The sequence below is a fragment of the Hevea brasiliensis genome, chromosome 16, assembly GCF_030052815.1.
Source record: "Hevea brasiliensis isolate MT/VB/25A 57/8 chromosome 16, ASM3005281v1, whole genome shotgun sequence".
NCBI lineage: Eukaryota > Viridiplantae > Streptophyta > Magnoliopsida > Malpighiales > Euphorbiaceae > Hevea > Hevea brasiliensis.
Window position 1 is genome coordinate 24,304,481 of NC_079508.1, and position 72,089 is coordinate 24,376,569.

Sequence of the window (72,089 nt, forward strand, 5' to 3'; positions counted from 1 at the left end):
AGGTTCAATTTTGAGATTTTAACTTTGCATATCACTTTGAACAGTTTGTGGCCACTGTTTGGCCCCATTTCCTAAAAGGAAATTGTTCTTTTATGTCTTACTTTTATTTTTCAAATGACTATTCGAGCTCTGACTCATAGGTTTCTCCCTCTTCTTTATTTCACATTGCCCTTGTGGGGTTGGGTTTGTACTTGGGCTTGGGCTGACAAATTATCAGCCATTTGTCGAAAGAAAGTGGCCATTTGCTTGGCCATTTGGGCACTTGTTAGTAGTATGCCCTAGAGCATATCATTTAGTATGTATCTTGTACATATTTTTATTAATAAAAGGCATTTCCACTTTTCCGTTTACATAATATATTTATGTGTAATAAAAAAGGTCCATTGATATTCTGTTAGAAATTCTATTCTTAAGTTGTTAAGAATATGAGTGATAGTATTTCTAGTACAAAGTATCATAAATAGGTTCACAATCGAGGATACTTCATAATAAGGACATGACTTATCCAGAAAGATTGTATTCATATTTGTTTCCAAGTTATTTATATGAGATATAAATAAGATGGAATGGTGAATCTCATGCCATATGACAAACATGATAGGCACTTATAAATGATAAGTAGGCCAAACCAGTGACACTTATGACAAGCACATGGAGTTTACTCTTGTCAATGTTTTGTCATAAATCATATTAATGAATATAATCTTTAGACCTGAGATAGCACAGTTATCTTGTATATAGGTAGTTTGAGTTTGATACTACTCTCATACTTGCACTGTGCATAGGTATATGGGCATGTGTTGGCTCCTACTAGTTATATATGGAGGTAGGTGTTGATCAATATGGAATCTGTTCCTCTAAGTAAATAGAGAAAAAATCCTATGTTCATTTAATTGTTCTTGATGTTTCAAGTTCCTGGCCAGGACAGATAGATTTATTCAGAAAAGAGTTTCTGATGAGAAAATCTGTTTAATCAAGAAGTAGAATTAAAAGAGAACATAATATTTATAGCAAATGGAGTTTGACATAAACCATGACTCCAGCTTGAGTTGGGATTTTGTAACAGAGAGATTCTAGTGCATGGTAACATATGATTATAGGTTCATTTAAGGTAAACCTTATTACTAATTAGGTGTCCATGGAATGCTATGTTAGGTGTTAACCATGGTCTATGAGGTGCATAAAATGATTTAGAGAAATCATTTATGGTAAGAAATAGTTCTGATGATATTAAGAGTTGATATCATGTCTCATTGCCAATTAGTGATGAGCCTAGTAAGTCACACACATACACAAGTTATCACATAATTAAATATGATTTAATTAATTTATTAAAGAGTTTAATTGATTAATTAAATAGGTTTGGTTTGCAATTAGATTGCAAAGTCCCTAGCATGACTTCAAATCAAATCTAGATTATTGGATGTGTAGTATAAGTTAAATTTATATTTAAAGTGTTTAAATATGAATTTAATTAATGCGAAATTAATTAATAGAGATTAATTAATTAATTTATATTTGGTATAAATTGATTAGAAGAAGAGAAATAATTATTTTGGGTTGAGAACTCAAAATTAAGACACAGGGGCATTTTGATCATTTCACAGTGTGACACGTGGTACCATGAGATGGTGACACATGGGATTACACATAAGCTTGCCAAATGTTTTTAATCATGTAAGATGATTAATATTAAGATTAAATATAGGTTTGACAATTGGCACAATGTGATTTGGTCACTTAAACCTAGAGCTAATCAAAGGGTGACATGTGGTAAGGGTTTAATGTGTTAACCTAGCTATATAAGTGTTGTTATGAAAAAAGAAAAGCAACCAGTGGCCACTCCTCCTTTGTCACGCCATTTTGAGGCTCTCCATCTATTCTTCTTCGTCTCTCACCAATTCAAAGAGATTAGCCATCAATCTCTTGAATTAAGAATACTAGAAATTGTTTCTAGTGTCCTGTTTACATCTTTAATATCTTAAAAGGAAGAACTTGATTTTCTAAATAATAGAAAAAGCTTTAGAAGCTATTCAAGGGCTTCCATAGGTGTTCTTGGTGTGGACAAGCTAGAGGGACAACATTTGGTGTCCTGAAGACGCATCTCAAAGGCGCAAATACACTGCAGTGCATCAAGAGGTTAGTGTGTTTGTTCTTGATTTAATCTAGGGTTCTAAAATTAATCTGACTAATTTAAAAATCTTAAATGGCAAATACATATCCAAAAACACATTAAAAGAGTTTTAATATGTTGTTTATCATTGAAATCAAATAATAAAAATAAATCTTGCATGATGCGTGTGACCCTAGGTGAAAAATTTTTGAATTCAATGGTATAAACTTGTGTTTTTCACGCTTCTGTTCCTTCAATTGGTATCAGAGCCACTATATTTGCCATTTAGATTGTTGATTATATGATTTAATTATGTGTTATGATCATGAGATGATTTATCCATTGCTGGTTGCAATGGAGGTTTGGCGGCTTGCTTGAAAAACACCATCAATGGTGGTTCAAGGTTTGGCTTCCATGGGTTGTTCAAGGTTTGGCTTTTAATTCTGCAATTGTTGTATGATCTAAGACCTATTCTTTGACTAATTAAAGTGTTTAATTAGTAGTTTTAATCACACAATTAAATTATGATTCAAATTAGAATTTTAAAAATTGTTTGAATGTGATTCAAATTTGAATTTTAAAAGTTGTTTGAATCATATTTAAATCTGATTTTTTAAAGTTGATTGAATAATATTCAGATCTGATTTTTTTAAAAATGTTTGAATGTGATTCAAATCTGATTTTTTAAAAAATATTTGAATGTGATTCAAATCTGAATTTTTAAGGTTGTTTGAATGTGATTTAAATCTAAATTTTTAAATTTGTTTGAATGAGATTCAAATTTGAATTTTTAAATTTATTTGAATCATATTCAAATCTGGATTTTTAAGTTGAATATGAGATATTCAATTTAATTTAAGTATGTATGTTTTATTTAATTGTTAAATAGTGATATGCATGATGAATGATCATGGACTATAAAAGACCAATGTGATTGGATTTATTTCTTTTATGTTTCTTTGGGATTGTAAATTAATTAATTTATTTTAATTTATTTTGGGCATGTATTATTAAGTTTGTAATAATTTTTGGGTTGTAATTTCATTAATTTAAGTTCTTGTAAATTCGCCGTGTCAAGGATTACTATGTAATTGGATTGCAAGAAGTTCAAGGAAGTCAAGAGCATTGGTGGGACCAGTGGGAGGAATTAAAGATCAAGTGTTGATTATGTACTCCTTCAGTAACTCTTGTAAAATGAATGCATGAAATGCACATAGGTATGCCCTGATTCAATTCTTGATGGCTAAGAATTGAATCCCTTAGAAAGTCCATGATCATACCATATTTACTGCTTATCTATGAATGCATGAGATGTATGGGAATGTATGCAATTATATGATATGTGCATGCTAAATGGATAATGTGCAAAGTGAGACCTTAATAGTAATTAGGATGACTATAAAATCTTCCAAACAAATAATTAAGTTGGAAATGCTTTAATTAAAGTAATTATAACATAGGCCCTCCATTGGGGCAATTATTTTAAGAAATTTTAAATAGTTGCATAAGATGCAATTAATTTAAGAGATTTTCTTAAGAAGAATTGTTAAGCATGAGATGTTGTAAATAGGTAAATGGTTTGGTGGCCAATATTGGATGTACCTGAGGACATTAAAATTATTTGTATAATTACTGGCTCAATGGGATCAACTTAACTAATGCAAGATAAGTCAATAATGGATGTACCTGAGATTTTGAGCATTAGGGGCTGGGTAAAGGATTGAACCTCACATCAGATGTGATGGGCAAGGAGTTGCTCACTTATAGTTTTTTGTAATTCCAATAACGGATGTACCTGAGGATGATCAATAGAATTATAAGAATTCAATCACCCACTAGAAATCCATCTAACTAGGATTTCTGTTTTCTACTTTGGAAGTGTAGGATTCGCTAAGTTATTGGGAGGACCAATTTGATTAAAAGACCATAATCATTTTAGTTAATTACATGATACATTTACTAATTAATATGGTTATTTTCTGCAGTTAATTTTCTGATAATAATGAGCACAGAACAACCACCACCATCCAATATCCTTGTTAGCATACTTGATCGCAATAGGTTGACAAGACCCAATCTCTCTGATTGGCTAAGAAATTTGAAACTTGTCCTGAACCTTGAACATATAGGATATGTTTTAGATTGAAATGTTCCTGGCCCCTTACCTCTAGAGGCCACTCAAGAGGAACATGATACTTTGGACAAGTGGAAAGAGCATGATATGAGAGCTAAGTGTTACATGCTTGCTTCCATGAGTAATGAGTTACAGAAGAAGCATGAAAACATGCAGAGTGCAAGTGAGATCCTCCTTCACCTACAAGAGTTAGATGGTGAGCACAGTAGGAATGCTAGGTATGAGATATCTAGGCAGCTCTTCCGCATGAGGATGTCTGAGGGACAGAATGTTGGGGATCATGTCCACAAGATGATTCGGCTGATTGAGTAGTTGGAACATCTTGACTTCAACATGGATTTCCAACTACAGACGGATTTGATCCTTCAGCCCCTTCCTGAGTCTTTTAGGAATTTTGTGACAAATTTCCATATGACTAAACAGGAATGCACCTTAGCTGGTTTACTCAACATGCTGGTTATTGCTCAAAAGAATATGCCGGGCAATAAAGGAAAAGAGGTAGCTTTGATTGCATCTTTTTCTACTGGAAAGTCCAACAAGGAGAAGGGCAATAAGAAGAAACCTCAGATTCCTGTTCCTTCCAAGAAAATAGCTAAATGGAAATGGAAGACTAAAGCTGATGGAGGCAAAGGAAAGTGTTTCCAGTGCCAAGAGGATGGGCACTAGAAAAGGAACTGCCCAGAGTATCTTGCTTCTCTGAAGGACAAGAAGGATACACCTTCGAAAGGTATGTCCATATCTTGTTATTTAGATTCTGATGATACTCATAGTTCATCTATAGCTTGGGTTTTGAATCGGTGCGGTTCTCACATTTCTAATGATATGCAGGAACTAGCAAATAGTAGCAGCTTGCGTTCTCAAGATGTTAGAGTCCAGATTGGCAATGGCTCAACTGTTGAAGTTTTAGCCATAGGATCTAAATTTTTTTGCATGTTTGGACATGTTTTGTGTTTAGATAATATTTTATATGTACCTGATGCTTTTAAGAACATCATTTCTATATCTAGTTTGACTAGAAATGGCTATGAATTTTAGTTCACAGATGATGTTTGCAATATTTATTTTGGAAATAAATATGTTGGTTCGGGTTATATGAATGATGGTCTTTATTATTTGGATAATAATGACAACACAAATTGAATGCAAGTGATCTAAATGAATGCAATGCCATGGTGAAAACCAATTCAAGTTCAAAATATATTTGGCACTTAAGGTTATGTCATGTTGCAGAAGATAGGATTACAAAATTGGAGAAAATGGGGATTTTATCCTCATTGGCTCTGAGCCTACTCCAACTTGTGAATCTTGCCTTCAGGGCAAGATGAATAGATCACCCTTTGTTGGATAAGGGCTAAGAGCTAAAAATATTTTAGAGCTAATACATAGTGATGTATGTGGTCCATTTAAGGAAATGGCTAGAGGCGGTTTTCATTATTTTATTAACTTTACTGATGATAAATTAAGATTTGTGTATTTGTATTTGATGAAATACAAATATGAATCATTTGAAAAGTTCAAAGAATTTAAATCTGAAGTACAAAATCGAACAGGAAAGAGTATTAAAGCTCTTCGATCAGATTGTGGAGGTGAATATTTGAGTACTGAATTTGATGAATACTTGAGAGAGCATGGCATTGTTTCCCAGCTGACTCCTCCAGGAATGCCACAGCTGAATGGTGTATCTGAAAGGAGAAATCCTACCCTATTGAATATGGTACGTAGTATGCTGAGCTATACTAATATGCCAATCTCCTTTTGGGGATTTGCATTAGAATTAGCTTTGTATATTCTGAATAGGATTCCATCAAAATCAGTTTCTTCCACACCTTATGAGATATGGCATGGAAGAAAACCAAGTCTTAAGCATATTAAGATTTGGGATTATCCAGCTTATATCAAAAAGCTGAACACTGATAAATTGGAGACCAGATCAGAAAAAGGTCGATTTCTTTAATATCCGAAAGATAGTTTTGGATATTATTTTTATTTGCCTACTTCACAAAAGGTTGTGATAAGTAGAGATGCCACATTTTTTGAATAACATTTTGTTCAAGAAGGAGGCAAAGGAAGGCAAATAGAGTTAGAATTGGAGAATTTTGACTAACCAACAGATCAGATGGATATAGATCCATCTAGTCAACCTATACCCATTGATGAAACATCTACAACTGTTCCTCGTAGAACAACTAGGGTATCTCACCCACCAGTGAGACAGGGTTTCCTTCATGAAGAAGAACAAGAGTTGTCTACTCATGAAGAAGTAGATAATGGAGATGATCCACTTACCTATGAAGAAACTATATCAGATATAGACACTTCAAAATGGATTGATGCTATGAAATTCGAGATTTATTCCATGTATAAGAATCAAGTTTGGGATCTTGTTGACCCACCTGAAGGTATTATACCTATAGGAAACAAATGGGTTTTCAAGAATAAAATTGGTTCTGATGGAAAGGTAGAGACCTATAAGGCAAGGCTAGTACCGAAAGGGTTTCGCCAAAGGCAAGGAGTCGACTATGAGGAGACTTTCTCTCCTGTTGCCATGCTTAAATCAATTAGGATTTTATTAGCCAAACAGAGGGCATTTTGGTCATTTCGCCTTCAGAGATGATTTTTGGCCGACATGTCCAGTTGAGTAAATAATTATTATGACATAAAATGTGAATAAATATTGTTGAAAATTGAATTGAAAATGATTAGAAAAGAAAAATCAATACAATGCCAAATATGACATCATTATGATGTCATTTAAAAGCTCCACCAATCACATGCAAGCAATCCATTTAATTAACTAATAAAAGAGACAAATAAGGACCAAAGAAATTAAAAAGCAAACAGCAGCCCTTTCTTCTCCTTCAAAAACGTTTTACATCCCCTCCCCTCTTCCTCCATTGAATCTCAACCAAAGCTCCATTTTCATCCTTATTTCACCACAAACTCTCCTAAGTCCCTTCACTAAAAACTTGTCTCTACCTCTGGGGAAGTGTTTGGCAGCCTAGAAAGTGAAGGAAAGTGAAGTTTTAGCTTGGAGAAATCTGCCCTACAAGAGGTTAAAGTGAGGTTAGTGCACTATATACCTAAAACTCTTTAATTTCATGAAATGGAACTTGAATTTAGTAAGAAAATGTAATTTAAATGAACAAAATTCATGTGTATGTGTACATGAGTTTTGGCTGCCCTAGTGAACGAATAGGAAGGAGTGTTTTTGATGAGCTTGAGTGAACTAGAATCATGTAGGAAGTTTATAAACATAAGAATAATAAGTTGGTATGCTAACTAAGGCATTTTGTAGAAAACCTAATGTGAAGCTAGGGTTTTTGGGAGTGAAAATTGACTTGGCTTAGGAAATTGTTAGGGCACATTTTAATGGTCAATTAGTGACAATCTTAGGTAAGTTGACCATAAAATGGACTGAAAAATAGGATTGCAAAGTGAAGTTGCAGGCTGCCCTAGGACAGCAGCAGAGGGACTGAAAATTCAGTCCACTTGGACTGCCATAACTTGGGCTGTGTTGGTCCAATTGGTGTTTGGCCAATTGGACATGAAACTAGGCTTATAATGGCGCATTTTTACTGAAGAAACCATGCCCAAAAGACCAAAGCAAGAGGACCAAAACTTGGCCCCAATCCAGACACCCTGCCACAGCCCCTGCAGAATTGACCAAATGAATAGTAACTATTCATTTGTCCATAACTCACTGTAGATTTGGTTAATTGACCTGAAAGTTTTACAGGAACAAGATAAGATATAGACAAACAACTTTCATGAAGAAATCAACCCCAAATAATGCCATTAACCCATTCAAATGATTGGGCAAAGTTAAGTTATCAAACCTGCAACTCTGCAGATTTACATTTGAACAGTAATGTTTGGATGACTATAACTCCCTCTAGAAAACTCGGATTTAGGCGATTCTTGAACCGATGGAAACCTAAGGTACGGTAGAACATTTCATATGAAGAAAGTTAGACCAAATTATGAACTTAACTTGGTCAAATTACTGACCAAAGTTGGACCAAAATCTGCCAAAACCCAAAATTTTAGCAGGAACAGTACACGTGAACAGTAAACTTATTTTGGCCATAACTTGAGCTACAAAACTCCAAATGGAGTAATTCAAAAAAAGAAATTCAACTAGACAAAATAAGGAACATTTTCTATGAAGGAAGTTTTGTCAAATTCCAACAGTAAATCGACCAATGAAACAGTGCAACTTCGGAGCACCAAAACCGAAAATTGGCAATTTTGCCAAAATGACCTAAGCTTTGAGAAAGTGACCAAAACCAACAAGTTTTAAATGACAAATGTAGTATGTTTGAAGTGCCAAAGTCAATGTACATATTTTCTATGCAAAAGTCAACATTTTAGTTGACTAATGAAGTGAATAGTGACATGAAAACTTGAAATAAGCTTGGAAATGGATTTGGTAATTGATTCCAACAAGTTTTAAATGCAAAATGTGGTACATCGGGAGTGTTAAAAACAATGTACCTATTGTTTATGCAAAAGTCAACATTTTAGTTGACTAATGAAATGAATAGTGACATGAAAACTTGAAATTAAAAAATTGTGAAACTTAAAAGTGCAAAATGCCCTAGTAGGCCTAATGTGATTGGTTTGGATAGGTTGGCATGCCAATAGGGTATTGTTTTAGCAGTACTGCGAAAGGAAAGGCTTTATGCCTGTATTCATGGCTTTATGCCCGTATCCATGCCTTTTATGCCCGTATTCATGGCTTTTATGCCGATTATGTGATATCATGGCTTTTTAGCCATACTGACTGCATACGTGGTAGACGTTCTGCGTCCCATGGTATGACGGCCCGAGGCACCGCGGTGTCCAGTGCCAACGACCCGTTATCCAGTCCAGTCGTCCAGTATAGGTTACTTGGGCATGGAAAAGCATAACCATGATTGAACTGATTATTAAAGAAAATACGAAAATTAAGTATCAGGAATGATTACAAAAATACAAAGAAGCTCAATATCATGAAGAAAATAATTAACGAAATGCATGAAGAAGTTAATATCATGAAACATGATTAGCCCTCGACTACACAATAAGTTAGTAATTATTCATTTCTTATGAACACAATAGCAAGGAAATTATTTTTTTTATTTGCATATTATATTTTCTTGTATTATTGGCACCACTAAGCTTTATGCTTAGCGCGTCGCTTTTGCAACGCGTAGGTACTGAAGATTTGGACAGAGGGCCCGGTAGACCACAGATTGGGTAAGGCCATTCACAGTTCTGCATAGCGTCCGTGTCACCTCAACTTTTGCAGTGCATTGGTAGGACACTAGGTGTCATTTTGGCATTCTGTAATAAATTTTGATTTTCTCATATGTAATGAAACTTATGTAATGTATTTTGATTTTCATGTAAATAATGTAAATTTGTGTTTGTAAATGGAAAAGTGAATATTGATCTGTGATTGTTACATGACTATCAAATGAGATGAATGATTGAAAAGTGAAATTTAGAAATGAATGGTTGACAAATGTTGAGATGATGATTATTGGAGTTTGAGAGTAATTGAATACGAATATATGAATATTGGAAGTGTTTTTCACAGATTTCGAAGAACTGTTTTCTCCATTTTTAGCCGGTACTCCGCCGGATTTTCTTTGAAATTTTCGGAACCTTAAATAAATTATAATTTCGATAAATGGCTTAAATAAATTATATTTCACAAGTTATATTCAAAAGGAAAAATAAAAAATAAATTAAGATAAAATAGAGTGCTCGGCACACTGAGTGGCATAACTTGCTTGGCTACACTGTAGTCGGGTAAGGGGTGTCACATTTAGTGGTATCAGAGCGCGGTTTAGGCGTTTCTGGACCTAGATAGATTGCATATCATGCATTGCATTCATGAGAGTCGATGTGACACTAATGCAGATCTGTATTTGCTGTTTATTTTAGGTTAAGGTATGGAATAAGAGAGTGAAGAAACAAGGAGGTAGCAACTCCCCGATTTCTTAAGTCAGGTAAATTTCGAGGACGAAAATTAAATTAGAGGGGAAGAGTTGTAACACCCTTCCAGTAGCAACTCCGTACATTCTACTGTTCCGGTGACCGGTGTCGGTCCGAACAGCTAGAACGTCCGGAAAAATATTTAAACTAAAGTAAAGAACCATAATTAATTCAAATATTAATAAGAAAAATTTAGTAAAAATTTTAGAAATAAAATACAACTAAGTCAAATGAGCCGGTGCCCAAGCGATGGGTAACCAGAGGGAAGTTGCGGTTCTCGCAACGAGGAGCCCTAGACCCAGAAAAAAATTCATAAAATAATTATTGGGACTCCAGAGAAGGGTCATTGAGGTTCCTATGGTATTAGAACGCCAAGAAAATACCTAGAAAAAGTTTTCAATCGGTACAGACAATTTTGACCCGTTAAGCCAAACAGAGGGCATTTTGGTCATTTCGCCTTCAGAGAAGATTTTTGGCTGACTTGTCCAGTTGAGTAAATAATTATTATGACATAAAATGTGAATAAATATTGTTGAAAATTGAATTGAAAATGATTAGAAAAGAAAAATCAATAAAATGCCAAATATGACATCATTATGATGTCATTTAAAAGCTCCACCAATCACATGCAAGCAATCCATTTAATTAACTAATAAAAGAGACAAGTAAGGACCAAAGAAATTAAAAAGCAAACAGAAGCCCTTTCTTCTCCTTCAAAAACGTTTTACATCCCCTCCCTTCTTCCTCCATTGAATCTCAACCAAAGCTCCATTTTCATCCTTATTTCACCACAAACTCTCCTAAGTCCCTTCACTAAAAACTTGTCTCTACCTCTGGGAAAGTGTTTGGCAGCCCATAAAGTGAAGGAAAGTGAAGTTTTAGCTTGGAGAAATCTGCCCTACAAGAGGTTAAAGTGAGGTTAGTGCACTATATACCTAAAACTCTTTAATTTCATGAAATGGAACTTGAATTTAGTAAGAAAATGTAATTTAAATGAACAAAATTCATGTGTATGTGTACATGAGTTTTGGCTGCCCTAGTGAAGGAATAGGAAGGAGTGTTTTTGATGAGCTTGAAGTGAACTAGAATCATGTAGGAAGTTTATAAACATAAGAATAATAAGTTTGTATGCTAACTAAGGCATTTTGTAGAAAACCTAATGTGAAGCTAGGGTTTTTGGGAGTGAAAATTGACTTGGCTTAGGAAATTGTTAGAGCACATTTTAATGGTCAATTAGTGACCATCTTAGGTAAGTTGACCATAAAATGGACTGAAAAATAGGATTGCAAAGTGAAGTTGCAGGCTGCCCTAGGACAGCAGCAGAGGGACTAAAAATTCAGTCCACTTGGACTGCCATAACCTGGGCTGTGTTGGTCCAACTGGTGTTTGGCCAATTGGACATGAAACTAGGCTTATAATAGCACATTTTTGCTGAAGAAACCATGCCCAAAAGACCAAAGCAAGAGGACCAAAACTTGGCCCCAATCCGGACACCCTGCAACAGCCCCTGCAGAATTGACCAAATGAATAGTAACTGTTCATTTGGCCATAACTCACTGTAGATTTGGTTAATTAACCAGAAATTTTTACAGCAACAAGATAAGATAAAGACAAACAACTTTCATGAAGAAATCTACCCCAAATAATGCCATTAACCCATTCAAATGATTGGGCAAAGTTAAGTTATCAAACCTGCAACTCTGCATATTTACATTTGAACAGTAATGTTTGGATGACTATAACTCCCTCTAGAAAACTCGGATTTAGCCGATTATTGAACCGATGGAAACCTAAGGTATGGTAAAACATTTCATATGAAGAAAGTTAGACCAAATTATGAACTTAACTTGGTCAAATTACTGACCAAAGTTGGACCAAAATCTGCCAAAACCCAAAATTTCAGCAGGAACAGTACACGTGAACAGTAAACTTATTTTGGCCATAACTTGAGCTACAAAACTCCAAATGGAGTGATTCAAAACAAGAAATTCAACTAGACAAAATGAGGAACATTTTCTATGAAGGAAGTTTTGTCAAATTCCAATAGTAAGTCGACCAATGAAACAGTGCAACTTCGGAGCACTAAAACCGAAAATTGGCAATTTTGCCAAAATGACCTAAGCTTTGAGAAAGTGACCAAAACCAACAAGTTTTAAATGAAAAATGTAGTATGTTTGAAGTGCCAAAGTCAATGTACATATTTTCTATGCAAAATTCAACATTTTAGTTGACTAATGAAGTGAATAGTGACATGAAAACTTGAAATAAGCTTGGAAATGGATTTGGTAATTGATTCCAACAAGTTTTAAATGCAAAATGTGGTACATCGGGAGTGTTAAAACCAATGTACCTATTGTTTATGCCCGTATCCATGGCTTTTATGCCCGTATTCATGGCTTTTATGCCGATTATGTGATATCATGGCTTTTTAGCCATACTGACTGCATACGTGGTAGACGTTCTGTGTCCCATGGTATGACGGCCCAAGGACCGCGGTGTCCAGTGCCAACGACCCGTTATCCAGTGCAGTCGTCCAGTATAGGTTACTTGGGCATGGAAAAGTATAACCATGATTGAACTGATTATTAAAGAAAATACGAAAATTAAGTATCAGGAATGATTACAAAAATACAAAGAAGCTCAATATCATGAAGAAAATAATTAACGAAATGCATGAAGAAGTTAATATCATGAAACATGATTAGCCCTCGACTACACAATAAGTTAGTAATTATTCATTTCTTATGAACACAATAGCAAGGAAATTATTTTTTTTTATTTGCATATTATATTTTCTTGTATTATTGGCACCACTAAGCTTTATGCTTAGCGCGTCGCTTTTGCAATGCGTAGGTACTGAAGATTTGGACAGAGGGCCCGGTATACCACGGATTGGGTAAGGCCATTCACAGTTCTGCATAGCGTCCGTGTCACCTCAACTTCTACAGTGCATTGGTAGGACACTAGGTGTCGTTTTGGCATTCTGTAATAAATTTTGATTTTCTCATATGTAATGAAACTTATGTAATGTATTTTGATTTTCATGTAAATAATGCAAATTTGTGTTTGTAAATGGAAAAGTGAATATTGATCTGTGATTGTTACATGACTATCAAATGAGATGAATGATTGAAAAGTGAAATTTAGAAATGAATGGTTGACAAATGTTGAGATGATGATTATTGGAGTTTGAGAGTAATTGAATACGAATATATGAATATTGGAAGTGTTTTTCACAGGTTTCGAAGAACTGTTTTCTCCATTTTTAGCCGGTACTCCGCCGGATTTTCTTTAAAATTTTCCAAACCTTAAATATATTATAATTTCGATAAATGGCTTAAATAAATTATATTTCACAAGTTATATTCAAAAGGAAGAATAAAAAAATGAATTAAGATAAAATAGAGTGCTCGGCACACTGAGTGGAATAACTTGCTCGGCTACACTGTAGTCGGGTAAGGGGTGTCACATTTAGTGGTATCAAAGCGCGGTTTAGGCGTTTCTGGACCTAGATAGATTGCATATCATGCATTGCATTCATAAGAGTCGAGGTGACACTATTGCAGATCTGTATTTGCTGTTTATTTTAGGTTAAGGTATGGAATAAGAGAGTGAACAAACAAGGAGGTAGCAACTCCCCGATTTCTTAAGTCATGTAAATTTCTAGGACGAAATTTAAATTAGAGGGGAAGAGTTGTAACACCCTCCCGGTAGCAACTCCGTACATTCTACTGTTCCGGTGACCGGTGTCGGTCCGGACAGCTAGAACGTCCGGAAAAATATTTAAACTAAAGTAAGGAACCATAATTAATTCAAATATTAATAAGAAAAATTTAGTAAAAATTTTAGAAATAAAATACAACTAAGTCAAATGAGCCGGTGCCCAAGCGATGGGTAACCAGAGAGAAGTTGCGGTTCTCGCAACGAGGAGCCTTAAACCCGGAAAAAAATTCATAAAATAATTATTGGGACTCCAGAGAAGGGTCACTGAGGTTCCTATGGCATTAGAATGCCAAGAAAATACCTAGAAAAATTTTTCAATCGGTACAGACAATTTTGACCCGTTAAGCCAAACGGAGGGCATTTTGGTCATTTCGCCTTCAGAGACGATTTTTGGCCGACTTGTCCAGTTGAGTAAATAATTATTATGACATAAAATGTGAATAAATATTGTTGAAAATTTAATTGAAAATGATTAGAAAAGAAAAATCAATAAAATGCCAAATATGACATCATTATGATGTCATTTAAAAGCTCCACCAATCACATGCAAGCAATCCATTTAATTAACTAATAAAAGAGACAAATAAGGACCAAAGAAATTAAAAAGCAAACAGCAGCCCTTTCTTTTCCTTCAAAAACGTTTTACATCCCCTCCCCTCTTCCTCCATTGAATCTCAACCAAAGCTCCATTTTCATCCTTATTTCACCACAAACTCTCCTAAGTCCCTTCACTAAAAACTTGTCTCTACCTCTGGGGAAGTGTTTGGCAGCCTAGAAAGTGAAGGAAAGTGAAGTTTTAGCTTGGAGAAATCTGCCCTACAAGAGGTTAAAGTGAGGTTAGTGCACTATATACCTAAAACTCTTTAATTTCATGAAATGGAACTTGAATTTAGTAAGAAAATGTAATTTAAATGAACAAAATTCATGTGTATGTGTACATGAGTTTTGGCTGCCCTAGTGAAGGAATAGGAAGGAGTGTTTTTTGATGAGCTTGAAGTGAACTAGAATCATGTAGGAAGTTTATAAACTTAAGAATAATAAGTTGGTTTGCTAACTAAGGCATTTTGTAGAAAACCTAAAGTGAAGCTAGGGTTTTGGGGAGTGAAAATTGACTTGGCTTAGGAAATTGTTAGAGCACATTTTAATGGTCAATTAGTGACAATATTAGGTAAGTTGACCATAAAATGGACTGAAAAATAGGATTGCAAAGTGAAGTTGCAGGCTGCCCTAGGACAGCAGCAGAGGGACTGAAAATTCAGTCCACTTGGACTACCATAACTTGGGCTGTGTTGGTCCAATTGGTGTTTGGTCAATTGGACATGAAACTAGGCTTATAATGGCACATTTTTGCTGAAGAAACCATGCCCAAAAGACCAAAGCAAGAGGACCAAAACTTGGCCCCAATCCGGACACCCTGCAACAGCCCCTGCAGAATTGACCAAATGAACAACTGTTCATTTGGCCATAAATCACTGTAGATTTGGTTAATTGACCTGAAATTTTTACATCAACAAGATAACATATAGACAAACAACTTTCATGAAGAAACCTACCCCAAATAATGCCATTAACCCATTCAAATGATTGGGCAAAGTTAAGTTATCAAACCTGCAACTCTACAGATTTACATTTGAACAGTATTGTTTGGATGACTATAACTCCCTCTAGAAAACTCGGATTTAGCCGATTCTTGAACCGATGGAAACCTAAGGTATGGTAGAACATTTCATATGAAGAAAGTTAGACCAAATTATGAACTTAACTTGGTCAAATTACTGACCAAAGTTGGACCAAAATCTGCCAAAACCCAAAATTTCAGTAGGAACAGTACACGTGAACAGTAAACTTATTTTGGCCATAACTTGAGCTACAAAACTCCAAATGGAGTGATTCAAAAAACGAAATTCAACTAGACAAAATGTGGAACATTTTCTATGAAGGAAGTTTTGTCAAATTCCAATAGTAAGTCGACCAATGAAACAGTGCAACTTCGGAGCACTAAAACCAAAAATTGGCAATTTTGCCAAAATGACCTAAGCTTTGAGAAAGTGACCAAAACCAACAAGTTTTAAATGAAAAATGTAGTATGTTTGAAGTGCCAAAGTCCATGTACATATTTTCTATGCAAAAGTCAACATTTTAGTTGACTAATGAAGTGAATAGTGACATGAAAACTTGAAATAAGCTTGGAAATGGATTTGGTAATTGATTCCAACAAGTTTTAAATGCAAAATGTGGTACATCGGGAGTGTTAAAACCAATGTACCTATTGTTTATGCAAAAGTCAACATTTTAGTTGACTAATGAAATGAATAGTGATATGAAAACTTAAAATTCAAAAATTGTGAAACTTAAAAGTGCAAAATGCCCTAGTAGGCCTAATGTGATTGGTTTGGATAGGTTGGCATGCCAATAGGGTATTGTTTTAGCAGTACTGCGAAAGGAAAGGCTTTATGCCTGTATTCATGGCTTTTATGCCCGTATCCATGGCTTTTATGCCCGTATTCATGGCTTTTATGCCGATTATGTGATATCATGGCTTTTTAGCCATACTGACTGCATACGTGGTAGACGTTTTGCGTCCCATGGTATGACGGCCCGAGGCACCGCGGTGTCCAGTGGCAATGACCCGTTATCCAGTCCAGTCGTCCAATATAGGTTACTTGGGCATGGAAAGGTATAACCGTGATTGAACTGATTATTAAAGAAAATACGAAAATTAAGTATCAGGAATGATTACAAAAATACAAAGAAGCTCAATATCATGAAGAAAATAATTAACGAAATGCATGAAGAAGTTAATATCATGAAACATGATTAGCCCTCGACTACACAATAAGTTAGTAATTATTCATTTCTTATGAACACAATAGCAAGGAAGTTATTTTTTTTATTTGCATATTATATTTTCTTGTATTATTGGCACCACTAAGCTTTATGCTTAGCGCGTCGCTTTTGCAACGCGTAGGTACTGAAGATTTGGACAGAGGGCCCGGTAGACCACGGATTGGGTAAGGCCATTCACAGTTCTGCATAGCGTCCGTGTTACCTCAACTTCTGCAGTGCATTGGTAGGACACTAGGTGTCATTTTGGCATTCTGTAATAAATTTTGATTTTCTCATATGTAATGAAACTTATGTAATGTATTTTGATTTTCATGTAAATAATGGAAATTTGTGTTTGTAAATGGAAAAGTGAATATTGATCTGTGATTGTTACATGAATATCAAATGAGATGAATGATTGAAAAGTGAAATTTAGAAATGAATGGTTGACAAATGTTAAGATGATGATTATTAGAGTTTGAGAGTAATTGAATACGAATATATGAATATTGGAAGTGTTTTTCACAGGTTTCGAAGAACTGTTTTCTCCATTTTTAGCCGGTACTTCGCCGGATTTTCTTTAAAATTTTCGGAACCTTAAATAAATTATAATTTCGATAAATGGCTTAAATAAATTATATTTCACAAGTTATATTCAAAAGGAAGAAAAAAAAATGAATTAAGATAAAATAGAGTGCTCGGCACACTGAGTGGCATAACTTGCTCGGCTACACTGTAGTCGGGTAAGGGGTGTCACAGTTTATTGTAATTCCAATAATGGATGTACCTGAGGATGATCAATAGAATTATAAGAATTCAATCACCCACTAGAAATCCATCCAACTAGGATTTCCGTTTTCTACTTTGGAAGTGTAGGATTCGCTAAGTTAGTGGGAGGACCAATTTGATTAAAAGACCATAATCATTTTGGTTAATTACATGATACATTTACTAATTAATGTGGTTATTTTCTGCAGTTAATTTTCTGATAAAAATGAGCACAAAACAACCACCACCATCCAATATCCTTGCAAGCATACTTGATCACAATAGGTTGACAGGACCTAATCTGTCTGATTGGCTAAGAAATTTGAAACTTGTCCTGAACCTTGAACATATAGGATATGTTCTAGATTCAAATGTTCCTGGTCCCTTACCTCCAGAGGCCACACAAGAGGAACATGAAACTTTGGACAAGTGGAAGGAGCATGATATGAGAGCTAAGTGTTACATGCTTGCTTCCATGAGTAATGAGTTACAGAAGCAACATGAGAACATGCAGAGTGCGAGTGAGATCCTCTTTCACCTACAAGAGTTGTATGGTGAGCACAGCAGGAATGCTAGGTATGAGATATCTAGACAGCTATTCTGTATGAGGATGTCTGAGGGACAGAATGTTGGGGATCATGTCCACAAGATGATTCGGCTGATTGAGCAGTTGGAACATCTTGAATTCAACATGGATTTCCAACTACAAACGGATTTGATCCTTCAGTCCCTTCCTGAGTCTTTTGGGAATTTTGTGACAAATTTCCATATGACTAAACAGGAATCCACCTTAGTTGAATTACTCAACATGCTGGTTATTGCCCAAAAGAATATGCCAGGCAATAAAGGAAAAGAGGTAGCTTTGGTTGCATCTTCTTCTGCTGGAAAGTCCAACAAGAAGAAGGGCAATAAGAAAAAGAAATTTCAGATTCCTGGTCCTTCCAAGAAAATAGCTAAACAGAAAGGGAAGACCAAAGCTGGCAAAGGCAAAGGAAAGTGTTTCCACTGCCAATAGGAATGTGTTTCCATTGCCAGTAAGAAAGTGTTTCCACTGGCTAGAGTATAGCAATCTAAAAGAATGCAATGCCATGGTGAAAACTAACTCAAGTTCAAAATATATTTGGCACTTAAGGTTATGTCATGTTGCAGAAGATAGGATTGCAAAATTGGAGAAAATGGGGATTCTATCCTCATTGAACTCTGAGCTTACTCCAACTTGTGAATCTTGCCTTCAGGGCAAAATGACTAGATCACCCTTTGTTGGACAAGAGCTAAGAGCTGAAAATATTTTGGAGCTAATACATAGTGATGTATGTGGTCCATTTAAAGAAATGGCTTGAAGGGGCTTTCATTATTTTATTACCTTTACTGATGATAAATCAAGATTTGGGTATTTGTATTTGATGAAATACAAACATGAATCTTTTGAAAAGTTCAAAGATTTTAAATCTGAAGTAGAAAATCAAACAGGAAAGAATATTAAAGTTCTTCGATCAGATCGTGGAGGTGAATATTTGAGTACTGAATTTAATGAATACTTGAGAGAGCATGGCATTGTTTCTCAGCTGACTCCTCCAGGAACGCCACAGCTGAATGGTGTATCTGAAAGGAGAAATCGTACCCTATTGGATATGGTACGTAGTATGATGAGCTATACTGATATGCCAATCTTCTTTTGGGGATTTGCATTAGAATCAGCTTTGTATATTCTGAATAGGATTCCATCAAAATCAGTTTCTTCCACACCTTATGAGATATGGAATGGAAGAAAACCAAGTCTTAAGCATGTTAAGATTTGGGGTTGTCCAGCTTATATCAAAAAGCTGAACACTGATAAATTGGAGACCACATCAAAAAAAGGTCAATTTGTTGGATATCCAAAAGATAGTTTTGGATATTATTTTATTTGCCTACTTCACAAAAGGTTGTTATAAGTAGAGATGCCACATTTCTTGAACAACGGTTAGTTCAAGAAGGAGGCAAAGGAAGGCAAATAGAGTTAGAATTGGAAAATTCTGACCAACCAACAGATCAGATGGATATAGATCCATCTAGTCAACCAATACCCGTTGATGAAACATCTACAACTGTTCCTCGTAGAACAACCAGGGTATCTCACCCACCAGTGAGATATGGTTTTCTTCAAGAAGAAGAACAAGAGTTGTCTACTCATTAAGAAGTAGATCATGGAGATGATTCACTTACCTATGAAGAAGCTATATCAGATATAGACTCTTCAAAATGGATTGATGCTATGAAATCCGAGATTGATTCCATGTTTAAGAATCAAGTTTGGGATCTTGTTGACCCACCTGAAGGTATTATACCTATAGGGAACAAATGGGTTTTCAAGAAGAAAATTGGTTCTGATGGAAAGGTAGAGACCTATAAGGCAAGGCTAGTAGCGAAAGGGTTTCGCCAAAGGCAAGCAATCAACTATGAGGAGACTTTCTTGCCTGTTGCCATGCTTAAATCAATTAGGATTTTACTAGCAATAGCTGCATACTATGATTATGAGATTTGGCAGATGGATGTCAAAACAGCTTTTCTCAATGGATACATTGAAGAAAACATTTTCATGGAACAACCTAGGGGATTTGAATCCCAAGATCGTTCCAAGGTATGCAAGCTAAAGCGATCCATTTATGGGTTGAAACAAGCTTCGAGGAGTTGGAACATCCGTTTTGATGAAGCCATTAAATCGTTTGGTTTTATCAAAAATGAGGATGAGCCATGTGTATATAAGAAGGTTAGTGACAGTGCTATCACTTTCCTTGTCTTATATGTGGATGACATACTGTTGATGGGTAATGATACAGGTATGTTAACGACTATAAAGGTATGGTTGTCAAATACATTCTCCATGAAAGACTTAGGGGAGGCAACCTATATTCTTGGGATTCGCATCTATAGAGATAGAGCGAAAAGAATAATTGGTTTATCCCAAAGTCTATACTTGGAAAAGGTGTTAAAGAGGTTTAACATGCTTGATTCCAAGAGAGGATTGTTACCAGTGAGACATGGTATCCATCTTTCTAAAGAGATGTCTCCAAAGACACCTGAAGAAAGAGATAAGATGGCTAGGATTCCATATGCTTCAGCTATTGGAAGTTTAATGTATGCAATGTTGTGTACTAGGCCGGATATCGCATATGCTGTTAGTTTGACTAGCAGGTATCAATTCAATCCAGGTTTGGAACACTGGATAGCTATCAAGAATATCCTTAAGTACTTGAGAAGAACTAATGATTTATTCTTGATTTATGGAGGTGGAGACTTGCAATTGGATGGGTAGATTGATTCTGATTTCCAATCAAATATCGATGATAGAAAGTCTACCTCTGGATATGTGTTCATTTGTAATGGAGGTGCGATCGGTTGGAAGAGTTCCAACAGAGCACGATCGCAGAGTCCACTACAGAGGTCGAGTATATTGTCGCATCGATGTCGCAAAGGAAGTCGCTTGGATAAAGAAGTTCGTGACATGACTTACAAGAGTTCCTTCCATTGAGTCCAGCTCCACTAATCGTGACAACAATGGAGCAAATCATACAAAGCAAGGAACTAAGGTCTCACCCAAAATCCAAACACATAGAAAGGCACTACCACATTATCAGAGAAATAGTTGGGCGAGGCGATGTAGCCATGCAGAAAATAGCATCAGCTGAAAATCCAGCTGATCCATTCACTAAGCCTATGTCACAGTCTCTGTTAGACCGACATCTTGAGAAGATAGGTCTAAGATATTGTAATGAATGGCTCTAGTGCTAGTGGGAGATTGTTAGTAGTATGCCCTAGAGCATATCATTTAGTATGTATCTTGTACATATTTTTATTAATAAAGGCATTTCCACTTTTCCGTTTACATAATATATTTATGTGTTATAGAAAAAGTCCATTGATATTTTGTTAGAAATATTATTCTTAAGTTGTTAAGAATATGAGTGACAATATTTCTAGCACGAAGTATCATAAATAGGTTCACAATCGAGGATACTTCATAATAAGGACATGACTTATCCAGAAAGATTGTATTCATGTTTGTTCCCAAGTTATTTATATGAGATATAAATAAGATGGAATGGTGAGTCTCATGCCATATAACAAACATGATAGGCACTTATAAATGAGAAGTAGGCCGAACCAGTGACGCTTATGACAAGCACATGGAGTTTACTCTTGTCAATGTTTTGTCATAAATCATATCAGTGCATATAATCTTTAGACCTGAGATAGCACAGTTATCTTGTATATAGGTAGTTTGAGTTTGATATTGCTTTCACACTTGTACTATGTATGGGTATATGGGCATATGTTGGCTCCTACTAGTTATGTATAGAGGTAGGTGTTGATCAAGATGGAATCTGTTCCTCTAAGTAAATAGAGATAAAATCCTATGTTCATTTAATTGTTCTTGATGTTTCAAGTTCTGCCAGACAGATAGATTTATTCGTAAAAGAGTTTCGATGAGAAAATCTTTTAATCAAGAACTGGAATTAAAAGAGAACATAATATTCATAGCAAATGGAGTTTGACATAAACCATGACTCAAATTGAGTTGGGATTTTGTAACAGAGAGATTCTAGTGCATGGTAACATATGATTATAGGTTCATTTAAGGTAAACCTTATTACTAATTGGGTGGCCATGGCATGCTATGCTAGGTGTTAACCATGGTCTATGAGGTTCATAAAATGATTTAGAGAAATCATTTATGGTAAGAAAGAGTTCTGATGATATTAAGAGTTGATATCATTTCTCATTGCCAATTAGTGATGAGCCTAGTAAGTCACACACATACACAAGTTATCACCTAATTAAATATGATTTAATTAATTAATTAAAGAGTTTAATTGATTAATTAAATAGGTTTGGTTTGCAATTAGATTGCAAAGTCCCTAGCATGACTTGAAACCAAATCTAGATTATTGGATGTATAATATAAGTTAAATTTATATTTAAAGTGTTTAAATATGAATTTAATTAATGAGAAATTAATTAATAGAGATAATTAATTAATTTATATTTGATATAAATTAATTAGAAGAAGAAAAATAATTATTTTGGGTTGAGAACTCAAAATTAGGACACAGGGGCATTTTGGTCATTTTGCAGTGTGACACGTGGCATCATGAGATGGTGACACATGGCATAACACATAAGCTTGCCAAATGTTTTTTAATCATGTAAGATGATTAAAATCAAGATTAAATATAGGTTTGACACTTGGCACAATTTGATTGGGTCACTTAAACCTAGAGCTAATCAAAGGGTGACATGTGGCAAGGGTTTAATGTGTTAACCTAGTTATTTAAGTGTGGTTATGAAAAGAAAAAATAACCAGCAGCCTCTCCTCTCATTTGTCATGCCCCTTTGAGCCTCTCCAGCTATTTCTCTTCATCTCTCATCAATTCAAAGAGATTGGCCATCAATCTCTTGAATTAAGAACACTAGAAATTGTTTCTAGTGTTCTGTTTACATCTCTAATCTCTTAAAAGGCAGAACTTGAATTTCTAATTAATAGAAAAGGCTTTAGAAGCTGTTCAAGGGCTGCCATAGGTGTTCTTGGTGTGGACAAGCTAGAGGGACAACATCTGGTGTCCTGAAGACGAATCTCAAAGGCACAGACACGCTGCAGCACATCAAGAGGTTAGTGTAATCGTTCTTGATTTAATCTAGGGTTCTAAAATTAATCTGATTAATTTTAAAATCTTAAATGGCAAATACAGATCCAAAAACATATTAAAAGAGTTTTAATATGTTGTTTATCATTGAAATCAAATAGATAAAAATAAATCTTGCATGATGCATGTGACCCTAGGTGAAAATTTTTGAATTCAATGGTATAAACTTGTGTTTTTCACGCCTCCGTTCCTTCAATAGCTGCATACTATGATTGTGAGATTTGGCAGATGGATGTCAAAACAGCTTTTCTCAATGGATACATTGAAGAAAACATTTTCATAGAACAACCTAGGGGTTTTGAATCCCAAGATGGTTCCAAGGTATGTAAGCTAAAGCGATCCATTTATGGGTTGAAACAAGCTTCAAGGAGTTGGAACATCCGTTTTAATGAAGCCATTAAATCCTTTAGTTTTATCAAAAATGAGGATGAGCCATGTGTATATAAGAAGGTTAGTAACAGTGCTATCACTTTCCTTATCTTATATGTGGATGACATACTATTGATGGGTAATGACACAGGTATGTTGACAACTATAAAGTTATGGTTGTCAAATGCATTCTCCATGAAAGACTTAGGGGAGGCAACCTATATTCTTGGGATTCGCATTTATAGAGATAGAGCGAAAAGAATAATTGGTTTATCCCAAAGTCTATACTTGGAAAAGGTGTTAAAGAGGTTTAATATGCTTGATTCCGAGAGAGGATTGTTACCAGTGAGACATGGTATCCACCTTTCTAAAGAGATGTCTTCAAAGACACCTAAGAAAGAGATAAGATGGCCAGGATTCAATATGCTTCGGCTATTGAAAGTTTAATGTATGCAATGTTGTGTACTAGGCCGGATATCGCATATGCTATTAGTTTGACTAGCAGGTATCAATCCAATCCAGGTTTGGAACACTGGATAGCTATCAAGAATATCCTTAAGCACTTGAGAAGAACTAAGGATTTATTCTTGATTTATGGAGGTGGAGACTTGCAATTGGATGGTTATACTGATTCTGACTTCCAATCAGATATCGATGATAGAAAGTCTACCTCTTGATATGTGTTCATTTGTAATGGAGGTTCAGTCAGTTGTTAGAGTTCCAAACAAAGCACAACTGCAGATTCCACTACAGAGGCTGAGTATATTGCTGCATCAGATGCTGTAAAGGAAGCTGTTTGGATAAAAAAGTTCGTGACAGAACTTATAGTACTTCCTTCCATTGAGTCAGCAGTTCCACTACACTGTAACAACAATGGAGCAGTCATACAGGCTAAGGAACCAAGATCTCATCAGAAATCCAAACACATAGAAAGGCACTACCACATTATCAGAGAAATAGTTAGACGAGGCGATGTAGCCATGCAGAAAATAGCATCAGCTGAAAATCCAGCTGCTCCATTCACTAAGCCCATGTCACAGACTCAGCTAAACTGACATCTTGAGAAGATAGGTCTAAGATATTGTAATGAATGGCTCTAGTGCTAGTGGGAGATTGTTAGTAGTATGCCCTAGAGCATATCATTTAGTATGTACCTTGTACATGTTTTTATTAATAAAAGGCATTTCCACTTTTCCATTTACATAATATATTTATGTGTAATATAAAAGGTCCATTGATATTTTGTAAGAAATTCTATTCTTAAGTTGTTAAGAATATGAGTGACAGTATTTTTAGTACAAAGTAAATTAAATAGGTTCAGAATCGATGATACTTCATAATAAGGACATGACTTATCCAGAAAGATTGTATTCATGTTTGTTTCCAAGTTATTTATATGAGATATAAATAAGATGGAATGGTGAGTCTCATGCCATATGACAAACATGATAGGCACTTATAAATGATAAGTAGGCCGAACCAGTGACACTTATGACAAGCACATGTAGTTTACTCTTGTCAATGTTTTGTCATAAATCATATCAGTGCATATAATCTTTAGACCTGAGATTGCACAGTTATCTTGTATATAGGTAGTTTGAGTTTGGTAGTGCTTTCATACTTGTACTGTGCATAGGTATATGGGCATGTGTTGGCTCCTACTAGTTATATATGGAGGTAGGTGTTGATCAATATGGAATCTGTTCCTCTAAGTAAATAGAGATAAAATCCTATGTTCATTTAATTATTCTTGATGTTTCAAGTTCCTGGCCAGGACAGATAGATTTATTCAGAAAAGAGTTTCTGATGAAAAAATCTTTTTAATCAAGAACTGGAATTAAAAGAGAACATAATATTCATAGCAAATGGAGTTTGACATAAACCATGACTCCAGCTTGAGTTGGGATTTTGTAACAGAGAGATTCTAGTGCATGGTAACATATGATTATAGGTTCATTTAAGGTAAACCTTATTACTAATTGGGTGTCCATGGCATGCTATGCTAGGTGTTAACCATGGTCTATGAGGTGCGTAAAATGATTTAGAGAAATCATTTATGGTAAGAAAGAGTTCTGATGATATTAAGAGTTGATATCATGTCTCATTGCCAATTAGTGATGAGCCTAGTAAGTCACACACATACACAAGTTATCACGTAATTAAATATGATTTAATTAATTTATTAAAGAGTTTAATTGATTAATTAAATAGGTTTGGTTTGCAATTAGATTGCAAAGTCCCTAGCATGACTTGAAACCAAATTTAGATTATTGGATGTGTAGTATAAGTTAAATTTATATTTAAAGTGTTTAAATATGAATTTAATTAATGAGAAATTAATTAATAGAGATTAATTAATTAATTTAGATTTGATATAAATTGATTAGAAGAAGAGAAATAATTATTTTGGGTTGAGAACTCAAAATTAAGACACAGGGGCATTTTGGTCATTTCACAATGTCACATGTGGCACCATAAGATGGTGGCACATGGGATTACACATAAGCTTGCCAAATGTTTTTAATCATGTAAGATGATTAATATTAAGATTAAATATATGTTTGACACTTGGCACAATGTGACTGGGTCACTTAAACCTAGAGCTAATCAAAGGGTGACATTTGGCAAGGGTTTAATGTGTTAACCTAGCTATATAAGTGTTGTTATGAAAAAAGAAAAGCAACCAGCAGCCACTCCTCCATTGTCATGCCATTTTGAGGCTCTCCATCTATTCTTCTTTATCTCTCATCAATTCAAAGAGATTAGCCATCAATCTCTTGATTAAGAATACTAGAAATTTTTTCTAGTGTCCTGTTTACATTTTTAATCTTTTAAAAGGCAGAACTTGATTTTCTAAATAATAGAAAAAGTTTTAGAATCTATTCAAGAGCTGCCATAGGTGTTCTTGGTGTGGACAAGCTAGAGGGACAACATTTGGTGTCCTGAAGACGCATCTTAAAGGCGCAAATACACTGCAGTGCATCAAGAGGTTAGTGTGTTTGTTCTTGATTTTATCTAGGGTTCTAAAATTAATCTGATTAATCTAAAAATCTTAAATGGCAAATACAGATCCAAAAACATATTAAATCTTGCATGATGCATGTAACCCTAGGTGAAAATTTTTTGAATTCAATGGTATAAACTTGTATTTTTCACGCTTCCGTTCCTTCAGCAATAACATCAACTTGGGTTTAAAAAATCCTTGAATTTTCCTTTCCTTTTTGCTGCCTATAGGTTGCCCATGGTGTAAGGATCATTTTTCATGTAGGAAGCTTGAAGAAATAATGGCTTGAAGGTAGGGGAATGGAGCTTGAACATGGGGCGGCCATGGAGGAAGTGTAAAGCTCCAATTCAGCCATGGGAAGGGTGAGTAAAGAAAATGATGAAAAATGGGCTGATTAGTGTCCTCATGTACCTTATATTGTGCCACCTAACCCCACTAACTTAGATTAATATTTTAATAATCCAAAGTTTCATAATTCAATTTAATCCCCCCATATTTTCCTTAATTTTCATTACACATTTAATTTCCTTTTTCATGGGGTTCCCAAAATTTAATACTACTTATTTTTAATGGACATTTAGGTCAAAAGGCAACTCTAGATGTCAAATGACCAAAATGCCCCTTTTTGAATTAAATTTGGACTTTTTCAGTGCTACCGATTTACTCCTTGTACCACCTAATCCTTAAATTTTTGTTTTTCATTTATACTAACTTATTAACTTTTCTTTGACATTTTCAATGTCAATTACACCTCTGTAGACCTTTAATTATGTCTCAAAAATATTTTCCTGAGTTCCTCGCTGTCCAGGGCTAGTCAACGGTCCTCGCCGTAACTTTCCGGTGTGGTCACCCATCGCTACGGGTTTGGCTCATTTAAATTAGTCACATTTTATCTCTTTTATTTTTTCTTAATTTTTCTTATCATATATTTCATTATTTTATACTTCCTCACTGTCATTACAGTGTAATTCCAGACATTTCGACTTTCCGGGGTAGGCATTAGCCGTCGGAACATTAGGACGTATGGACTATGAAAATGAGGATGTTACAATATTTGGCACTTAAGGTTAGGTCATGTTGCAGAAGATAGGATTACAAAACTGGCGAAAATGGGGATTTTAACCTCATTGGGCTTTGAGCCTACTCTAACTTGTGAATCTTGCCTTCAGGGCAAAATGACTAGATCACCCTTTGTAGGATAAGGGCTAAGAGCTGAAAATATTTTTAAGTTAATACATAGTGATGTATGTGGTCCATTTAAAGAAATGGCTAGAGGTGGCTTTCATTACTTTATTACCTTTACTGATGATAAATCAAGGTTTGGGTATTTGTATTTGATGAAATACAAACATGAATCCTTTGAAAAGTTCAAAGAATTTAAATCTGAAGTAGAAAATTAAACAGGAAAGAGTATTAAAGCTTTTCGATCAGATCGTGGAGGTGAATACTTGAGTACTGAATTTGATGAATACTTGAGAGAGCATGGCATTGTTTCCTAGCTGACTCCTCTAGGAACACCATAGCTGAATGGTGTATCTGAAAGGAGAAATCGTACCCTATTGCATATGGTACATAGTATGATGAGCTATACTGAAATGCCAATCTCCTTTTAGTGATTTGCATTAGAATCAGCTTTGCATATTCTGAATAGGATTCCATCAAAATCAGTATCTTCCACACCTTATGAGATATGGCATGGAAGAAAACCAAGTCTTAAGCATGTTAAAATTTGGGGTTGTCCAGCTTATATCAAAAAGCTGAACACTGATAAATTGGAAACTAGATCAGAAAAGGGTCGATTTGTTGGATATCCAAAAGATAGTTTTGGATATTATTTTTATTTGTCTACATCACAAAAGGTTGTTGCAAGTAGAGATGCCACATTTCTTGAACAACAATTTGTTCACGAAGGAGGCAAAGGAAGGCAAATAGAGTTAGAATTGGAGAATTCTAACCAACCAACAGATTAGATGGATTTTATCCATCTAGTCAACCTACATCTATTGATGAAACATCTACTGAAGGAACGGAAGCGTGAAAAATACAAGTTTATACCATTGAATTCAAAAATTTTCACCTAGGGTCACATGCATCATGCAAGATTTTTTTTTTATCTATTTGATTTCAATGGTAAACAACATATTAAAACTCTTTTAATATGTTTTTGGATCTGTATTTGCCATTTAAGATTTTAAAATTAATCAGAATAATTTTAGAATCATAGATTAAATCAAGAACGATTACACTAACCTCTTGATGCACTGCAGCGTGTCTACGCCTTAGAGATTCGTCTTCAGGACACCAGATGTTGTCCCTCTAGTTTGTCCACACCAAGAACACCTATGGCAGCCCTTGAACAGCCTCTAAAGCTTTTTCTGTTAATTAGAAATTCAAGTTCTGCCTTTTAAGAGATTAGAGATGTAAACAGGACACTATAAATAATTTCTAGTGTTCTTAATTTAAGAGATTGATGGCTAATCTCTTTGAATTGATGAGAGATGAAGAAGAATAGATGAAAAGCCTCAAAATGGCGTGACAAAGGAGAGGAGTGGCTGCTGGTTGTTTTTTCTTTTCATAACAACACTTAAATAGCTTGGTTAACACATTAAACCTTTGCCACATGTCACCCTTTGATTAGCTCTAGGTTTAAGTGACCCAATCACATTGTGCCAAGTGTCAAACCTATATTTAATCTTGATTTTAATCATCTTACATGATTAAAAAACATTTGGCAAGCTTATGTGTAATCCCATGTGTCACCATATCATGGTGCCACGTGTCACACTGTGAAATGACCAAAATGCCCCTGTGTCTTAATTTTGAGTTCTCAACCCAAAATAATTATTTCTCTTCTTCTAATTAATTTATATCAAATATAAATTAATTTATTAATCTCTATTAATTAATTTCTCATTAATTAAATTCATATTTAAACACTTTAAATATAAATTTAACTTATATTATACATCCAATAATCTAGACTTGGTTTCAAGTCATGCAAGGGACTTTGCAATTTAATTGCAAACCAAACCTATTTAATTAATCAATTAAACTCTTTAATTAATTAATTAAATCATATTTAAATAGGTGATAACTTGTGTATGTGTGTGACTTACTAGGCTCATCACTAATTGGCAATGAGACATGATATCAACTGTTAATTTCATCAGAACTCTTTCTTACCATAAATGATTTCTCTAAATCATTTTATGCATCTCATAGACCATGGTTAACACCTAGCATAGCATGCCATGGCCACCCAATTAGTAATAAGGTTTACCTTAAATGAACCTATAATCATATGTTACCATGCACTAGAATCTCTCTGTTACAAAATCCCAACTCAAGCTGGAGTCATGGTTTATGTCAAACTCCATTTGCTATGAATATTATATTCTCTTTTAATTCCAGTTCTTGATTAAAAAGATTTTCTCATCAGAAACCCTTTTCTGAATAAATCTATCTGTCCTGGCCAGCAACTTGAAACATCAATAACAATTAAATGAACATAGGATTTTATCTCTATTTACTTAGAGGAACAGATTCCATCTTGATCAACACCTACCTCCATATATAACTAATAGGAGCCAACAGATGCCCATATACCCATACACAGTACAAGTATGAAAGCAGTATCAAACTCAAACTACCTATATACAAGATAACTGTGCTATCTCAGGTCTAACGATTATATGCACTTATATGATTTATGACAAAACATTGACAAGAGTAAACTCCATGTGTTTGTCATAAGTGTCACTGGTTCGGCCTACTTATCATTTATAAGTGCCTATCATGTTTGTTATATGGCATGAGACTCACCATTCCATCTTATTTATATCTCATATAAATAACTTGGGAACAAATATGAATACAGTCTTTCTGGATAAGTCATGTCCTTATTATGAAGTATCCTCGATTGTGAACCAATTTATGATACTTTGTGCTAGAAATATTATCACTCATATTCTTAACAACTTAAGAATAATATTTCTAACAAAATATCAATGGACCTGTTCTATTACACATAAATATATTATGTAAATGAAAAAGTAGAAATGCCTTTTTATTAATAAAAATATGTACAAGTTACATACTAAATGATATGCTCTAGGGCATACTACTAACATCAACAGCTATTCCTCGTAGAACAACCAGGGTATCTCACCCTCCAGTGAGATATGGTTTTCTTCATAAAGATGAATAAGAGTGATCTACTCATGAAGAAGTAGATCATGGAGATGATCCACTTACTTATGAAGAAGCTATATCAGATATAAACTCTTCAAAATAGATTGATGCTATGAAATCCGAGATTGATTCCATGTATAAGAATGAAGTTTGGGATCTTGTTGACCCACCTGAAGGTATTGTACCTATAGGGAGAAAATGGGTTTTCAAGAAGAAAATTGGTTCTGATGGAAAGGTAGAGACCTATAAGGCAAGGCTAGTAGCGAAAGGGTTTTGCCAAAGGCAATGAATTGACTATGAGGAGACTTTCTCGCCTGTTGCCATGCTTAAATCAATTAGGATTCTATTAGCAATAGCTACATATTATGATTATGAGATTTGGCAGATGGATGTCAAAATAGCTTTTCTCAATGGATATATTGAAGAAAACATTTTCACGGAACAACCTAGGGGTTTTGAATCCCAAGATGGTTCCAAAGTATTCAAGCTAAAGCGATCCATTTATGGGTTGAAACAAGCTTCAAGGAGTTGGAACATCCATTTTGATGAAGCCATTAAGTCATGTGGTTTTATAAAAAATGAGGATGAACCATGTATATGTAAGAAGGTTAGTGACAGTGCTATCACTTTCCTTGTCTTATATGTGGATGATATGTTGATGGTGGGTAATGACACAGGTATGTTGACAACTATAAAAGTATGATTGTCAAATACATTCTCCATGAAAGACTTAGGGGAGGCAACCTATATTCTTGGAATTCGCATCTATAGAGATAAAGCGAAAAGAATAATTGGTTTATCCCAAAGTCTATACTTGGAAAAGGTATTAAAGAGGTTTAACATGCTTGATTCCAAGAGAGGATTATTACCAGTGAGACATGGTATCCATCTTTCTAAAGAGATGTCTCCAAAGACACCTAAAGCAAGAGATAAAATGGCTAGGATTCCATATGATTCGGCTATTAGAAGTTTGATGTATGCAATGCTATGTAGTAGGCCAGATATCGCATATGCTATTAGTTTGACTAGCAGTTATCAATCCAATCTAGGTTTCAAACACTGGATAGCTGTCAAGAATATCCTTAAGTACTTGAGAAGAACTAAGGATTTATTATTGATATATGGAGGTGGTGACTTGCAATTGGATGTTTATACTGATTTTGATTTCCAATTAGATATAGATGGTAGAAAGTCTACCTTTGGATATGTGTTCAGTTGTAATAGAGGTGCAATCAGTTGGAAGAGTATCAAATAGAGCACGACTGCAGATTCCACTACCGAGTCCAAGTATATTGCTGCATCAGATGCTGCAAAGGAAGCTGTTTGGATAAAGAAGTTCATGACAGAACTTGCAATAGTTCCTTCCATTGAGTCAGCAGTTCCACTTCACTATGACAACAATGGAGCAGTCATACAGGCTAAGGAGCCTCGGTCTCACCAGAAATCTAAACACATAGAAAGTTGCTACCACATTATCAGAGAAATAGTTGGGCGAGGCAATGTAGCCATGCATAAAATAGCATCAGCTGAAAATCCATCTAATCCATTCACTAAGCCTATGTCACAAACTCAGCTAGACCGATATCTTGAAAAGATGGGTCTAAGATATTGTAATGAGTGGCTCTAGTGCTAGTAGGAGATTGTTAGCAGTACGCCCTAGAACATATCATTTAGTATGTATCTTGTACATCTTTTCACTTTTCCGTTTACATAATATATGTATGTGTAATAGAAAAGGTCCATTGATATTTTGTTAGAAATTCTATTCTTAAGTTGTTAAGAATATAAGTGACAGTATTTCTAGCACAAAGTATCGTAAATAGGTTCACAATTGAGGATACTTTATAATAAGGACATGACTTATCCAAAAAGATTGTAATCATGTTTGTTCTCAAGTTATTTATATGAGATGTAAATAAGATGCAATGGTGAGTCTCATGCCATATAACAAACATGATAGGCACTTATACATGATAACTAGGTCGAACCAGTGACACTTATGACAAGCACATGGAGTTTACTCTTGTCAATGCATTATCATAAATCATATCAGTGCATATAATATTTAGACCTGAGATAGCACAGTTATCTTGTATATAGGTAGTTTGAGTTTGATATTGTTTTCATACTAGTACTGTGTATGGGTATATGAGCATGTGTTGGCTCCTACTAGTTATATATAGAGGCAGGTGTTGATCAAGATGGAATCTGTTACCCTAAGTAAATAGGGATAAAATCCTATGTTCATTTAATTATTCTTGATGTTTCAAGTTCCTGGCTAGGACAGATAGATTTAATCAGAAAAGAGTTTCTGATGAGAAAATCTTTTTAATCAAGAACTGGAATTAAAAGAGAACATAATATTCATAGCAAATGGGGTTTGACATAAACCTTGACTCCAGCTCAAATTGGGATTTTGCAATAGAGAGATTCTAGTGCATGGTAACATATGATTATATGTTCATTTAAGATAAACGTTATTACTAATTGGGTGGCCATGGCATGCTATGCTAGGTGTTGACCATGGTCTATGAGGTGCATAAAATGATTTAGAGAAATCATTTATGGTAAGAAAGAGTTCTGATGATATTAAGAGTTGATATCATGTCTCATTGCCGATTAGTGATGAGCCTAGTAAGTCACACACATACACAAGTAATCATTAAATTAAATATGATTTAATTAATTAATTAAAGAGTTTAATTGATCAATTAAATAGGTTTGGTTTGCAATTAGATTGCAAAGTCCCTTGCATGACTTGAAACCAAATCTAGGTTATTGGATGTATAGTATAAGTTAAATTTATATTTAAAGTGTTTAAATATGAATTTAATTAATGAGAAATTAATTAATAAATTTATGTTTGATATAAATTGATTAGAAGAAGAGAGATAATTATTTTGGGTTGAGAACTCAAAATTAAGACACAGGGGTATTTTGGTCATTTCACAGGGTGACATGTGGCACCATGAGATGATGACACATGGCATCACACATAAGCTTGCCATATGTCTTTTAATCATGTAAGATGATCAAAGTCAAGATTAAATGTAGGTTTGACATTTGGCACAAAGTGATTGGGTCAATTAAACTAGAGTTAATCAAAAGGTGGCATGTGGCAAGGGTTTTAAGTGGTGACCTAGCTATATAAGTGTAAGGATGAAAGAACAATATAACAAACTGCTCATTCTCTCTTTGTGCCGCCACCCTTGGCTGCCATCCCTTCTCTTCTTTTTCATCTTTTATCAATTCAAAGAGATTAGCAAATAATCTCTTGAATTAAAAATACTAGAAATTATTTCTAGTGTCCTGTTTACATCTGTAATCTCTCAAAAGGTAAAACTTGATTTTCTAATTCATAGAAAAAGCTTTAGAAGTAGTTCAAGAGCTGCCATAGGTGATCTTGGTGTGGAAAAGCTAGAGGGATAATATCTGGTGTCCTAAAGATGAATCCCAAAGGTTCCAAACACACTGTAGTGCATCAAGAGGTTTGTGCACTTGTTCTTGATCTAATCTAGGGTTCTTAAAATTAATCTGATTAATTCTAAAATCTTCAATGGCAAATGTAGATCCAAAAACATGTTAAAAGAGTTTTAATATGTTGTTTATCATTGAAATCAAATAGATAAAAATGAATCTTGCATGATGCATGTGACCCTAGGTGAAAAATTTTGAATTCAATGATATAAACTTATGTTTTTTATGCTTCCGCTCCTACATTTAGGCCATAAATTGAGCTAAAAAACTCCAAATAGAGTGATTTAAAAAGTGAAATGTAACTAGACACAATGAGGAATAACTTTGATGAAGAACATTTGGGCAAATTCTCACTGTAGAATGGCTTAATAGAACAATAATCTCTAGCCTCCAAAACTGAAATTTATGATTTATTCTCCATTGGTTAGAAGTATGAATTAGCAACTAATGCCAACACTTTTGGGAACCAAAATGTGGTAAATTTATGTGATTAGTACTCATGTAACTATTATGCATTGGAAAGTCAATAATTTGACCTAAATAGTAAAATGAATAGTAACCTTACATGTTAAACATGAAAATTCAATCAATAACTTTGTAATGTACCCTAGTACACCTAGTAAGATTGGTTTGGATAGGTTGGCATGCCAATAGGGTTCAGTTAGCAGTACTGCATATGGCATTATGCCATTCTGAGATTGTATGGCTTTTAGCCATTCTGATATTATGATGATACTTGGCCTTGTGCCTAATGTTTATTACAGCTTATCAGCTGTTCTGTTGCACACCGGGAGATACATACGTGACTGATGGTGTGACAGCCCGAGGCACTTGGTAACTAGTGCCAGTTTACCCATTTATCTAGTCCAGTAATCTAGTATAGGTTAATTGGGCAACCCAAAATGGAAGTTGATAAATTTAATGAAATCATTGATATAACAAGTGCCAAATAAATAGACTACAAATAATTACAAAAAATTTGTTTACATGAGACATCAATATACACATTGCATATTTATTTTCTTTTGGTTCTTTTTATTTTATTATTGGCACCAATAAGCATTATTGCTTAGCGCATCTCTTTTTTCCACGCATAGGTTCTGGAGAGACAGATAGAGAGCTTAACAAACCACAGACTGGGTGAGGTCACAGATCTACATAGAGTTAGAGTCACATCTCATCTGCAGTGCATCAGTGGTAGGAGCTTTAGGTTCCTTTTGAAATTTTGTTTTTGTATTTTGTAATGGGTAGTAGTTTGTGGTTTGTTGATAAACCCATTTTATATAGATATTTTAGAGTAGTTTTCCATCCATTTTGCCTTTTTAGTTTAGTAATTCTATGCTTTTTATGCTTATTTTAGTTAATTTGTTATTTTTAGTTTCATTATATTTGATTTTTAGAATTTTAATGTTTTTGATAGGTTTTAATAAGGTTTAAAGGCAAAAAGGTCCATATAAAAGAAATTTAAAGTGATTTGGAAGATTAAAGTAGAGTGAAAAGTAAAAAAAATTTGCTTAAAGTAGAAGACCAGCCGAGACTTTCAAGGACCTCCACATGCCTCGTGTTGAAGGTCGTGTAAAGATAAGAGTTACCCAGCAGAAATCAACTTGAGGCATGTAAATTCACACTGGGTCCTGTAAACAGAGACTTTGGAACAAAACACGCCGAAAGTTTTATGGGCCTCCACATGCCCCTTGTGGCGGGTCGTGTAAACAGAGATTTTGGAGAAAACACGCCGGGACTTTCAGGGACTCCCACATGCCCCATGTAGCTGGCTGTGCAGAATCTAAAAGCTCCTCCTCTGAATTAACATGAGGCATGTGGAAAACAACTTAAAACAACATGAGGCATGTGGGATGGCGCTGGCAGAATTGCTGACATGGAAAATTTTTCACTTCTCACACCTTTTACATCTTTTATCCTTATCCCTTTAGAGACTATTTTTAGGGCAACCCTTGAGAGGATATAAAATCATCATATTCTCATTTTTACCATAAGGAGAAAGAGAGAGAAAAATCAAAAGAGAGAGGAAGAGGGAATCACAGCATTTTTGGAGGAAGAACACCTGCAGGGTGATATTTTTCAGCTTCCTTTTTCAGAGATGTGGATCTTCTTCTTCTAGGTTCTTTTATTTTTAGTTTTATTTTCATGTTTTCTTGCTCTATTTCATATGTTCTACTTGTAAATACAAGCATGAGTGAGTAGATACTTAAGATTTCAGAGTTGGGTGTAATGATTTAAGTTTTATTTGTAGATTTGGACTAGTTTTAACCAAATTTTTAGTATATATAAGCTTTGATTCTTTTCTTGTTTGCTTATTTACATACCCATTGTTGGTACCCTTTGGGTTTTGTTCTTAATCCTAGATTGAAGGACCGAGAGGTGAGAATCTATGATAGATAATCAAGATAATGAACTTAATCATCTAGTGTTAGAAATAAACTAGTGGATTAAAAGGAATTTCAAGTTGATTAAAATGCTTAAAGGGTTTTGGGTAATTAAACATCACATGAGAATGGGGTTTAGTTTCATTTAAAGCACTCATTAGTTTGCTTGAAAGAGAAATTAAAGGAAATCAGAATCAACTTCCTTCAAACTTGTATTTTCCTTAATCTTGGCTTTGCCTATCCAAATCCTAATGAAATTTACTTCATGAACCTCAACTCTGGAGTTAATTTTTACCATTAATTAATTAAATCTTTTGTTACTTGCTGAATTAGTAAATTAGTATAGTGCTTAGAATTTTAATTGCTTAATTCATTATAATTTCCTTATTTTCCAATTTAATTTGCTGCATCTCTTACTCTATTTTTGTCACAAATTATCGATAGCCTAAATAATCATGAGATTTATAGTTTGGTACTCAAACAACAAATCTCTATGGAACGATATCTTTTCTTTACTACTTGAACGACCCGTATACTTGCGGAGTATGCAAACAAGTTTTTGGCGCCGTTGCCAGGTATTTGTTTTGTTTAATATTAGACGATTGATTGTTTGGTTAATTTAGGCATTTTATTTCTTATTTTAATTTCGCTTCTTTGTCATTTTACTTTGAGATTTTCTTATTTTAGTTTTTTAGGTACATATCTTTTATATGAGAAGAACAAAAAGTGCAGAAATTGATTTAATTTTTGATCCTGTGATTGAAAAGACAGCTAAAGCTTTAAGAGCATAGTCAAAAAGAGGAAAAGCTAAACTCAGAATTCAAAGACAGCAAGAGCAACATCAAGAGCAATAAGTGATAGAAGCTATGGCAAACAACAACCGATCAATTAAGGATCATGCTTTTCCTAATTTTGGAGATTTTAGACCATGTATTACAAAGCCTAGAGTGGAAGCAAAGAAGTTTGAGTTGAAGCCCTCACTTTATCAAATGGTTCAACAATCACAGTTTGGGGGAGGTCTTACTGAGAATCCACATGTGCATTTTGCACATTTTCTTGAAATTAGTGACATGCTGAAGATAAATGGAGTGTCAGATGATGCCATTCGATCGATATTATTTCCTTTTTCTTTAAAGGATCGTGCTAGGGAGTGGTTGCATTCATTACCTTCGGGTTAAATAACTACTTGGGATGAGTTGTCATAAGCTTTCTTGGCTCAATACTTTCCTCCTAGCAAAACTACGAAATTGAGAAATGAATTAACTTCTTTCAGACAAAGGGATGATGAGAGTCTCTATGAAGCTTGAGAGAGATATAAGGATCTTCAAAAGAGATGTCCACATTATGGAATCCCTAGATGGATGCTGGTTCAACATTTCTACAATGGTGTTTCTCCAGCAATTAGAAGTATAATTGATGCATCTTAAGGAGGTGATCTTATGGAAAAGTCAGAAGATGAAGCTTATTCAGCATTTGATAAAATTGCTTACAACAGTTATCAATGGAGCTATGAAAGAAATGAAATGAAAAAGCCACCAGCTGGTGTATATGAATTAGATGCCATGAGTATGTTCAATGCCAAATTTGATGCTTTGATAAGAAAAATGGATAAGTTAAGCATGAAGGTTGACTCATCAATGGGATGATCTAGTCATACAGAAGATGTTGGTGCGGGAAATATGCATTGTATTAATGATTTTCCTTCCTATGGGCAAGAGTTTGGAAATGAGCAAGTTGATTTTGTTAGGAATTACCATCAGAAACCAGTTGGTAATCCTTTTTTTGCTACATATAATCCAGCATGGAGGAACCACCCTAACTTTTCTTGGGGAGGTCGACAAGGGCAACAACAGAATTATCAACAACATCCTAATTTTCAGCAACAACAATAGAATTTTCAGCAAAATAGAGTACCACCTGGATTTCCACCACAAAGGAATCAAAATGCACCTATTCCACAACCACCAATTCAGTCTTTAGACCAAGATTCAATTTTTAAGTCTATGATGGAGAATTTCTTAACTGCTCAACAGAAACAAGGAGAAATGATTCAACAATTAACTTCAAGGATAGACCAGCTTGCCACTCATAACAGGATGTTGGAAAACCAAATAGCTCAACAAGCAAGCTCTTTCAGCAAAGCATAAGGAAAACTTCCAAGTCAACCAAAGAATCCTAGAGAACATTGCAAGGCAGTGATCCTAAGGAGTGGGAAAATTTTGGGAAATAAAAATGAAGATGAGATAGAAGAGGAAAAGAAGAAAGAAGATGAAGACAAAAATGAATCTATTTCGAATCATGATGAAGTTAATGAGGAAGCAAACAAGAAGAAGGAAATTGAAAAAGAATAAGAGGAAAAGTATGTGCCTCCACCACCATACAAGCCACCATTGCCATATCCTCAGAGGTTTCAGAAAGCAAAGCTAGATAAGCAGTTCGGGAAATTTTTGAATGTTTTGAAGAAGTTATACATCAACATTCCATTTATAGATGCAATTTCTCAAATGCCATCATATGTTAAATTCCTGAAAGAAATTTTGTAAAACAAGAGGAGATTAGAAGATTATGAAACTGTAGCATTAACAGAGGAGTGTAGTGCTCTCTTGCAAAATAAACTTCCACCAAAATTGAAGGATCCAGGAAGTTTCTCTATTCCTTGTCACATTAGGGATACTAGTATTGAAAAGGCATTGTGTGATCTTGGAGATAGAGTAAGCTTAATGCCACTCTCCATTTGTGAAAAGCTGAAGGTAGGAGATTTGAAGCCCACCACCATTTCTTTGTAACTAGCTGACAGATCCATCAAATATCCAGTGGGAATTTTGGAGAATGTGCCATTGAAGGTTGGAAAATTTTTTATTCCTATGGATTTTGTTGTTCTTGAGATGGAAGAGGATATTCACATACCTATCATATTGGGAAGGCCATTTTTAGCCACAGTAGGGGCTATAATTGATGTAAAGAATGACAGATTGACATTAAAAGTTGGAGAAGAGGAGGTGGAATTTAATTTGAATCATACTTTAAAGAAACATCATGGAGTTGATCCTTGTTTAAGGGTGGATGTTATTGATGAGATTGTGGAAGCAGAATTTAAGGAAAGATATCCTGAGGACCCTTTGGAGAATTGTTTGGTACATAGTAGAACAACAAAGGATGAAAATCCTGAAGTTGCAACTTTTGCTCAAATCTTGGAAGCTACACAAGAAGTTGTGGGAGATCATGTAACACCCCTATGTTCTGTATTGCGTTCTACTATTCTGATGACAGTGTCTGCCCAGACAGCTAGGATGCTTGGAATTTTATTTAAATATTAGTGTGGAGATATAAGATAGTGAAATACAATAGAGGAAAATACAAAAAAAATAAAAGAGAGAAAATGGAACTAAGCTAAACGGATAAAACCGTGCTGATGGGTGACTGTGCCAGGAAGTTGCGGCATGGGCCGTGGACTAGCCTTGGACCATGGAGAACCCTAGAAAATATTTTTGGGACTTAAATAAACATCTATTGAAAAATAAATGATATTAGAAATTTGAAAGAAAAATTAAATAATTAGTACAAAGAAAAATGAAAAATCGGTGTTACCGAAAAAGCCAAAAAGCAACCCGAATTAGGGCATTGTGGTCAATTGACACCCCAAGTTGCCTTTTGACCTAAATTTTCATTAAAAATAAATGATATTAAACTTTAAAAATATCATGAAAATTAAAATGGTGGTCCATAATTTAAATAGTAAAAGAAAAGAGGATAAATGTCAGAATTGTGAAAACCTTGGATTAAACAAATAATAAACTTACTTAGTGCTCCACTAACACCTTCAAAGTGGAGTTTTTAATCAGTATGGGCAGAGGATTCCTTCATCTTCTTCCTTAAGCAAACCACCCGAATCCTTTGGGAGAAAACCTCCATGGCCGTTTGAGTGAAGCTCCATGCAACCCACTTGGAGCCATCCTTTCCACTAAGTCCTTTCTTTAAAGTTAATCCTTACCTTGCAAGGAAGATTTTGGTAGTAACTTTAAGGAGGTTTGGTGAGGTTTTGGTCAAGCTTCAAAAGTGGTAAGTGAGTATTCTCCATTCTTGTTTCATTAAACTTTGAGTGGATGTTGGGGTGAGTGGTTTTGTGGAAGAAGTTTTGAAGTTTGATGTTTTAATGGTGGCACACCATTGCAGTAGCCATGGAAACTCACTATTTCTAACTTGTTTTTACTTGTTAATGGTAGTTTAAGATGTTAGTATAAGTGTTTATGTGTATAGAAATAATTTGGATAATGTATACTAAGTGTATGTGTGATAGTGCACTTGGTTTTGGAAGCTTGGAAGCAATTTGAAAGAGATGTGTAATTCGACAACTTTTAAAGTGTAGTTGAAATGTGTTGTTTCATAGTTTGGTTTATTGAATTATGTTATTTATGGTGGCAGCATGTATATGTGTATAATAGATTGGAATTGGATATGTAAATGAGGTATGTTCATGTGGTTAAATTGTGTAAATGGACTTTGAAAAATTCGGAGTTATAATGTGTATGTTGAGAATGGTTACAAGCTATCCAAAATGACCAAAATGTGTTATTAAGTGTGTTAATAGTATGGTACGAACCAGAATTGGCATGAAAGAGTTAACTTGGTAAGTATAGAATGTGTAATTGGTAAGTGATGAAGAATGTGTAGTAGGGCAGTGTATGTTTTAGCTTAGAATCTTCAGTGTGTGACTCCAATTGGTATGAGACCATTTGGAGGTGAAACTAGGCATAAAATGTGCCAACTTTCATGCAGGAAGCTTACCTAAATTCTATCCACAAAGTGACATAAAAATTGACCAAATCCGTAATAGGTAAGCGCAGGCCAGAATTTTTGACCATATGAATAGTAGTAATTAGGGCGACCATAACTCACTCAAAACAGATCCAATTGACTTACAATTTTTACCATGAATAGTTTAGACATATATCTACAATTCTTATGCAGACACCAAAGCCCAAAAATGGCCAGAACTAAGCCAAATAGCTTGTACAAGTTCAGGTACTAAAATTGGCTGAAGTGAAAATGACCTAAAAATGACCTAAGCCTACCATTTTAGTGCATTATGTTCAGCATTGGTAAATTTACCATATCTTGGTTTACACAACTCAGAATAACCTAAAATTTTGCTCCACGTGCAATAAGACATAGACCTACAAGTTTGTAGTTTGGACCAAAACCCGAAAACTGAGGTAACTAGGTCATCCAGCTAGGTTAAAATAGTACACCAAAATCTAGTAAATTAGAATAAAATACAATACACTTAAAAATGAAATTGGTAATATATACTAACACTAAAGGGCTCTAAAATGTGACATATTAGGAACATTAAAATTAATTCACCTAGAGTGCATTAAAGGTCAACATTATAGGTTGACTAATGAAATGAATTGAAGAGAATAGTATCAAGAAAATTTAGATATTCGATTTTATTGTTAGAAACAATTTAACTGAGTACTGAAACACTTTAAATTGTATGTTTCAGTTGAAAAGGATATTGGGAAGCATAAGGAACATTGAGTCAAGGCCTAAGGGCGACTCAAATCAGGTTTGTGCACAACTAGTTTTTAACTGATTTTGTTCTGAATATTTCATATGATTAAATGACATATTTTTCTTATGTATTATGTTTAACAAGCATTGGGTTTCATGCAATGATTATTGAAATTGTTATAGTATGTATGAATTTAGCTTTGTGAAATGGTATTTCCACAAGTATTAAGTATTGTTGTGGATTGAATAAATTATGTTTTGGAAAATTGTGATAGAATATGTTTTGAATTGTGATGGGCAATTTGCATGGAAAAATGCAAATTTATGATTTGAATTGTGATGACCATAAAAATTATTGGATATTGGAATTGACTTTGAATCGAATTATATTGTGATTTATGCTAACTAAAAGGATTGTGATATTGTTTTATATCTCACTATGGATGCTTGACTAGGTTATTACCCGTCTCTCTCATTTATTAAGAAGACAATGGAGTTAGTTGTATTTTGATTACCATGGTACGTGCAAAGGCTTAGATTCTCCTCTTATTAGAGGTTAGATCTAAGTTTTATGTTATGGCCCTTTCGGAAGATTCATTATTGTGATGTGTACTGTGCACGATGATTCGACCTCCCCGACCATAGGGAGTTAGAATCTGATTTGACTTCCCCGACCATAGGGAGTTAGAATCACCCCGAAGATGGCCCTTTCGGAGTAGTCTTGCATATTTAGTGAGATAAAGAATAGTTTTTGAGATAAAGAATGGTTTTTGAGATAAAAAATGGTTTTTGAGATAAAGAATGGCTTTTGAGATAAAGAATGGTTTTTAAGTTAAAGAATGGCTTTTGAGATAAAGAATGGTTTTCGAGATAAAGAATGGTTATTGAATAGTAAAGAATTTCGATTTCAAATGGGATTTATGTATAATTGATTTTATTGGAATTAATCTTTATTTCCAATAAATTGTTGGAATTACCTTAAATGGTTAGTTATGATTTGATAAATTGAATTTCGTGATCAAAGTCATTTTATACAAATGATTTATATTATTGGCAATGAATATTTTGAGTTTTGGAATTTGATGAGTATCCAGATTTCCAAATTAATTACTGTAATTTTTGTTAAGGTATATTGTACTATGTTTTAAATTATAGTTGTGCACCACTGTGTTCACCACTCAGCGATAGTTTTGTATGTTTTTGCAGGTGAAAAGAGCATAGAGCAATTGAGTAAGCTTATTTGAAGAGACATTCAGATCAGCTCCAGGTATACCCATATACACAGGTTTTGATGTATGCATGTAATAATATGTATGTAAATTATTTGAGCAGTTGTATAAAAACTCTTATAAAATATTTTGGTATGTAATTAAATGTAAATTATTGTGATATAAAAGTTGAGTCATGTAATCAATGAAATGTTCTTTATGATGAGATTGATTTGAAAATGAATTGATTTGATTATTGTGATTTGAATTGTGAGTTGAAATGAAGTTATTGTAGTTGTATTTCAGAAAACATATTGGGAGTGTTTTCCTTTTCAGGTTTGAAGAACTGTTTTCTCAAAACACAGGCAGTACTTTGCCGAAATTTTGAAAAAAATTTTACAACACCAGATTTTAATCGATGATTTAAATTTCACGAAAATTATTTTAAAATGCCTTGTAGTATATCTAATGGGTTATCGGTAGGCGAAGTACAGTAATTCATTAGGTGTACTACGGGTTCATGTTACATCTTACGGGGGAGTAGGGTGTGATAGATCAAGTATTGCAAGTTGAAGAATTGAAATATGAAGTTGCACAACCATCTTTGCTACATGAGAAGGACGCACCATAGGTAGACCTCAAACCACTTCCATCTACATTAAGGTATGCTTTTCTTGGACCTAATTCAACTTATCCTGTCATTATTAATGCAAATTTGAGTGATGTACAAGTTGAAAAATTGTTGAGAGAGTTAAGAGCACATAGGAAAGTCATTGGTTACACCATTGATGACATAAAAGGTATAAACCCCACCTTGTGTATGCATAGGATTCTTTTAGAATATAATTTTAAAGCTAGCATAGAACATCAAAGAAGGTTAAATCCTAATATGAAAGAGGTGGTGAAGAAAGAAGTCTTGAAACTGCTTGAAGCTGGGATTATTTATCCTATTTCTGATAGTAGTTGGGTTACCCCAGTTTATGTGGTTCCTAAGAAAGGAGGTGTGACCGTTGTGAAAAATGAAAATAATGAGTTGATACCTACTAGAATTATCACAGGGTGGAGGATGTGTATAGATTACAGGAAGCTTAATAGTGCTACTAGGAAAAATCATTTTCCCTTGCCTTTTATTGATCAAATGTTAGAGAGGTTAGCAAAACATTTATATTTTTGTTATTTGGATGGGTATTCTGGTTTTTTCCAAATCCCAATACATCCTAGTGATCAAGAGAAAACCACATTCACATGTCCATATGGCACACTTGCATATAGAAGGATGCCCTTTGGCTTATGTAATGCACCAGCTACTTTTCAGTGGTGTGTGATGGCCATTTTCTCTGATTTTATTGAGGAAATTATGGAAGTTTTCATGGATGATTTTTCTGTATGTGCTTTTTCTTTTGATAATTATCTATCTAACCTTTCTAAAGTGCTTAAAAGATGTGAAGAAACAGATTTGGTGTTAAATTGGGAGAAATGTCAATTTATGGTGCAGGAAGGCATTGTGCTTGGACATTTGGTATCACATGGAGGAATTGAAGTGGACAAGGCCAAAGTATAAGTGATTGAGAAGATGCCTCTGAAGGAACGGAAGTGTGAAAAACACAAGTTTATACCATTGAATTCAAAAATTTTCACCTAGGGTCACATGTATCATGTAAGATTTATTTTTATCTATTTCATTTTAATGATAAACAACATATTAAAACTCTTTTAATATGTTTTTGGATCTGTATTTGCCATTTAAGATTTTAAAATTAATCAGATTAATTTTAGAACCCTAGATTAAATCAAGAACAATTATACTAACCTCTTGATGCACTGCAGTGTATTTGTGCCTTTGAGATTCGTCTGCAAGACACCAAATATTGTCCCTCTAGCTTGTCCACACCATGAACACCTATGGCAGCCCTTGAACAGCTTCTAAAGCTTTTTCTATTAATTAGAAATTCAAGTTTTGCCTTTTAAGAGATTAAAGATGTAAACAGGACACTAGAAACAATTTCTAGTGTTCCTAATTCAAGAGATTAATGGCTAATCTCTTTGAATTGATGAGAGATGATGAAGAATAGATGGAGAGCCTCAAAATGGCGTGACAAAAGGAGGAGTGGCTGCTGGTTGCTTTTCTTTTTTCACAACAACACTTATATAGCTAGGTTAACACATTAAAGCCTTGCCACATGTCACCCTTGGATTAGCTCAAGGTTTAAGTGACCCAATCACATTGTGCCAAGTGTCAAACCTATATTTAATCTTAATATTAATCATCTTACATGATTAAAAACATTTGGCAAGCTTATGTTTAATCCCATGTGTCACCATCTCATATTGCCACGTGTCACACTGTGAAATAACCAAAATGCCCCTGTTTCTTAATTTTGAGTTCTCAACCTAAAATAATTATTTCTCTTCTTTTAATCAATTTATATCAAATATAAATTAATTAATTAATCTCTATTAATTAATTTCTCATTAATTAAATTCATATTTAAACACTTTAAATATAAATTTTACTTATATTACACATCCAATAATCTAGATTTGGTTTAAAGTCATGCTAGGGACTTTGCAATCTAATTGCAAACCAAACCTATTTAATTAATCAATTAAACTCTTTAATTAATTAATTAAATCATATTTAATTAGGTGATAACTTCTGTATGTGTGTGACTTACTAGGCTCATCACTAATTGGCAATGAGGCATGATATCAACTCTTAATATCATCAGAACTCTTTCTTACCATAAATGATTTCTCTAAATCATTTTATGCACCTCATAGACCATGGTTAACACCTAGCATAGCATGCCATGACCACCCAATTAGTAATAAGGTTTACCTTAAGTGTGAAGGAACGGAAGCATGAAAAACACAAGTTTATACCATTGAATTCAAAAATTTTCACCTGGGGTCACATGCATCATGCAAGATTTATTTTTATCTATTTGATTTCAATGATAACAACATTTTAAAACTTTTTTAATATATTTTTGGATCTGTATTTGCCATTTAAGATTTTAAAATTAATCAGATTAATTTTAGAACCCTAGATTAAGTCAAGAACGATTACACTAACCTCTTGATGCACTGCAGCGTGTCTGCGCCTTTGAGCTTTGTCTTCAGGACACCAGATGTTGTCCCTCTAGTTTTTCCACCCCAAGAACACCTATGGCAGCCCTTGAACAGCTTCTAAAGCTTTTTCTATTAATTAGAAATTCAAGTTCTGCCTTTTAAGAGATTAAAGATGTAAACACGACACTAGAAACAATTTCTAGTATTCTTAATTCAAGAGATTGATGGCTAATCTCTTTGAATTGATGAGAGATGAAGAAGAATAAATGGAGAGCCTCAAAATGGTGTGACAAAGAAGAGGAGTGGCTGCTGGTTGTTTTTCTTTTTCATAACAACACTTATATAGCTAGGTTAACACATTAAACCCTTGCCACATGTCACCGTTTGATTAGCTCTAGGTTTAAGTGACCCAATCACATTGTGCCAAGTGTCAAACCTATATTTAATCTTGATTTCAATCATTTTACATAATTAAAAAAAAAATTTTGCCAAGCTTATGTGTAATCCCATGTGTCACCATCTCATGGCACCACGTGTCATACTATGAAATGACCAAAATGCCCCTGTGTCTTAATTCTGAGTTCTTAACAAAAAATAATTATTTTTCTTCTTCTAATTAATTTATATCAAATATAAATTAATTAATTCATCTGTATTAATTAATTTCTCATTAATTAAATTCATATTTAAACACTTTAAATATAAATTTAACTTATACTATACATCCAATAATCTAGATTGGTTTAAAGTCATGCTAGGGACTTTGCAATTTAATTATAAACCAAATCTATTTAATTAATCAACTAAACTCTTTAATTAATTAATTAAATCATATTTAAATAGGTGATAACTTATGTATGTGTGTGACTTACTAGGCTCATCACTAATTGGTAATGAGACATGATATCAACTCTTAATATCATCAGAACTTTTTCTTACCATAAATGATTTCTCTACATCATTTTATGAACCTCATAGACTATGGTTAACACCTAGCATAGCATGCCATGGCCACCCAATTAATAATATGGTTTATCTTAAATGAACCTATAATCATATTTTACCATGCACTAGAATCTCTCTGTTACAAAATCGCAACTGAAGCTGGAGTCATGGTTTATGTCAAACCCCATTTGCTATAAATCTATCTGTCCTGGCCAGGAACTTGAAACATCAAGAACAATTAAATGAACATAGGATTTTATCTCTATCTACTTATAGGAAAAGATTCCATCTTGATCAACACCTACCTCCATATATAACTAGTAGGAGCCAACACATGCCCATATACCCATACACAGTACAAATATGAAAGTAGTATCAAAGTCAAACTACCTATATACAAGATAACTGTGCTATCTCAGGTCTAAAGATTATATGCACTGATATGATTTATGTCAAAACATTGACAAGTGTAAACTCCATGTGCTTGTCATAAGTGTCACTGGTTCGGCCTACTTATCATTTATAAGTGCCTATCATGTTTGTTATATGGCATGAGACTCACCATTCCATCTTATTTATATATCATATTAATAACTTGGGAACAAATATGAATACAATCTTTCTAGATAAGTCATGTCCTTATTATGAAGTATCCTCGATTGTGAACCTATTTATGATACTTTGTGCTAGAAATATTGTCACTCATATTCTTAACAACTTAAGAATAATATTTCTAACAAAATATCAATGGACCTTTTCTATTAGACATAAATATATTATATAAACGGCAAAGTAGAAATGCCTTTTATTAATAAAATATGTACAAGATACATACTAAATGATATGCTCTAGGGCATGCTACTTACAATCTCCCACTAGCACTAGAGCCACTCATTACAATATCTTAGAACTATCTTCTCAAGATGTTGGTTTAACTGAGTCTGTGACATAGGCTTAGTGAATGGATCAGCTGGATTTTCAGCTGATGCTATTTTCTGCATGGCTACATCGCCTCGCCTAACTATTTCTCTGATAATGTGGTAGCGCCTTTCTATGTATTTGGATTTCTGGTGAGACCTTGGTTCCTTAGCCTGTATGACTGCTCCATTGTTGTCACAGTGTAGTGGAACTGCTGACTCAATGGAAGGAACTACTGTAAGATCTATCACGAACCATTTTATCCAAACAGCTTCCTTTGCAACATCTGATGTAGCAATATACTCAGCCTCTGTAGTGGAATCTTCAGTCGTGCTCTGTTTAGAACTCTTCCAACTGACTGCACCTCTATTACAAATGAACACATATCCAGAGGTAGACTTTCTATCATCGATATCTGATTGGAAATCAGAATTAGTATAACCATCCAATTGCAAGTCTCCACCTCCATAAATCAAGAATAAATCCTTAGTTCTTCATAAGTACTTAAGGATATTCTTGACAGCTATCCAGTGTTCCAAACCTGGATTGGATTAATACCTGCTAGTCAAACTAATAGCATATGCGATATCCGGCCTAGTACACATCATTGCATACATTAAACTTCCAATAGCCGAAGCATATGGAATCCTAGCCATCTTATCTCTTTTTTCAGGTGCCTTTAGAGACATCTCTTTAGAAAGGTGGATACCATGTCTCACTGGTAACAATCCTCTCTTGGAATCAAGCATGTTAAACCTCTTTAACACCTTTTCCAAGTATAGACTTTAGGATAAACCTATTATTCTTTTCGCTCTATCTCTATATATGCGAATCCTAAGAATATAGGTTGCCTCCCCTAAGTCTTTCATGGAGAATGTATTTGACAACCATACCTTTATAGTCGTCAACATACCTGTATCATTACCCATCAACAGTATGTCATCCACATATAAGACAAGGAAAGTGATAGCACTATCACTAACATTCTTATATACACACGGCTCATCCTCAATTTTGATAAAACCAAAGGATTTAATGGCTTCATCAAAATGGATGTTCCAACTCCTCGAAGCTTGTTTCAACCCATAAATGGATCGCTTTAGCTTGCATACCTTGGAACCATCTTGGGATTCAAAACCCCTAAGTTGTTCCATTAAAATGTTTTCTTCAATGTATCCATTGAGAAAAGTTGTTTTGACATCCATCTGTTAGAAATTTTATATGTTCAAGGTTCAGGACAAGTTTCAAATTTCTTAGCCAATCAGACAGATTAGGTCCTGTCAACCTATTGTGATCAAATATGCTTGCAAGGATATTGGATGGTGGTGGTTGTTTTGTGCTCATTTTTTTCAGAAAATTAGCTGCACAAAATAACCAGATTAATTAGTAAATGTATCATGTAATTAACCAAAATGATTATGGTCTTTCAATCAAATTGGTCCTCCCACTAACTTAGCGAATCCTACACTTCCAAAGTAGAAAACGGAAATCCTAGTAGGATTTCTAGTGGGTGATTGAATTCTTATAATTTTATTGATCATCCTCAAGTACATCCGTTATTGGAATTACAATAAACTATAAGTGAGCAACTCCTTGCCCATCACATCTCATGTGAGGTTCAATCCTTTACCTAGCCCCTAATGCTCAAAATCTCAGGTACATCCATTATTGACTTATCTTGCATTAGTTAAGTTGATCTCATTGAGCCAGTAATTATGCAAATAATTTTAATGTCCTCAGGTACATCCAATATTGGCCACTAAACCATTTACATATTTACAACATCTCATGCTTAACAATTATTCTTAAGAAAATCTCTTAAATTAATTGCATCTTATGCAACTATTTAAAATTTCTTAAAATGCCCCAATGGAGGGCCTATGTTATAATTACTTTAATTATAGCATTTCCAACTTAATCATTTGTTTGGAAGATTTTATGGTCATTCTAATTACTATTAAGGTCTCACTTTGCACATTATCCAATTAGCATGCATATATCATATAATAGCATACATTCCCATACATCTCATGCATTCATGGATATGCAATAAATATGATATGTTCATGGACTTTCTAAGGGATTCAATTATGAGCAACTAAGAATTGAATCAGGGCATTCCTAGGTGCATTTCATTCATTCATTTTACAAGAGTTGCTGAAGGAGTACATAATCAACACTTGATCTTGAATTCCTCCCACTGCTCCCACCAATGCTGTTGACCTCCTTGAACTTCATGCAATCCAATTTTACATAGTAATCCTTGGCATACCAAGGCGAATTTACAAGAACTTAAATAAATGAAATTACAGCCCAAAAATTATTACAAACTTAATAATACATGCCCAAAATAAATTAAAATAAAATAATTAATTTACAATCCCAAAGAAACATAAAAGAAATAAATCCAATCACATTGGTCTTTTATAGTCCATGGTCATCCATCATGCATATCACTATTTAACAATTAAATAAAATATACATACTTAAATTAAATTGAATATCTCATATTCAACTTAAAAATCCAGATTTGAATATGATTCAAATAAATTTAAAAATTCAGATTTGAATCTCATTCAAACAAATTTAAAAATTCAGATTCGAATCACATTCAAACAACTTTAAAAATTCAGATTTAAATCACATTCAAACATTTTTTAAAAAATCAGATTTGAATCACATTCAAACATTTTTTAAAAAATCAGATCTGAATTTTATTCAATCAATTTTAAAAAATCAGATTTAAATATGATTCAAACAACTTTAAAAATTCAGATTTGAATCACATTGAAACAACTTTTAAAATTCATATTTGAATAAAATTCAAACAATTTTTTAAAATTCTGATTTGAATTATAATTTAATTGTGTGATAAAAATTCTAATTAAAAAATTTAATTAGACATAGGATGAGCTTTTAGATCATACAACAATTGTAAATTAAAAAGCAAACCTTGCGCCACCTAGAAGAAGCTTTGTTGCCGCCACCAATGGTGGCTTCACCATGTGTGTCGCCATACATCCATTGCAACTAGCAATGGATCAATCATCTCATGATCAAATCACACAATTAAATCATATAATCAACAATCTAAATGGCAAATATAGTGGCTCTGATACCAATTGAAGGAACGGAAGCGCAAAAAACACAAGTTTATACCATTGAATTCAAAAATTTTCACCTAGGGTCACATGTATCATGCAAGATTTATTTTTATCTATTTGATTTCAATGATAAACAACATATTAAAACTCTTTTAATATGTTTTTGGATCTGTATTTGCCATTTAAGATTTTAAAATTAATCAGATTAATTTTAAAACCCTAGATTAAATCAAGAATAATTACACTAACCTCTTAATGCACTGCAGCGTGTCTACGCCTTTGAGATTCGTCTTCAGGACACCAGATGTTGTCCCTCTAGCTTGTCCACACCAAGAACACCTATGGTAGCCCTTGAACAGCTTCTAAAGCTTTTTCTATTAATTAGAAATTCAAGTTCTGCCTTTTAAGAGATAAGAGATGTAAACAGGACACTAGAAACAATTTCTAGCGTTCTTAATTCAAGAGATTGATGGCTAATCTCTTTGAATTGATGAGAGATGAAAAAGAATAGATGAAAAGCCTCAAAGTGGCGTGACAAAGGAGAGGAGTGGCTGCTGGTTGCTTTTCTTTTCATAACAACACTTAAATAGCTAGGTTAACACATTAAACTCTTGCCACATGTCACCCTTTGATTAGCTCTAGGTTTAAGTGACCCAATCACATTGTGCCAAGTGTCAAACCTATATTTAATCTTGATTTTAATCATCTTACATGATTAAAAAAAAAAACATTTGGCAAGCTTATGTGTAATCCCATGTGTCACCATCTCATGGTGCCACGTGTCACACTGTGAAATGACCAAAATGCCCCTGTGTCTTAATTTTGAGTTCTTAACCCAAAATAATTATTTTTCTTCTTCTAATCAATTTATATCAAATATAAATTACTTAATTAATGTCTATTAATTAATTTCTCATTAATTAAATTCATATTTAAACACTTTAAATATAAATTTAACTTATATTATACATCCAATAATCTAGATTTGGTTTCAAGTCATGCTAGGGACTTTGTAATTAATCAATTAAACTCTTTAAGTAATTAATTAAATCATATTTAAATAGGTGATAACTTGTGTATGTGTGTGACTTACTAGGCTTATCACTAATTGGCAATGAGACATGATATCAACTCTTAATATCATCAGAACTCTTTCCTACCATAAATGATTTCTCTAAATCATTTTATGAACCTCATAAACCATGGTTAACACATAGCATAGCATGCCATGACCACCCAATTAGTAATAAGGTTTACCTTAAATGAACCTGTAATCATATGTTACCGTGCACTAGAATCTCTCTGTTACAAAATCCCAACTCAAGCTGGAGTCATGGTTTATATCAAACTCCATTTGCTATGAATATTATGTTCTCTTTTAATTCCAGTCCTTGATTAAAAAGATTTTCTCATCCGAAACTCTTTTCTGAATAAATCTATCTATCCCAGCCAGGAACTTGGAACATCAAGAACAATTAAATGAACATAGGATTTTATCTCTTTTTACTTAGAGGAATAGATTCCATCTTGATCAACACCTGCCTCCATATATAACTAGTAGGAGCCAACAGATGCCCATATACCCATACACAGTACAAATATGAAAGTAGTATCAAAGTCAAACTACCTATATACAAGATAACTGTGCTATCTCAGGTCTAAAGATTATATGGACTGATATGATTTATGACAAAACATTGACAAGAGTAAACTCCATGTGCTTGTCATAAGTGTCACTGGTTCGGCCTACTTATCATTTATAAGTGCCTATCATGTTTGTCATATGGCATGAGACTCACCATTCCATCTTATTTATATCTCATATAAATAACTTGGTAACAAACATGAATACAATCTTTCTGGATAAGTCATGTCCTTATTATGAAGTATCCTCGATTGTGAACCTATTTACGATACTTTGTGCTAGAAATATTGTCACTCATATTCTTAACAACTTAAGAATAATTTTTCTAACAAAATATCAATGGACCTTTTCTATTACACATAAATATATTATGTAAACGGAAAAGTGAAAATGCATTTTATTAATAAAATATGTACAAGATACATACTAAATGATATGCTCTAGGGCATACTACTAACAATCTTCCACTAGCACTAGAGCCATTTATTACAATATTTTAGGCCTATCTTCTCAAGATGTCGGTCTAACTGAGTCTGTGACATAGGCTTAGTGAATGGATCAGCTGGATTTTCAGCTGATGTTATTTTTCTGCATGGCTATATCGCCTTGCCCAACTATTTCTCTGATAATGTGGTAGTGCCTTTCTATGTGTTTGGATTTTGGGTGAGACCTTAGTTCCTTATCCTGTATGACTGCTCCATTATTGTCACAGTGTAGTGGAACTGCTGACTCAATGGAAGGAACTACTGTAAATTCTGTCATGAACTTCTTTATCCAAACAGCTTCCTTTGCCGCATCTGATGCAGCAATATACTCAGCATATGTATTGGAATCTGCAGTAGTGCTCTGTTTGGAACTCTTCCAACTGACTGCACCTCCATTATAAATGAACACATATCCAGAGGTAGACATTCTATCATCGATATCTGATTGGAAATCAGAATCAGTATAACCATCCAATTGCAAGGCTCCACCTCCATAAATCAAGAATAAATCCTTACTTCCTCTCAAGTACTTAAGGATATTCTTGACAGCTATCCAATGTTCCAAACCTGGATTGGATTTATACCTGCTAGTCAAACTAACAGCATATGCGATATCCAGCCTAGTACACAATATTGCATACATTAAACTTCCAATAGCCGAAGCATATGGAATCCTGGCCATCTTATCTCTTTCTTCAGGTGTCTTTGGAGACATCTCTTTAGAAAGGTGGATACCATGTCTCACTGGTAACAATCCTCTCTTGGAATCAAGCATGTTAAACCTCTTTAACACCTTTTCTAAGTATAGACTTTGGGATACACCAATTATTCTTTTCGTTCTATCTCTATAGATACGAATCCCAAGAATATAGGTTGCCTCTCCTAAGTCTTTCATGGAGAATGTATTTGACAACCATACCTTTATTGTCATCAACATACCTGTGTCATTACCCATCAACAGTATGTCATCCACATATAAGACAAGGAAAGTGATAGCACTGTCACTAACCTTCTTATATACACATGGCTCATCCTGATTTTTGATAAAACCAAAGGATTTAATGGCTTCATCAAAACGGATGTTCCAACTCCTCGAAGCTTGTTTTAACCCATAAATGGATCGCTTTAGCTTGCATACCTTGGAACCATCTTAGGACTCAAAACCCCTAGGTTGTTCCATGAAAATGTTTTCTTCAATGTATCCATTGAGAAAAGCTGTTTTGACATCCATCTGCCAAATCTCATAATCATAGAATGCAGCTATTGCTAATAAAATCCTATATGATTTAAGCATGGCAACAGGCGAGAAAGTCTCCTCATAGTAGATTCTTTGCCTTTGGCAAAACCCTTTCGCTACTAGCCTTGCCTTATAGGTCTCTACCTTTCCATCAGAACCAATTTTCTTCTTGAAAACCCATTTGTTCCCTATAGGTACAATACCTTCAGGTGGGTCAACAAGATCCCAAACTTGATTTTTATACATGGAATCAATCTCAGATTTCATAGCATCAATCCATTTTGAAGAGTTTATATCTGATATAGCTTCTTCATAAGTAAGTGGATCATCTCCATGATCTACTTCTTCATGAGTAGACAACTCTTGTTCTTCTTCATGAAGAAAACCATATCTCACTGGTGGGTGAGAAACCTTGGTTGTTCTACGAGGAACAGCTGTAGATGTTTCATCAATGGGCATAGGTTGACTAGATGGATCTATATCCATCTGATCTGTTGGTTGGTCAGAATTCTCCAATTCTAACTCTATTTGCCTTCCTTTGCCTCCTTCTTGAACAAACTGTTGTTCAAGAAATGTGGCATCTCTACTTATCACAACCTTTTGTGAAGTAGGCAAATAAAAATAATATCCAAAACTATCTTTTGGATATCCAACAAATCGACCTTTTTCTGATTTGGTCTCCAATTTATCAGTGTTAAGCTTTTTGATATAAGTTAGACAACCCAAAATCTTAACATGCTTAAGACTTGGTTTTCTTCCATGCCATATCTCATAAAGTGTGGAAGAAACTGATTTCGATGGAATCCTATTTAGAATATACAAAGCTGATTCTAATGCAAATCCCCAAAAGAAGATTGGCATATCAGTATAGCTCATCATACTATGTACCATATCCAATAGGGTACGATTTCTCCTTTCAGATACACCATTCAGCTGTGGTGTCCCTGGAGTAGTCAGCTGGGAAACAATGCCGTGCTCTCTCAAGTATTCATCAAATTTAGCACTCAAATATTCACCTCCACGGTCTGATCGAAGAGCTTTAATACTCTTTCCTGTTTCATTTTCTACTTCAGATTTAAATTCTTTGAACTTTTCAAAGGATTTATGTTTGTATTTCATCAAATACAAATACCCAAATCTTGATTTATCATCAGTAAAGGTAATAAAATAATGAAAGCCCCTCTAGCCATTTCTTTAAATGGACCACATACATCACTATGTATTAGCTCCAAAATATTTTCAGCTCTTAGCCCTTGTCCAACAAAGGGTGATCTAGTCATTTTGCCCTGAAGGCAAGATTCACAAGTTGGAGTAGGCTCAGAGCCCAATGAGGATAGAATCCCCATTTTCTCCAGTTTTGCAATCCTATCTACTGTAACATGACATAACCTTAAGTGCCAAATATATTTTGAACTTGAGTTGGTTTTCACCATGGCATTGCATTCTTTTAGATCACTTGCATTCAATTTGTGTTTTTCATTATTATCCAAATAATAAAGACCATCATTCATATAACCCGAACCAACATATTTATTTCCAAAATAAATATTGCAAACATCATCTGTGAACTGAAATTCATAGCCATTTCTAGTCAAACTAGATATAGAACTAATGTTCTTAAAAGCATCAGGTACATATAAAATATTATCCAAACATAAAACAAGCCCAAACATGTAAAAAGATTTAGATCCTATGGCTAAAGCTTCAACAGTTGAGCCATTGCCAATCCAGACTCTAACATCTTGAGAACGCAAGTTGCTACTATTTGCTAGTTCCTGCATGTCATTAGAAATGTGAAAATTGGCACCAATATCTAAAATCCAAGCTGTAGATGAACTATGAGTATCATTATAATCTAAATAATAAGATATGGACATACCTTCCGAAGGTGTATCCTTCTTGTCCTTCAGAGAAGCAAGATACTCTGAGCAGTTCCTTTTCCAGTGCCCATCCTTTTAGCAGTGGAAACACTTTCCTTTGCCTACATCAGCTTTAGTCTTCCTTTTCTGTCTAGCTATTTTCTTGGAAGGACCAGGAATCTGAGGTTTCTTTTTCTTATTGCCTTTCTTCTTGTTGGACTTTCTAGCAGAAGAAGACGCAATCAAAGCTACCTCTTTTCCTTTATTGCCTGGCATATTCTTTTGGGCAATAACTAGCATGTTGAGTAAACCAGCTAAGGTGCATTCTTGTTTAGTCATATGAAAATTTATCATAAAATTCCCAAAAGACTCAGGAAGGTACTGAAGGATCAAATCCGTCTGTAGTTAGAAATCCATGTTGAAGTCAAGATATTCCAACTGCTCAATCAGCCAAATCATCTTGTGGACATGATCCCCAACATTCTATCCCTCAGACATCCTCATCCGAAACAGCTGCCTAGATATCTCATACCTAGCATTCCTATTGTGCTCACCATACAACTCTTGTAGGTGAAGGAGGATCTCACTTGCACTCAGCATGTTTTCATGTTGCTTCTGTAGCTCATTACTCATGAAAGCAAGCATGTAACACTTAGCTCTCATATTATGCTCCTTCCACTTATCCAAAGTTTCATGTTCCTCTTAAGTGGCCTCTGGAGGTAAGGGACCAGGAACATTTGAATCTAGAACATATCCTATATGTTCAAGGTTCAGGACAAGTTTCAAATTTCTTAGCCAATCAGAGAGATTAGGTCCTGCCAACCTATTGCGATCAAGTATGCTTGCAAGGATATTGGATGGTGGTGGTTGTTCTATGCTCTTTTTTATCAGAAAATTAATTGCAGAAAATAACCAGATTAATTAGTAAATGTATCATGTAATTAACCAAAATGATTATGGTCTTTTAATCAAATTGGTCCTCCCACTAACTTAGCGAATCCTACACTTCCAAAGTAGAAAACGGAAATCCAAGTTGGATGGATTTCTAGTGGCTGATTGAATTCTTATAATTCTATTGATCATCCTCAAGTACATCCGTTATTAGAATTACAATAAACTATAAGTGAGCAACTCCTTGCCCATCACATCTCATGTGAGGTTTAATTCTTTAGCTAGCCCCTAATGCTCAAAATCTTAGGTACATCCATTATTGACTTATCTTGCATTAGTTAAGTTTATCCCATTGAGCCAGTAATTATGCAAATAATTTTAATGTCCTCAGGTACATCCAATATTGGCCACCAAACCATTTACATATTTAAAACATCTCATGCTTAACAATTATTCTTAAGAAAATCTCTTAAATTAATTGCATCTTATGCAGCTATTTAAAATTTCTTAAAATAATTGCCCCAATGGAGGGCCCATGTTATAATTACTGTAATTATAGCATTTCTAACTTAATCATTTGTTTGGAAGATTTTATAGTCATCCTAATTACTATTAAGGTCTCACTTTGCACATTATCCACTTAGCATGCATATATCATATAATTGCATACATTCCCATACATCTCATGCATTCATGGATAAGCAGTAGATATGGTATGATCATGGACTTTCTAAGGGATTCAATTATGAGCCACCAAGAATTGAATCAGGCCGTTCCTAGGTGCATTTCATTCATTCATTTTACAATAGTTGCTGAAGGAGTACATAATCAACACTTAATCTTGAATTCCTCCCACTGGTCCCACCAATGCTCTTGACCTCCTTGAACAATCCAATTACATAGTAATCCTTGGCATACCAAGGCAAATTTACAAGAACTTAAATAAATGAAATTACAACCCAAAAATTATTACAAACTTAATAATACATGCCTAAAATAAATTAAAATAAATTAATTAATTTACAATCTCAAAGAAACACAAAAGAAATAAATCCAATCACATTGGTCTTTTATAGTCCATGATCATCCATCATGCATATCAGTGTTTAACAATTAAATAAAATATACATATTTAAATTAAATTGAATATCTCATATTTAACATAAAAATCCAAATTTGAATATGATTCAAATAAATTTAAAAATTCAGATTTGAATCTCATTCAAACAAATTTAAAAATTCAGATTTGAATCACATTAAAACAACCTTAAAAATTCAGATTTGAATCACATTCAAACATTTTTAAAAAAATCAGATTTGAATCACATTCAAAAATTTTTTAAAAAATCAGATAAGAATGTTATTCAATCAACTTTAAAAAATCAGATTTAAATATGATTCAAACAACTTTAAAAATTCAGATTTTAATCACATTCAAACAATTTTTAAATTTCTGATTTGAATCATAATTGAATTGTGTCATTAAAACTACTAATTAAACACTTTAATTAGTTAAAGAATAGGCCTTAGATCATACAACAATTGCAGAATTAAAAGCCAAACCTTGAACCACCCATGGAAGCCAAACCATGCGCACCATTGATGGTGTTTTTCAAGCATGCCGCCACACCTCCATTGCAACCAGCAATGGATAAATCATCTCATGATCAAAACACACAATTAATTATATAATCAACAATCTAAATGGCAAATATAGTGGCTCTGATACCAATTGAAGGAACGAAAGCGTGAAAAACACAAGTTTATACCATTGAATTCAAAAAATTTTACCTAGGGTCACATGCATCATGCAAGATTTATTTTTATCTATTTGAATTTCAATGATAAACAACATATTAAAACTCTTTTAATATGTTTTTGGATCTGTATTTACCATTTCAGATTTTAAAATTAATCAGATTAATTTTAAAACCTTAGATTAAATTAAGAATGATTACACTAACCTCTTGATGCACTGCAGTGTATTTGCGCCTTTGAGATTCATCTTCAGGAAACCAAATGTTGTCCCTCTAGCTTGTCCACACCAAGAACACCTATGGCAGCCCTTGAACATCTTCTAAAGCTTTTTCTATTAATTAGAAATTCAAGTTTTTCCTTTTAAGAGATTAAAGATGTAAACAGGACACTAGAAACAATTTCTAGTGTTCTTAATTCAAGAGATTGATGGCTAATCTCTTTGAATTGATGAGAGATGAAGAAGAATAGATGGAGAGCCTCAAAATAGCATGACAAACGAGGAGTGGCTGCTGGTTGCTTTTCCTTTTTCATAACAACACTTATATAGCTAGGTTAACACATTAAACCCTTACCACATGTCACCCTTTGAGTAGCTGTAGGTTTAAGTGACCCAATCACATTGTCGAAGTGTCAAACCTATATTTAATCTTAATATTAATCATCTTACATGATTAAAAACATTTGGCAAGCTTATGTGTAATCCCATGTGTCACCATCTCATGGTGCCACGTGTCACACTGCGAAATAACCCAAATGCCCCTGTGTCTTAATTTTGAGTTCTCAACCCAAAATAATTATTTCTCTTCTTCTAATCAATTTATGTCAAATATAAATTAATTAATTAATCTCTATTAATTAATTTCTCATTAATTAAATTCATATTTAAACACTTTAAATATAAATTTAACTTATACTACACATCCAATAATCTAGATTTGGTTTCAAGTCATGCTAGGGACTTTGCAATCTAATTGCAAACCAAACATATTTAATTAATCAATTAAACTCTTTAATTAATTAATTAATTCATATTTAATTAGGTGATAACTTGTGTATGTGTGTGACTTACTAGGCTCATCACTAATTGGCAATGAGACATGATATAAACTCTTAATATCATCAGAACTCTTTCTTACCATAAATGATTTCTCTAAATCATTTTGTGCACCTCATAGACTATGGTTAACACCTAGCATTGCATGCCATGGCCAACCAATTAGTAATAAGGTTTACCTTAAGTGAACCTATAATCATATGTTACCATACAATAGAATCTCTCTGTTACAAAATCCCAACTCAAGCTGGAGTCATGGTTTATGTCAAACTCCATTTGCTATGAATATTATGTTCTCTTTTAATTCCAATTCTTTATTAAAAAGATTTTTCTCATCAGAAACTCTTTACTAAATAAATCTATCTGTCCTGGCCAGGAACTTGAAACATCAAGAACAATGAACATAGGATTTTATCTCTATTTACTTAGAGGAACAGATTGCATCTTGATCAACACCTACCTCCATATATAACTAGTAGGAGCCAACACATGCCCATATACCCATACATAGTACAAGTATGAAAGCAGTGTCAAACTCAAACCACCTATATACAAGATAACTGTGCTATCTCAGGTCTAAAGATTATATACACTAATATGATTTATGACAATACATTGACAAGAGTAAACTCCATGTGCTTGTCATAAGTGTCACTGGTTCGGCCTACTTATCATTTATAATTGCCTATCATGTTTACCATATGGCATGAGACTCACCATTCCATCTTATTTATATCTCATATAAATAACTTGGTAACAAACATGAATACAATCTTTCTGGATAAGTCATGTCCTTATTATGAAGTATCCTCGATTGTGAACCTATTTATGATACTTTGTACTATAAATACTGTCACTCATATTCTTAACAACTTAAGAATAGAATTTCTAACAAAATATCAATGGACATTTTCTATTACCCATAAATATATTATGTAAACAGAAAAGTGGAAATGCCTTTAATTAATAAAATATGTACAAGAAACATACTAAATGATATGCTCTAGGGCATACTACTAACAGCCTCCACTAACTTTAATGAAAGGAATTAGAAGTTTTCTTGGGCATGCTGGGTTCTACAAGCGATTTATAAAGAATTTTTCAAAAATTGCTAAACCTCTTACAAATTTGTTAAATCATGATGTTCCTTTTAATTTTGACCACACTTGTTTAAATTCTTTCAATAGGTTGAAGGAAGCTCTAACAACAGCCCCTATTATGCAACCTCAGAATTGGTCATTGCCATTTGAGATTATGTGTGATGCTAGTGACTTTGCCGTGGGAGCTGTACTTAGTAAAAAAAAAAGAGAAGAGATCTTATGCAATTTATTATGCCAGCAAAACTCTAGATGATGTTCAAGTAAATTATGCCACCACTGAGAAAGAATTTTTAGCTGTGGTATTTGCTGTGGAAAAGTTCAGATCATACCTGGTTGGATCGAAAGTGATTGTCTATACAAACCATGCAGCCATAAGATATTTGATGAATAAAAAAGAAGCAAAACCATGACTGATAAGATGGGTTCTATTGCTACAGGAGTTTGACTTATAAATTAAAGATAAAAAGGGAGCTGAAAATGTTGTGGTAGACCATCTATCCAGGATTAAGTATGAGAGTAAGGATGGAAATGAAGAGGAATTGCCAATTGATGAGTTTTTCTCAAACGAGTAATTGCTAGTTGTTGTTGCTGCATTGCCATGGTTTGCAGATTTTGTCAATTACTTGTCTTGTGGAGTTCTCCCACCCGATTTGAGCTATCAACAGAAAAAGAAATTTTTGCATGATGTGAAATTTTATACATGGGAGGATCCATTGTTATTCAAGAGATGTAATGATGGCCTAGTTAGAATATGCGTGCCTGAAGAGGAAATAGGAAACATTATAGAGCATTGTCATTTTTCTGACATTGGAGGTCATTTTAATGTGGATAAAACAGTGGGTAAAATACTTCAAGCTGGATTTTATTGGCCACACATGTTTAAAATTGTGAGAGAATTTGTTTTGAGATGTGACAGATGTCAAAGAGTGGGGAATATTTCAAGGAAAAATGAAATGCCACAACAAGGAATTTTGGAGATTGAGTTATTTAATGTTTAGGGCATAGATTTCATGGGACCATTCCCATCATCTTTTGCGAATAAGTACATTTTGGTAGGTGTGGATTATGTGTCTAAATGGGTTGAGGCCATTACTTCCCCTACAAATGATGCAAGGGTAGTAGTGAAATTTTTGAAAAGGTTTATTTTCACTAGATTTGGAGCTCTAAGAGCTATAATCAGTGATGGTGGATTTCATTTTTGCAATAAACAGTTTGCAAATCTTTTGAAGAAATATGGGGTTACTCATAAGGTAGCTACACCTTATCATCCTCAGACTAGTGGGCAAGTTGAAGTATCTAATAGGGAATTGAAGAGAATTCTAGAAAAAACTATTAATCATTCAAGAAAGGATTGGTCATTGAGGCTAGATTATGCATTATGAGCGTATAGGATAGCTTACAAAACACCCATTGGAACTACACCTTTTAAGCTAGTCTATGGGAAATCATGTCATTTGCTAGTTGAGTTGGAGCACAAAGCATATTAGGCAATCCAAACTTTGAATTTTGACTTAAACAGTGTTGGAGAGAAAAGGTTACTTCAATTAAATGAACTTGAAGAGATAAGGTTGGATGCATATGAAAATGCTAGGATTTTTAAGGAAAGGACTAGATTTTGGCATGATAAGTATATTAAAATAAAGGAGTTTAAAGAGGGTGATCTGGTTTTATTTTATAATTATAGTCTTAGACTCTTTCCTAGAAAGTTGAAATCAAGATGGTTTAGTCCTTTCAAGGTCGTCAAAGTTTATCCACATGGAGCTGTGGATATTTGGAGTGAAAATTCTGGTCTTTTTAAAGTTAATGGTCAAAGCCTCAAGATTTATATCACAGGCCAGCCCATTGAGAAGGGAACGAGTTATTTCCTTGATGATCCACCAATTCACTTAATTAAAGAGGGTCAAGCTAATGACCTAAAATTAGCGCTTTTTGGGAGGCACCCCAAAAATTTTTCCTTATACTTAATTTTTCTTTTATTTTGTTTCATCTTATATCCCATTGAACTCAAATTTGACATCTTTCTGCAGGTTGGCGGAGATTTTTAAGCAAATGTGTAAGCTGAATTGAAAGAATTAATGCCTGGGAAGTTACTGAACCTTATATTTGTCTTCCATGATGCCTATTGATTTTACAGAGTCAAATCTGAACTAATTTAAGCTGTATGTCTGATTGCAGTAACATGGTGGAATGAAAAGCAATTTTAGTTGCAGCATTTTGAGGAAATTGGTGAGAAATATAGGAACTTTCATGGTAATCAATAGCAACATGCTTTTGATTTTATTTTGGGGTAATTAATTTTGATATAGTGCACTGAGATTGAGATACTTGCCATTGTATAATTTGTGAACTTTCATAATACAATTATGCAGAAATTTAACCATGTGAACTTTATTCCTTGTTCATGAATTTTTAATGATGAGTTTGGGGTTGAATTTGGGTGTTATTACTTATGGTGTGATTGTTAATGTGAATATTACTTGAACATTGTTTTAGTTTGTGTTTGGTGGATTGATAGATTTTAATTGTTCTTAGCGATTAATTGGATTCCAATTGAATTTTGAGTGAAATTTCTGTGCAAATTGTGTTTTGGGTTTGGTTTTAGTGTGTTTTGGGTCACATTTCTGGGATTTTCATCAGGTCATTTAACACTAGGTTCAACATGATGTATGCTGGGGGTAGTGTCACCACCAGAACCTGTTTTGGGCGCTTTAAACTGCTGAAAATGTAAAACTTGCTGAGAGTTTCAAGGGGTCCAACATGCCTCATGTAGCACTTCATGTACAATAACACGGGGCATGTCATTTTTCCCTTGTATTCCAACATGCCTCATGTTTTTCATCTTTTACCAATTCATACAGGCCATGTCAACCCTTACTATTCTTAACATGCCTCATGTTAGACACTAAGTATAACATCACTTCAACCTTTACCCTAGCCATTCTATTCTATTTCATCTCATCAGTCGCACGACCTAAGCCTTCACTGTTCCTTCCATGGTGTACACTAAACAGCCATCCACCCACATACCCAAGCTGCGAGCCATGAAAATGGCTACCAACAGTAACTCTTCAACCCCAACACCAAACCCTACACCACCTAATGCTTAGCCCGAAACACCCATTTCATCCCCAAATCTCCAAATTCCCGATACGAACCCTAGTTCTCCACCTCGCCAATCCTCTCATCCCACCCCTAATCCCGATAATGCCACCTAAGACGCCACACCTCCATGCCAAAAACACACCAAAGATGCCCCTTCAGCTGTATATGAAACATGAAAAAGAAAGAAATCAGCTCTCCACTCCTCTGCTCCACTGAAACAACCTAGAGTTGATTCCCCAAGACTCGTTAGCCCTAGAACCCGCTCCACTGCCTAAATTCGTATCTTGCCGTAAGGTTCTTCTGCTCCAATTAGGGTCCAATCACCCCCGCATCATTCACTAACAGTGTCTCAAACTGCTCCAGCTATCCCTCCATCTGGAAGTCAGCTAACCTCATCTTACCCATGGATTTTTAGGGACTATGAAATGAGGAAAAATTATGAGGCCCTTGCTTAAAAGAAAATTTTAGCCACCAAGTACATTGATGAACACAGCCTCAGGGAGATAGGGCTCTATGAATCTGTTAGTGAATATTTGGAAAATATAGGTTGGAGTGATTTTGCTAGGATTCAAGAACCTGCTTCTAGGGAATTGAAAATTGAATTTTTAAGCTCATTGCAATTGGATTTCCAACCTATGCAAAGTAACCATAGGGGCACCATTTCCTTTAGGTGTTTGGGTGAGGACAGAGAACTTGACACTGTTCAAGTGAATGCTCTATTTGGTTTTTGTAATGATAGAAAAAAAAGTGATAGAGTGGTAAAGGACTATCTATGATCCCCCTACATTTTGGAAGTCTATTGCACCATATGGGAAATACTACAACCCTAGTTCTGCTAAAGCCTCAGCTATTCAAGACCTTGCTCTGAGATACTAGCAAAGATTTATGTCTTATACTATACTAGGTAGAGGGCACAGTAATGGGGCTGTAGGAAAGAATGATTTATTCTTCTTATGGTGCATGAAAGCGAAGAAAAAAATAAATGGTGCTTATTTTCTTTACTCTCATATGGAACATATAATCTCTAAGCATTCAGCTGGCAGTATAGTTATTGGAGGGATGGTGACTGTAATTGCCAAATCATTTGGTTTTAACCCTGACCAGTATGCTATGGTTGGCCAATCTTTTCTAGATAGAATTATTATGGCTGAAATGAAAATTTGTGTAAAGAGGGGTGACATTTATGTGTTGCTAAATGGGGAACATGAGGTTACAGAGCAACAGCTATCACAGGGTATAGGCTAGCATACTGATGTGGGTCCTTCTAGCTCATACCCACCTACTGCTAGACAATCGTACTTACTTGTTTTTCTTAAGGATTTGGAAGCAAAAATTGACAGAATGAGTGCAGCACAACAACCTGTTTCTGATGTTAATTCTGATATTATGGTTGCTTTAAAGGCTTTAGAAGCTAAGGTTGATACTCTTGGTCAGAAGCAAGCCAAGCTTGAGAAAAAAGATTAAAAAGAAGTTTTTTGCATTCAAGAAAAAGCAGAAAATCCATGACAAAGAAATGATTGGCATTTACAACAAGCTGGCAGCGTCTTTTAACCAGCTGTATAGCTGGGGCCAAAACATTTTTAAAGAGATGAAGGCTATGGTAGAAAACCTAGAGACTACTTCTAAGCAATCCACTGAGCAAGTACCTGCAGTAGCAAATGAGCCCATGCCATCCACCAATGAAGAAGACCAACCAGCTGTCTAGTTTTAGAATTTTATTTTTGTTAATTTCAGTTTGTTTCTGAAACTTTAGTTTTTAATTATGCAAATTGGTCAGTTTGCTTTATTCTTCAACTGTTAATTTCCTGATCATTGGAATATTTATATGTTTTATCTATTTGTAAATGGTTTAATTTTTGTTTCTTTTAATTCTATTTGTTTCATGAATCTTACGCTGGCTTGTTCATTGTTGCTGGCTACTTTGGTTTCTTTTGTTGAGATACTTGCATTATCTTTGCTATCCAGATTCCTATTGAAATGATCATTTTCTTTAATTTAAGTTTCAATTGGCTATTGTAATAGCATTACTGATATTGCTTTTTAATAGTCATATAACTAAATTATTGACAATACAACAGTTGCTCTTCTCTTAGCCTTGCCAATTCTGCCTCTAAGGTAACTTCTCGACATTCATTTGCCACATGTTGACACTGCTTCCCTTTAACATGCCTCATGCTAAGGGCCATGCTCTCCAATGAGCTATTTGCATTGCTTCAAATTTTCAAAATTTTTTAAAACCCATCGAAACTTTCATGGAGCATGACATGCCCCATGTTGATACCCCATATCAGTTCCTTAGCAGTTGGCACAGGGCATGCTTATTTACCTTTACTTCAACACACCTCATGCTTTTTGATCAACATGTCTCATGCTCCTAATACTTATAATTCACATGCCTCATGTACATATTCTGATCATTAACCACTAGGCATGTACATTCTACATGGTAACTTTGTTCCACTCTTTCTTAGTTTATATCTCTCCAAGTTATCATTTATTGAATTCATTGATATTTCTGCCACTTCGATTAAGCCAATGAGGACATTGTCTAATTTAAGTTTGGGGGAGGGCAAAAATTTTTGCAAAATTTTTAATCCTTTTCATTTACATTACTTAAATTGCATTTCATTTATACTTAGTTACTTAGTTCACATACACCATACACCTACACCATAAAAATATATACACTTTCATATAGATATCATATAGATCATGTATAGTTTTCATTTTAATTATTTTTATTTTTATTTAATTTTTGCATTCATTTGAAGAATCATGCATACATAAAATATATATATATAAATCTTTACCTAATTCTTAGAAGATTGTGAATCATTTTGAAAAGCAATTGAGCTTACCTCTAGATGGGCTTGATGGATTGAAAGTTCCGGATTGGTATGAGATTATAAGATTCTTATCTAGGTTTATATCTTCTTAGCCAAGGGCCACCCAATTAATTACATTGAGTTTTGAGTGTGTAGAGAAAACTCTAGAATAAGAAATAACTAATTGTGTCTCACCAATCCTAGAACAAGCCTTCTTGACTTTTTGAGGTGAAATTTTAGCATTCACTTGAAAAGAGAAATGATTAAAGCATTCTTCGAATTTTAAACTCACATTTTTAACCTTAACCAACCTCACTTTAAATTTTCCCTTTGAAACCAATTTGAGCCTTCATTTATACCCCTTATTTCTTTGGTACCCATAATTTACCTAGCCATAAACCTAAACACTTACCTACCCTTCATGAGAATAATTTGTTTAAGTGATAGATATGCAAAAAAAAAAATAAAAAAAATAAAAAAAAATTTACCACCCAAGTATATAAAGAAAAGAGTTTAGGGGTGGATTAAAAAGGAACAATTGCAATGCAAAATTCAATGTTATTTATGTAGTCCCTAAAAGAGTTGTAATAACTGTATGCTAGCATTAGTGATTTATTGTAAAGTTCTTCCTCCCATTTGATTCTAAAAAATAAAAATAAAAAAAATAAAAAAATAAAAAATAAAATTAAAAAATAAAAGAAAAGTATATCTTGATCTTTTTAACAATTTAATTATTCTCATGTTTTGCTTCCCTTTTGTCTTTTCTTTGTTAGCCACATTATTACCCCTTAGCCCCAGTACAACCATTAAAAGTCCTTTTGATCTCTTGATTGAGTTTTGCTACATTAGTAGAGATTGGAATAGTTAGTTTGCCTATGGGATTGGCACATTATTCATTCATTTAAACTATTTCCATCATCATTTGAGACGCTTTAGTTTATGGATTATTTTAAAGACTATTTTTAGCATGATTTCTCTATGTAATTTATTGGTTTGGGTTTGATTGAATGAATAATTAACCTTAGGCTAAGCGATGATAACTTTGGTGAGAATTGAATTCCTTATACCTTGAAGGTGGGTATATGGTTTGTTGGTGGCTAGAGGTAAGTTTGAAAGATTGAATGAGTGATTCTCATGAATTTAAGAGAAGGTACCCCAATTGCATATAATCGTTTTTAATTTGCTTGAGGACAAGCAAAGATTTGAGTTTGGGGGAATTTGATAAACCCATTTTATATAGATATTTTATAGTAGTTTTCCATCCATTTTGCCTTTTTAGTTTAGTAATTTTATGCTTTTTATGGTTATTTTAGTTAATTTGTTAATTTTAGTTTCATTATATTTGATTTTTGAAATTTTAATGTTTTTGATAGGTTTTAATAAGGTTTAAAGGCAAAAAGGTCCATATAGAAGAAATTCAAAGTGATTTGGAAGCTTAAAGTAGAGTGAAAAGGGAAGAAAATTTGCTTAAAGGAGAAAACCAGTAGAGACTTCTAAGGACCTCCACATGCCTCATGTTGAAGGTCATGTGAAGATAAGAGTTACCCAGCAGAAATGAAAATGAGGCATTTAAATTCACACTGGGTCATGTAAACAGAGACTTCGGAACAAAACATGTCGAAAGCTTCATGGGCCTCCACATGCCCCGTGTGGTGGGTTGTGTAGAATCTAAAGGCTCCTCCTCTGAATCAACATGAGGCATGTAGAAAACAACTTAAATCAATATGAGTCATGTGGGATGGCGCTGGCAGATTTACTAACATGAAAAAATTTTATCTTTTTACACCTTTTACACCTTTTGTCCTTATCTCTTTAGAGACTATTTTTAGGGCAACCCTTGAGGGGATATAAAAGCATTATATTCTCATTTTTACAATAAGGAGAAAGAGAGAGAAAAATCAAAAGAGAGAGGAAGAAGGAATCACGCCTTTTTTGGAGGAAGAACACCTACAGAGTGACGTTTTTCAGCTTCCATTTTCAGAGATTTGGATCTTCTTCATCTGGGTTCTTTTATTTTTAGTTTTATTTCCATGTTTTCTTGCTCTATTTAATATTTTCTACTTGTAAATACAAGCATGAGTGAGTAGATACTTAAGATTTCAGAGTTGGGTGTAATGATTTAAGTTTTATTTGTGGATTTGGACTGGTTTTAACCAGATTTTTAGTATATATAAGCTTTGATTCTTATCTTGTGTGCTTTTTTACATATCCAATGTTAGTACCCTTTGGGTTTTATTCTTAATCTTAGATTGAAGGACCGAGAGGTGAAAATCTATGATAGATAATCAAGATAATAAAATTAATCACCTAGTGTTAGAAATAAACTAGTGGGTTAAGAGGAATTTCAAGTTGATTAAAATGCTGAAACAGTTTTGGGTAATTAAACATCGCATGAGAATGGGGTTTAGTTTCATTTAAAACACTCTTTAGTTTGCCTGAAAGAGAAATTAAAGGAAATCAGAATCAACTTCCTTCAAACTTGTATTTCCCTTAATCTTGGCTTTGCCTATCCAAATCCCAATGAAATTTACTTCATGAACCTCAACTCTGGAATTAATTTTTACCATTAATTAATTAAATCTTTTGTTGCTTGCTGAAATTTTAATAAATTAGTATAGTGCTTAGAATTTTAATTGCTTAATTCATTATAATTTCCTTATTTTCCAATTTAATTTGCTGCATCTCTTACTCTATTTTTGGCACAAATTATCGATAGCCCAAATAATCGTGACTTTTATAGTTTGGTACTCAAATAACAAATCTCTGTGGGACGATATCTTTTCTTTACTACTTGGACGACCCGTATACTTGCGGAGTACGCAAATAAGTTTTTTGGTGTCATTGCCGGGGATTTGTTTAATTTGATATTAGACGATTGATTGTTTGGTTAATTTAGGCATTTTATTTCTTATTTTAATTTCTCTTCTTTATCATTTTACTTTGAGATTTTCTTATTTTGGTTTTTCAGGTACTTATCTTTTATATGAGAAGAACAAAAAGTGCAGAAATTGATTTAATTTTTAATCCTGAGATTGAAAAGACAGCTAAAGCTTTAGGAGCATAGTCAAAAAGAAGAAAAGTTGAACTCAGAATTCGAAGACAGCAAGAGCAACAAGTGATAGAAGCTATGGCAAACAACAACCGATCAATTAAGGATCATGCTTTTCCTAATTTTGGAGATTTTAGACCGAGTATTACAAGGCCTAGAGTGGAAGCAAACAACTTTGAGTTGAAGCCCTCACTTTGTCAAATGGTTCAATAATCACAGTTTGGGAGAGGTCCTACTGAGAGTCCACATGTGCACCTTGCACATTTTCTTGAAATTAGTAACATGCTGAAGATAAATGGAGTGTCACATAATGCCATCAGACTGAGATTATTTCCTTTTTCTTTAAAGGATCGTGCTAGGGAGTGGCTGCATTCATTACCTCCGGGTTCAATAACTACTTGGGATGAGTTGTCACAAGCTTTCTTGTCTCAATACTTTCCTCCTTGTAAAAATGCAAAATTGAGAAATGAATTAACTTCTTTTCAGACTACAGTGTAGCCGAGCAAGACATGTCACACTCGGTGCCGGAGCACCGTAACTTTTCTTACTTTATTTCTTTAAAAATTTTGAATTCGTTTCATTAAATATCAATTATTTTTCTACAGAGAAACTAGCGGAGTTTTCCTTATTTTATTATCATTTGACATGATTCACTATTTATCTATTTGAAATTCAACAATATTTTCAAAATAAAATATTATCCATGCTAATCATAATTATCTCATTAATCATTCTTGTAATTTTCTCATATTTCAAATCTCATCCATATATTTGAATTTCATAATCATTTCCATACATTTCCATTCATACTCAATTCATATGTAAAAATGTTCAAATTACATAAACTTACATGATTTATAAACTAATTACTCAAGTTCATAATTTACATAATGTACAAAATACATAAAACAACTTATATGGGCCCTATCTACATGCATTGCTGAGGAAGTGACAACCTTGAATACTTTAAACACTTCTGCAAATCAGAACTCTAAAATCTGTTTAATATTCGCTGGACTTTACCTTCAGTACCTGCGCGAGGAAACAAATCCATCGCGCTAAGCATTTCTGCTTAATGGTGCAATAATATAACAAAGAAATAATATACGAAATACAGATAGAAATAAAACATGGTTTAGATAATTTAGATCTAATTATGCTTATTCCTCTTTGGAGGTTCTTAGTTCATAAGGTTAAATTATTTCATAATAATTAAAGTTCCCAGTGCATTCAATAATAGATAACTTTTTTTTTTATCGTCAGTCCAGTTCATTTCAATTCATTCTAGCATTTTATTAATCATTTTCTTTGATGATTTTGAGACTCATTTTATTGAAATCATTCTTGATATTTAATTTCCTCACTTCCTTTAATAATCAATTCAATTACATTTATACTTTTCCATGCCCAAGTAACCTATACAAATTGATTGGACTGGATAAACGGGTAAACTAGTACTGGGTACCAGGTACCTTGGGCCATCACACCATCGGTCACAATGTGTCTCCCGGTATGCAAACAGAATGACTAATAAGCCATAAAAGCAATCATGCATAAAGCCAAGTATAACATCATAATCAGTATAGCCATAGGCTATCATATCACAGAATGGCATGGAGCCATACATCATGCGCAGTACTACTATCAGAACCCTATTGGCATGCC

The 72,089-nt window shown here is 34.1% G+C and overlaps 1 non-coding gene across 1 annotated transcript; it reads right to left on the reverse strand.

The window, feature by feature from the left end:
• Positions 1–37,902: 37,902 nt before the first annotated feature.
• Positions 37,903–38,009, reverse strand: LOC131175070 (small nucleolar RNA R71). The gene has a single exon (XR_009145230.1). It is a non-coding gene; the product is annotated as a small nucleolar RNA R71 (small nucleolar RNA).
• Between the last annotated feature and the right edge of the window lie 34,080 nt (positions 38,010–72,089).